Source organism: Scardinius erythrophthalmus, assembly GCF_964197995.2.
Source record: "Scardinius erythrophthalmus genome assembly, chromosome: 3".
NCBI classification, from domain to species: Eukaryota; Metazoa; Chordata; class Actinopteri; order Cypriniformes; family Leuciscidae; genus Scardinius; species Scardinius erythrophthalmus.
The window spans coordinates 20,181,543-20,253,631 of record NC_138223.1 but is presented as its reverse complement, the minus strand read 5'-3'; the positions used below and the strand labels follow the sequence as shown (position 1 = coordinate 20,253,631).

General features: G+C 36.7%; 2 protein-coding genes across 3 annotated transcripts in view; one reads left to right on the top strand and one right to left on the bottom strand.

Moving 5' to 3' along the window:
* mxd4 (MAX dimerization protein 4) overlaps positions 1 to 26,857 on the bottom strand; it is a 29,514-nt gene extending 2,657 nt beyond the window's left edge. The window contains exons 1-6 of one of the 2 annotated variants that reach the window (XM_081360606.1): positions 26,562 to 26,857; positions 26,025 to 26,124; positions 24,236 to 24,265; positions 6,990 to 7,104; positions 999 to 1,158; positions 65 to 103 (exon numbers count right to left, since the gene is read on the bottom strand). In XM_081360606.1, coding sequence (XP_081216732.1) covers positions 65 to 103; positions 999 to 1,158; positions 6,990 to 7,104; positions 24,236 to 24,265; positions 26,025 to 26,124; positions 26,562 to 26,625 — 508 coding nt within the window. In that variant the 5' untranslated portion in view covers positions 26,626 to 26,857. Of the gene's footprint in view, positions 104 to 998; positions 1,159 to 6,989; positions 7,105 to 24,235; positions 24,266 to 26,024; positions 26,125 to 26,561 lie in introns of both variants that reach the window. The other variant, XM_081360605.1, reaches the window with a different exon arrangement.
* A 12,902-nt stretch (positions 26,858 to 39,759) lies between these two features.
* pdcd4a (programmed cell death 4a) lies at positions 39,760 to 62,561 on the top strand. Its single transcript, XM_081362271.1, has 12 exons — positions 39,760 to 39,997; positions 40,163 to 40,236; positions 46,417 to 46,716; positions 47,065 to 47,162; positions 50,328 to 50,441; positions 55,080 to 55,301; positions 55,471 to 55,568; positions 56,351 to 56,465; positions 58,739 to 58,846; positions 59,789 to 59,899; positions 61,037 to 61,176; positions 61,316 to 62,561. The coding sequence occupies exons 2-12, from the start codon at positions 40,191 to 40,193 to the stop codon at positions 61,365 to 61,367; spliced, it is 1,404 nt and encodes a 467-aa protein (XP_081218397.1). The 5' UTR covers positions 39,760 to 39,997; positions 40,163 to 40,190; the 3' UTR covers positions 61,368 to 62,561.
* The last annotated feature ends 9,528 nt before the right edge of the window (positions 62,562 to 72,089 follow it).

The window sequence follows — 72,089 nt, the reverse complement described above, 5'->3', positions numbered from 1 at the left end:
GAGCTGCTCTGCAGGCTGTAGTGGTCCTCACCATCGCTAACACTGTCCACACTATCATTCTCACCTGGCGTAAACTCCATTCCCTCTATGTCAATGTCCACATCTGTGAAAACATAGAAAGTGTTATTTTATACATGAATCAAAGATCCCAAGAATAAAGGAATATTCTTTGTTATATTAAACCTAATGTCTTTGGATGGCAAATATAAAATTCTGAAGCTTGCCACAGACAATAATGCTGACTTGTGTAAAATGGTTATGGTTATACTTGTGAAATAGTATGCTTAACATTATTGTTATTATTATTTGCAGTGCTGCCCGCTTACCTACTGGTGTTCCACAGTACATGTATTTACTGTAAACCCTCTTCATGTTTGTTTATACATATTAAAGTGTGTGAAGAGTTGAAATTACTATCTGTGGTAATCAACAGCACAAGCACACAAACTACAGCTGAATGCAGATCAAATCTGATTTCTGCTCATTTGCTTAATTAACTGTTAACTACAAAATGTATTTACATATTTTACACAAAATGTAAGTCCACTTCTATCTCATTTAAACTGAAAGAGAAAGTTTTAGGATTTTGAAAATTTAAAAACACGGAATAGTATGAAGGAACAGTATGTGTGTGTCTGTGTATATATATAGAAGCGCAAGAACATTAAAACATTCAAAGGCATTCTGAAATTTATTCATTTATCAATTAAACTTGCACTTAAATTGTAATGCTAATTGTATAATTTTTACAGAAAACTAACATTTTTACAAAAAGTCTCAGACATCTGGACCTCACTGTATATACAGAGATTAATGTAGGTCACATGATCTGGAATCAACTATAGTCATACAGCCTGTATAATACATACGATATACACAATATGTGTAGCATATGTAACAGTATGTGTAATTGCTGTAAGTGTAGAACTTAATTTCGTTTTTAAAGGTTTTATTTGATGTATTTCAGCATACATCGGGATATTTCAGCTGTGCTGTACCTTGCTCAGAGTCAGTGGAGATGGTGGAGCCCATGCTGTCAGTGCGAATGCGCTCTAAGCCCTGTACAGAGAGCTGCTCCAGACGCCGTTTGAGGTAGCGATGTTCTCTTTGCAGTTGCTCCTTCATGTTTAGAGCCTTCCTGTCCTGTTCCTCCAGCTTCTGCAGAGCATATGTTTCCACTGATCAAACCACAGAGCACAGAAACACCACACTGCATGACATGTATCTACTAGTCGGCTTGAGCATGCACAGTGCAAGAAATCCACAATTTGTGTGAGGCAAAAAGGGAAACAATCACATGAACAGATTGGTGCATGACTATGGTGCATGACAGGAAACCAGACAGGGTGAGCTGAAATACTGTGTGACAAACAGGAAAGAAACAAAAGGGCCAACAGAGACATAGTACCAGGTTGCCTTAGTCTAGCCTCTGTTTCACAGTGACAGTTTGAACACATTTTCATTCCACTGACGCTAAATGCCCTTTTTCATTAGGCAAATTTAAATGAGTTAGTGACATAATAAATAATAAATAAATAAAAGATAAAAATCTAGTTCTTTCGAAAAAGTTCAATTTTCAAGAAATTTTCAATTGAATGACTCTACAGATGTTACTCATGTTGTTTAACCATCAATCAATAAGTAATAACTGCTTTAGTACACATAGAAAACATGTGCTTGGTACAAAAACTAATAATTATTTCAAGTTTAAAAATAGTTATTCATTCACAAATATATATATTTTTTTCTACATGTATATGCATGATACATCAGTCTTAGCCTTGTGTTTTTTGTTTTGTTTTGTCCATTTTTTATTGTCAACCTATTCTGTTTTGTTTGGTCAAGTTTTGGTTGACTAAAAGTCTGGGAATTTTAGTCGTTTTAGTCATTGAAAACTTGTCATATTTTAGTCATGGTTAAATGATAACTACAATTATTTTGCTCAAAATTACAATCTTGTTTCCTGATAATGATTTCAAGCACAAATCAAGACAATGTCAACTCACACGCACTGTTTATTTTACTCAATTTCTCACCTAGTTTGCTGATTTAAAATGTTTTTTATATAAATTAACACACTCTCTACATTATGAAAACTGGAAAAAGTAAAAAATTTCTCTCAAGCTAAAACAATTCATTTCAATTCAAATTATGTCAAAGTTTTTCTATTAAAACAACAAAAAACAATTGTATTGTCACACTGATAGGGATGCACGATATTGGATTTTTGCTAATATCCGATATGCAGATATTTTTTAACCAATTTTTAGCGATATATATATATATATATATATATATATATATATATATATATATATATATATATATATATATATATATATATATATATATATATATATATATACACTGCTCAAAAAAATAAAGGGAACACTTTTTAATCCGAGAATAGCATCAAGTCAGTTAAACTTCTGGGATATTGATCTGGTCAGTTAAGTAACAGAGGGGGTTGGTAATCAGTTTCAGCTGCTTTAGTGTTAATGAAATTAACAGCAGGTGCACTAGATGGGCAACAGTGAGACAACCCCCAAAACAGGAATGGTTTTACAGGTGGAGGCCACTGACATTTTTTCCCTACTCATCTTTTCGGACTGTTTTTCACCAGTTTTGCATTTGGCTAGGGTCAGTGTCACTACTGGTAGCATGAGGCGATACCTGGACCCTACAGAGGTTGCGCAGGGAGTCCAGTGCCCGGTTGCATAAAGCACCTTAAGTTTTTCCCTTAAGTAATGATACTTAAGGGGCGATTTCCCCTTACCTAAGAGAATAACTTAAGGGTGTTGCATATAATCTCTTAAACGGTTCTCTTAGGTAAGGGAAACATTTAAGTGTTTCACGACAGCGATCCTGGATTCACGTTGTAAAAGTCTGTTGTTGCCATAGATACGCAAAACACTAACACGCCCGCGTCGCGTCTAGGACAACTGTATCACACACCAGACGCGCACTTTCTCAGTTTATGGCCAGCAATATTGTTATGTTTAAGGACATTATGGAATTAAGATAATGTTTGTACGTTATGTTATGACTGTACTGTACAATTAAATATAATCGTTGCTATAAGTCTGCAGTCTGAACACTTTAACGTTACCTCAAAGCGTCCGTTAACTGAATGAATTGAGAATATCACCTGAAAATCCGATACACACTAATTGTAGCCTACATTTATTGAATGGTAGCCGATTTATGCACGTGTAAAACATATCCCACTACTGAAAACTCCCAGTTGCAAAAAAACGCAGTGCTATAAGCAGTTGTAACACCGCAGGTAAAGAGTGGTTGCGATGTGTGACATGGTCAAGGTCGCTCTCTAGTTTGTTAGCGATGTATTGCGCAAATATTGCGCGTCGATCAAATCGGTACTCTTGCAACAATTTTTCATCGCTAAAATGGTCCAAAGGGTTCTCCCTATCCCTAAAAATTCTTCTTGGCACATAATGATCTTCAGCTGGCTCCATAAATTCAGCATGTCGTCTTATTTTTGTCCGCGTTACTCTTAAGGTTACGATTTCCAAACCTTAAGTTATACTTAGGGAAATGACCGTTAAGGGGTTTTATGCAACACTTAACGCTTTTTAAGGGATTATTTAAGTGAAAAAACAGCATTTAAGGGAAATTCTAAATGTTTATGACGTTTCACTTAAAGAAACCCTTAAGTAACACTTAAGGTTTTTTTTCTGCAACACCCTTAGGTTTAAGGGAAACATAAGGGCGAACTTAAGGGAAAATTACACTTAAGGTGCTTTATGCAACCGGGCACAGCTCCTTCCGGATGGCTCATCAATACATGCCATTGCCAGAAGGTTTGTGGTGTCTCCCAGCACAGTCTCAAGAGCATGGAGGAGATTCCAGGAAGACAGACAGCAACTCTAGGAGAGCTGGACAGGGCCGTAGAAGGTCCTTAACCCATCAGCAGGACCGGTATCTGCTCCTTTGTGCGAGGAGGAACATGATGAGCACTGCCAGAGCCCTACAAAATGACCTCCAGCAGGCCACTGGTGTGAATTTCTCTGACCAAATAATCAAAAACAGACTTCATGAGGGTGGCCTGAGGGCCCGACATCCTCTAGTGGGCCCTGTGCTCACTGCCCAGCACCAGGGAGCTCGATTGGCATTTCCCATTGAACACCAGAATTGGCAGGTCCGCCACTGGTGCCCTGTGGTTTTCACAAATGAGAGCAGGTTCACCCTGAGCACGTGACAGACAGGAAAGGGTCTGGAGAAGCCGTGGAGAATGTTATGCTGCCTGTAACATCGTTCAGCATGACCGGTTTGGTGGTGGGTCAGTGATGGTCTGGGGAGGCATATCCATGGAGGGACGCACAGACCTCTGCAGGCTAGACAATGGCACCCTGACTGCCATTAGGTATCGGGATGAAATCCTTGGATCCATTGTCAGACCCTATGCTGGTGCAGTGGGTCCTGGGTTCCTCCTGGTGCACAACAATGCCCGACCTCATGTGGCGAGAGCATGCAGGCAGTTCCTGGAGGATGAAGGAATGTTACCATTGAAGGGCCACCACGCTCACCTGACCTACATCCAATAGAACACCTCTGGGACATTGTGTTTTGGTCCATCTGACATCACCTGGTTGCACCTCAGACTGTCCAGGAGCTCAGTGATGCGCTGGTCCAGATCTGGGAGGAAATACCCCAGGACACCATCCGTCGTCTCATTAGGAGCATGCCCCGACGTTGTCAGGCATGCATACAAGCACGTGGGGGCCATACAAACTACTGAGTACCATTTTGAGTTGCTGCAATGAAATTTCAGCAAAATTGACAAGCCTGCTGCATCATTTTTTCACTTAGATTTCCGGGGTGTCTTTGAATTCAATCCTCTGTAGGTTGATCATTTTCATTTCCATCAAACGATGTGGCATCCTTTCGTTCATAACACATTACCCAGTCCATATTAGTATAGATATCCAGCATGATATTTTTCCCCATTGAGATCTGATGTGTTTTCAAAGTGTTCCTTTAATTTTTTTGAGCAGTGTATATATATTCTTTGTATGGACATAACACCTCTCTCCTGTTTAGGAATTATAAATGAATTATTTTCAATTTTAGTTAGGCTACGTTCACAAAGCAAGCCTTAGTGCTCAATTCTGATTTATTGCTCAAAACTTTTGTTTGGCTGTTCACGTTATTTTTAAAAGTGGCTAATATCAGATTCGAGTCTGAACAGCTCACGATCCCAAACTCACACACATGCGCAAAAGAACAATAACAAAGATGGCACGCAGCACAGAATTATACAGAAGAAAACAGAAAAACAAGTTCATTTGTACAGTGATGTGCTGTGGAAGCTAGCGAATCTCTGCACAGCCGATAAAGAGGACACTGACTAGGATGAGATGTTTTTCACATACAGTTTTTCCTAAAGTTTTGCTTGTATAGAGCTTTCACTGTAATACATTAGTATAACAGCTCACCATCCCTCCACTGACTAACTTCACTGCAGTATACCAAATTCACGGAGTGACCAAATAATTAATGGTATGTAAAATCTTTGGATTGGCTCCCATCAGTGCTGAATTGTGATGAATGTTGATCTAGACTCTAGAGTGACTTAAAAGTTGCATGCATTCCGATAATGACTGTTTGAACTGAGGTCGCATTGCAAAACATCAGACCTGTGTCTGATTTAGAATCATAGGCTATATGGAAGTGGCCCAAATCAGAATCGAAAAGATCAAATTCCATGTTTGAGCTGTTTACACTGTTATAAAAAAAAAAAAAAAAAAACATATCATATTTCAGCTAATGACTTATGAACAAAAAAAATTGGGCCACTTTTGCCTGCAGTCTGAAAATAGCCTTAGTGTTAAAAAAAAAATATATATTTTATTCAGGTTTTAGAGTTCTGAGGTCTCCTTATCAAAAGGTTACTTGATAGTGCTAAATAAATATTAATAAATTTCTTTTTTATAATAAGAGTACATTGAAAGCTTTGAAAATAACAAAACAATAAAACAAATATTTTTCAGACAGATACAGTTGTAACCTAAATATGTCAATTGTGGATTTAACATTTGTAGATGGTCTACAGCAATGGAGTCATCAACACATGAAGTGCGGGTGGCGTGACTTCAGTTGAAGGATGCTGCCTTTAGCCTCAGATAAAAATTCTACAATTCTTTTAGAGCTCCTTGGATTCAAGTTATTTTCATCATCTGTTTGAAAAAAATATATTACAGATTAATAAATTTACAAGTGTCATTTATTTATCATGTAGGCTATAGCTTCTGACCATTAAATCAAATCAGACTCGTGATTGTATGACATCAATTACTTCTTGCTTTTTTGAGAAACAGAAGTGACTAAATCTTATTTGTGTATTTTACGTTCCATTTTATTAGCCTAACAAGTAGATCTACAGCTCCCCCCTAAATATATCAAACTTCCTACTGGGTGGGCACTAGGACCCAAGGGAGGCTGCTGCTGCTGCAGACAGTGTTGCCAGATTGGGCGGATTGCCACCAGGTAAAACACCAGGTATGAAAAATATCCATTCAAGAGAAATGTTCTGATTGGGGGATTTGGCAACACAGAATGTCATTATTTTAATGAGGCTTTTTTCTTTCTTGATGATATCAGAACAGTTGTATCACCCTGACATTTTTTACTTTATACCACACAAAAATATCAATATGAATCTTAATTCAGAAATTACCTCACATAATGATCCAATGATTCACATGAGAACTGTCAGATGCATCACATGCATGAATATTTAAATGATAAAATAAAAATAAAAAAAGACTATGAAGCTATATGGTATATTACCATCTCTACCGCGTTAGGAACTGTGGATTATCTGAGTTACAACATGGAGAGTGACATAAACTTCCTGTAGCCAGTTCCTGATTAACTTCCCCTCTGACTGTAACTGCTTTTAGCTGCTCTAACCTCTTTACTGCTGTGTAAACAAACATATAGTCAGAAAGATGCTTATATGTTTGTACCTTGATGTGCATTTTGGCGCGTTTGAGCAGGCTCAGTGTGGTGTGACGGGTGCTATCAGGACCCAAAGGCACAAGCTGTTTCAACTGCTCCAGGTACAATCGCAGTTTGGCACGTCTGCAACAAATAAAGAACAGGTTATAGGATTATTAGCCTGAGATAAATTTAGACGTGATTCAGGATGCTGCTTTGGGCTGCTAGCACAAAGGTTGCAGGTTTGAATGCAGGGATGACAGAGGAACTAGACTGAAATTGCAGCTTTAGGCAAGTGACAAATGCACACCTAACCTCACCACTCCTCCATTATCATTAAAGTGGGCTTATAACAAATAGCTGATGCCTTGCAATGTTTGTGGAATAAAAAGCAATCAAGTCCTTAATAAGTGAGTGTATATGATAGCTAAAATGTAAAATGTTACAAAATAATATTTATTTATCATTAAAGCAATACTACTTGCCCGACTTCTAATGGTCACATGTCTTAGAATACTGTGATGGGAAAAAATGATGAAAAGAGCTTTGAAATGATATGCTAAATTTATGAACATTCTGTTTGCCTCTGGCCCAAGTTAATTTGCATTTAGACTCATTGTTGTTCTCAATCAGTTTTATTCAAGCAACTGGTATCACTCAAGCAGCTGCTAAAACTGGGTCCAGACTCTTTTGCAATCATACTGGTGTATTGATTAGAACAATCTCTCAACAGCACTTAAAGAAAGCCTGGGGAGTAAACTAAAAAATATAGTGTGCCTGCTTACACAGAGGCTATTTGAAATAGGCCAGGAGTCACATTATAATGACTCTGTGAATGATTACCATGAGCTAAACTAACAGGACACTGTATCTTGAGCTTCTCTTTCTATTCCTGCACTGTTCGTTTTTCACAGCAACAGTGCACATGTATAATTTCACTGAATAATGGTGAGACCCTACATGCAAATAAATGAACCTAACTGAAATTTCCAAAAAGTTTTCAACTCCTGAAAACCTGATCTCACTGAGTGCAGTGCAATGATCTGATTTCTGGGTCAAACAGCACAAGTTAAGTCAGTTTTATTCATATAGCACCATTCACAATGCATAATGTTCTAAAGCAGCTTTACAGAACATGGAGGTTTAAACCCCCAGTGAAGATTAAGAAGTGTAATTTGACTGTAGCAATGAAAAATGTGATGTTAAGTAGGATAAGGAATAAATATTATTATATATTTGTAATACTTTATATTACAATAAAGTATCTCTTTTTTTCATTATTTTTGTAATATTTACAATTCTTGAATATTTTGTCACAACTTAAATGTCATTGTGTGCAATCCAACCGTAAATTTGTAAAATAGACTATTTTTATTAGTATTGCTAAAACTGGGCATAAATGCTTTACTTTTGGTGTATCAGTCTTTATAACTTACAATTGTGGCTTTTACAATGTTCCCTCAGCATTCACCACAAACAACCCTCCACCTTTCCTGTCTTTGACACTGTAAACTGTAGCGTATGTGAGCTGTATTTCAGTGTTCACAGATCAGCCTTGTTTTTCTAACTGCCTCCCAGCTATGCGCATGATTACATGTGCGTGAAGATTTGTGGTCATTCAGGTCATTGTTGAATGTCAAGTTAAATTTCTTCAAAACAATAACAAATGAATGCACTTTTACATGACTTAAAATAGACAAATATAATGCAATTCCAAGTACTGTACAAAGCGAACTGCTCAGAAAAGTTCCACCTGCAGATGTGAAAATGACACAGGAATGCTGGGTGACACATGAAGTACAGGCACAGCATGAATTCCATTTCAAATGCCTACAGTAAAGTTGCAGGTTCAGGCATATCTTCAGTGAACTGGATTACTGTGTCAACACAGATCTTCGCTGACCATTCCAACAGAGATTACTCTTTAAATGTAGGCTACTGACTAGTGAAGGGCCAGGATGTTCCACCATCCAACTATTTATTTTAAAAGATTGATTAGTTTATTTAGATTTATTTGTAATTTTTGTTTTGACTTTGACATTGACATTTTTAGTGACAATGCTGTGGTTCTCAACCAGAGGGCCAAGGGCAAGTTATTTAGTTAATTTAAATTTACATAATCATTTTAAAAATGCTAAAAAAAAAAAAAAAAAAAACATTAAACCAGGTTGTTGGTTTTTTTTTTTTTTTTTTTTTTATATAAATGCAGGGAGTATTACATGGCGTATTATCTTATGCTATTTTTATTTATTTTTTCCAATTACACTAAGGATCAGATTTACTAACAGCTTGCACCAGCGCACACCCTCTTTTGTCATGATTTACTTAAGGAAATCAGTAATATATGCATTTGTAGAAGTTTCCCTTCTGCAAAATTTATAAGAAAGAATTTAATGATTATTCTTATCATGTAAGGTGGTTTACTAAGGTTTGCACTAGTCAATTTACTGGTATTTGCGCAATTTAACATCCAAAAAAAGCACGTCTTAAACCAGATGCTAATTTGCGCTGCTCTTGATAGATTGCGTTGGTCATTATCAAAATGATCCGGCTGCGTGTGTTCTTTAATTTGCGCATTGTCAGTAGATCACGCGCTTAGATCAATATATATATATTTTTTGGTTTACACATTGTTTAATGTTTTCAACTAAAATAAAACTTGAACATATATTGTAAGCTTGTTGTGTATATTGCCTAATCGTAAGCTTGTTCAGAAATTGTGACAAAAACGTAAAAAAAAACGTCTTTTTCGTTAAACATCATTTATGAGCCCGAATATTCGAATGCAATATTTTTGCAAAATGCCCATCCTTAGTTCCCACGGGTGAAATGCCCCTTTAAAGCTGCGATGGAGTACAGACTGTCTGCCGTCAGCTATGCGAGAGCTTCTGTCACCTCATGAACGGATCCAATATACTGACAGACATCTGATTTTATCTCAGCTGTTTACATTCACTTAAGACATATCCGACTGTGTTTATGTAAACCTTTTGTTTATTGGACAGTTTAAGCGCAATAAGACATGAAATAGAACTTCCGGTGTGTGTCTCCAGAAAAGCACATGTCCAAACAGAGTGCAAGTAAAATCTTTTTAAAGTTTAAACGGGCAAAGCTTTAATACTTTTGTGACGACGAAGAACTACAAATGTCACGTGATCGTAACCATGTCTAGCAGTATATGCCCAACCCTACCACTACGGTGCTAAACGTGATGTTAATGTACGTCACACTGTACAGTATGTTGGGATGGGGGCATCAAAACTCCGACTGAGATTCTATGATCTCTCAAGGAGGCAGATCGTAAAGACATTTTAATTAGAGATGCTAATGATTATTTGACAACCAATTTATTATCAATAATAATTTAATCAATAAAACTTGCGTGCTCCTCAAGCGAGCGCGCCAGAGTTATGTTTGGAATTGGGACCATTTTACGTTAAAAGGCTAGAGTTAGACCTTCATGACTATAAGTTTGCATGAGCATTCGCAGCCTTTTGTTTTGTGCAAACGTAAGTTGTAATATTGGGTTTATTTTGTGTAGGCCTATATATGATTTATCTCTGAGGTGCCCAATCCTGCTCCTGCCGATTGACTGTCCTGCACAGTTCATCTCCAACCCTAATCAAATACACCTGAAGCAACCAATTAAGGTAGTCAGGATCACTTGAAAATGAAAGGCATGTGTGTTTGATTAGGGTTGGAGATGAACTGTGCAGGACAGCCGATTGGCAGGAGCAGGATTGGGCACCCCTGATTTATCTCATATAGGATGCATTTGGTTAAAGAGATAGTTCACCCAAAAATTTAAATTCTGTCCTTAATTACCCACCCTCAATTTGTTCCAAACCCGCAAGACCTTTGTTCATCTTCGAAACTCTAAGATATATTAATATTAATATATTTTATAATATTAAGATATTTTTGATAAAATCCTATGGCTCAGGGGGACTCCATTGACGGCTATTTAATTAACACTTTGAAGGCCCAAAAAGGTAGGAAAGACATAGTTAATATAGTCCATGTGACTACAGTGGTTCAACCTTAATTGTGGTTCAACGGGAATACTTTGTGTAATTTTGTGCAGATATAATTTGTAATATTATGTTTATTTTGTATATATATCTGATTAATCTCATATGGGATGCGTTTCGTTGAGTTATATAACCCGCTAGCAAAGCTCTTCAGTTTACCAGTGAAGGAGTAAACTGGGTATCATTTCACTGTATAGGCTAATTAAAAGAGACTTCCACTAGTGTTGTCACGATTACTGGAATTTCTAACTTCGATACGATACCTTAAAATATCTATATCCGATACCATGGGGAAAATTGCCATACTGCTATAGACAGTTTTATTATTATCTCATAATTTTTTGATAATTTGGGTAATTTTGTTGCAATAGCTTACACACAGCACAGGGAGGCTTTATTTGAAACTTTACAAAAAAGACAAGTAGACAGTTAGTAATGAACAAAAAAAGCTAATTGCAAACAATATCACAAATAAAATGCAATAGAATAAAAAAAAACATGAAATAAGGTTTTATGTTTTTCAGGTGGGTTTAACAGTAGTATTCGGGTAAGAAATACTAAAGAAATTAAATAAAGTATAATAAAATAACACTGGATAGTCTTCGTTGTAAAAATGAAATACTGATTAATGCTTACAATTAAAGTTACAAAAGTTATTCAGTAAAGAGCAATGAGTGACCTTCTCTTTGTCTTTTATTCTCTGATTAACATGAAGGCAGCGGGTTCATGAAAGCTGCTGTCACTTTTAGAGCTTATGGACAGTCCAATATACTGTTATACAACAGTTTTCTTTTTCAACTATTTACATTCCAAAACTGTTCCATTCCAGACTGTTTATCTGAATATTCACCAAACCAAGCATTTTGACATAATTTTGTGTGCATTTGACCGTTTAAGCACAATAAGACAGGAAAACCAACTAAATTTGTTACTTGCGAGCTGATTGAGAGGCGGCTTTATGTGGGGGCACCACTTCCTTAGATCAGTGTTGCGCATGATTTTGTTGTGAGCATGAAACATGCGGGAATGAGCAAAATTATGCACAATAACCAAAACCCCGAGCCAAAATTCAGGACCTGTAACACCAATAGGGCTGTCACTTTACGTTCGAAAATCGATTGCACAATCGATCGGACCAACCAACACAAGTTTCGAAAACGAAAATAGGGAATCGATTTTAATGGCCTTCTCTCGGAGCGCGTCCAGCTCGTCACGATACGCCCGCGGCGAACGCGCGTCACACAGCAACTGCAGGCTCTGACAAACACACATGACGGCAAATTATACTTCTGCATAATGTGTCTCTTTTTACTACAAAAAAGTTAATTCTGCCAGTATTCAGACAGTCTCATGCATGCAGATACAGATTCGGGCTACGGTCCTACAATCGCCTACGTAGGAAAAATTTGTTTGACATTTCTAATCGTAAACACAGCCATGTTGAAGCCTGCAGTAATGTTTTTCATTGATGTTATGGCAGTCCACTCTGCTTATTGTTTTTCGAGAATGTTGCACTCCTGTTTGTCATTGTGCAAGAAACTTCACGCCAATAAATCATCAGAAATATTGCTGAATGTGCGCGTCTCAAGCGCCCTGTTTACGTTCGTCCTAATGCCTGTTAGTTGTCCGTAGATTTGCCTATATTTGGCGTTTAAAATGGAAACGTCTTTAGACAAGAAAAATCTATTTTACAATCGATTCAATGAACACTTATGTCTCAAAAATCGAACAGGATTTTTTCACAAAAGTGACAGCCCTAAACACCAATACTTCAACCAGAACAAATGAGACGAGTGAGAGGAGTTGGGGGTGTGTCAAACTGTCAATTCGCTGTCAGAGAGTAGAGAGAGAGAGAACGCACAACTGGTATCGGTGTATCAATATTGCAGAAAAGGAGTATTAGAATCATTTCAGATATTTCAGTATCAATAAATATTGACATATCACCATTTCTGACAATACTAACTTCCACTGACAAATTGTTGTTAAACTAATGTTTTGGGTTCAAATGCTGAACATTTTAGACCATGCCTTTGTACCTCCTCTTATACATCAAGCTCCTGATGAGTCAGAAGAGTGAAGCAACTGGTGGAGGCAGAAAAACAGGAAAGAGTAAACGTGAAGTAAGATTGTGGAGGGTGTCTTCTGTCTCTGCTCTCTGTAACAGACAGGGCAAAATGTGTCTTGTGTCATGTGCACATGTGTCTTCACTCATGACATCAGCACCACATCATCACTGGAGTTTCCCAAAGTAAGAATTTTTTATATATATATATATATATATATATATATATATATATATATATATATATATATATATATATATATATATATATATATATATATATATATTATATGTCCTCGCATTCTTTCTTGTGGTAGCCTCTCAGTACCATGACCCCAGAGGGTTAATACTATTCACCTTATTTTCGAACGCGGAAGTAAACATGGGTCCAATATCCGGTTTTTGTGCGGCACTTCCGTTTCCTCACTTCCCTGGGCTAAATAACGATATCGATCGCGAAGGATTATGCAGAGTTGACAGAAAAATGTTACACATGCGTAGCAGATGAATACTACAAAGAACTAAAGCCCCGCCTCACTCAGTTAGGGTACCGGACCTGGTTGAAAACACTCATGCATCTAGCTTTCAGAGTGCCAAAACTTCTCCGGCGCCTTCAGCACCGCCCTAAACACAGTCGAGCCAACGCTGGACTAATATATCTATGGAGGTATTTTGTCATGTCAAATGTATTAATAATGCCATCAGAATGCAACCAAAGCATAGGATAGCAATAAGTAGATGGCTATAAATAATTGTAAATCATACAAAATAAATGCCATGATCATGCCATTATGCCATGATCACTAGATTTTATACAGGGGTTACTATAATGATTTTGTTTCTCCTTGGAGTTTTTATCATGTAGTTTTTTATTGAGACTTCATAGCCCAGCCACTTTTCTGGTATCGGGTGGTCTTCTGTGGGTGCTCACTAAATGAAAAGAAAAAACATACGGTCGTTTCGATGGTTTCTTCAAATGTAAAGCTTGTAACCACAGGCGAAGGGATTCCTCAGGCCGGCGACACACTGGCTGCGTGGCGTGTCCTTTTTTATTTCGGCTTTATTTTCGTTCTAACCTGTTATATGTTAACAGGTTAGAACAGGTTAGAACCATAGACAGTAAAAAAAGACGCGCGTCTCACAGGCGCGGAAAACGCGTGCATGCTATAAATAGAATCGACGCCTATTTTTCACGCGACACGCAAGCGTTTTGGAAGCGTTTCCAGGCAAAATAGAATAGGAAAATATGTTTGTATTTCATTTTGACATGAATACATATTAATAAATGACATTTTGATGTTTGAAAGTTTAGGTTTTGACAAATACAGATCTAAATGCAATAGAAAAAAAGTTCTAATATTGCACCTGTCAATACAGAACGAAATATTCTGTAGCCTATTTTGCCGTCAATACTGCCGACGTTGTCTTTGCTGCTATATATTTATGTTTAACATTAAGTATAGGCCTTCCACAACTCTCTCCCCATTATGTCGAATTTAATCACCAATGAATGAGGCTTATCATATGTCACCTAGCAGTGCCGCGTCAGACACGTTTCTGGTGTGCAAAGACATGTAAAACGCCACGCAGTGTGTCTCTGGTCGTAGGGCGCCTGATAATTAAAATGTCAATGATTTCGATGATTAAAACACTCCTGCTCCAAGTAAACCTTTATTTTGTACCAGTTATTATGACAACCTCTAACTGCACAAACAATCCCGGTCTTAAAGATGAGTTAGTTCTTACGAACACTTGTTTAATTAACCGCTATGGTGAAAAGTGAGTTAGCGCGCCAGTGACCGGAAGTGCCTGACCGGAAGTCTCGCACAAAATACCGTCAACTGGCTGCGCCCGTATTTCCGTTAAAAATAAGGTGAATACATATACTCAGGGTTATTCACCTATGAAATTACCCTGATCACATTACCCCTTTCATCATTGGGTGGTAGCTGAATGAAAATGCGAATTCACTCTCCGACAGTAGGTGGCTCTTATGGAACAGCAGCAATACAGCATTTTCTCGGAATAGAGATTGGCCAAAATAAAATGAAAAACCGATCGTGTGTTTGGAGCAAAACCGGCTGGTTCCGATTTAGGGCAGGTTGACCGGTGCATCTCTAGCTTTAATAACAAGCACTAAATGCATTTCCCACCTGAAATGGGAAGCATCAACTAATTATCAGTGCAGCACTGAATCCTGGTCAAAGCCTGATTATAGTTTTGTAAGAGTTTTGCATGAATCACCATAGTGTGTGCACACTACAGCTTGTTCCATAGGCTAGAAAATGTTAAATAGTTTTTCACTCTAAAATGCTAATGGTAGACAGATATCTCACGGCTCAAGGGTGAGTAAATGGTGACAAAATTAAAATTTTTGGGTGAACTATCCCTTTAAGCTTGGCTAGTGATAGACAGGTTAAATATTCTGTAAGTCTTATTGTACAAAAGTTTTGACCCACTCATTGAAAGTCTGATGAACTGATGAACGAAAATCATCAGTCGGATCAGCTAGAAAAGATGTAACAACCAGAGTCAGAACAGGTCTGAGGTCTGACACGAGTTTGGTGGTTGTACCTTGAAAGCCCTAGAAGGATATACTGTTTTAATTTTTGCTAAGAATAATAATAATAATAATAATAATAATAAGCTTAAATAGTAGATCTGACAAAGCCAACATAATAATGAAATTTTAAAATAGCATCATATGACCCCTTTATAATGCTATTTTGAGTGTTTGTGTAAGCACTCTGTGAAGAGTGTCAAAGGTCTTTTGATCACGTGAATGCAATAGCCAATCAGGTGTGTTTAAATTAGTCAGAATCCACTCAACACTGCTCAGAATGGCAGATTTTTTATTCCTTTATAACCAAAGTATAATAAGCTGTCAATAAGAGATTCATTGACAGCTTCAGTGATTCTAATGGCAGCGATCTTTGCTCGCTTTCTGTATATGATATATTTTTCATGCTGCTAATTACACATTGAAACGTTTCTGGATTAACAACCTATTTAAGTGTCCGATTGACAGTAATAACCATAGCAATGGACGGAACAAAACAATCTGATACTGTATGTCAAATTAACTGTGCATTACATTTTGGAGTATAAATGCAAAACAATAGACCTGCCACCGGCGGCTCGAGAATAGGCTATATTTAAACTTCTCATAATAACATAAAAGGTCCTTAATGTCATGTTTTGCGCCATTGCTGTCAAACAAACTAAAATCCCTATATGTCCTTATCAAATCTCAAAAGATTGTCTGACTGCGCTGCATAATGCCTAGTTCACACTACACAACTTTAAACGTCGGCAGATCGCTGTGTTGTTTAGACTACATGACTTGCTCTGGAGTCTTGAAGTTGTTATGGTGTTCACACTACGTGACACTACGTAAATGATCTGCAACAGGGGGTTCCACACTACACGAGCTGAACACAACTCTGTCACCCAACGACTCTATCCAGTCCCCAAACCATGTTTTGTCACGAAAACACACGCGAGAAGTGGAATGGGAAATGATGTAAAACAGGAGTTGTCTATTTGAAAATGGACGCCAGGACAAAAAAAGAATATGGGTGAAAGAATGGATAAGCACATGCGGGCAGCAGGGATTGTCTGTGCTCAGGGGCGACGCCAGAGAATTTAAAAAACAGGTGCTGAGGGGGTGCTAGAACACTGACAGGGGGAGCTGCGCAATTATATAATATATATAAATACAATTAATAAATGAGCAAAACTTGGCCACTCAATATTTAATATTCAATTACTTTATCACAATTTAAGTTTTAATTGTATTAAATTGAACATGCACACCATTCAATCAAATATTCTTAAAGATTTATTATTATTAATAATGTTATTTCAACATAATATCTCGTTATTTCAACATAATATGCATGCGTGCAACAAATAAGATGTGCATTTGTAAATCTGGTGACACGCGTGCATTGATTTTTATTAATAAACTAGTGTTTTCTGTGTCAGTGTCGGCTGCAAAGATGAAGTTGACGATCGCAATCTCTGTAGTGAACGCGCCTATAGAGAGAAATGCACATAATGGATTACATAATCAGAGAGTAGCCTATTTCTTTTCGTTTTGAATTGTTTCGTTTAAAGACATTTAAAGCTTTCTATAGATATATGTCTCATGTCTGTGAGGCATACGCTGAGTTTCGGTTAATTTAGGATGAGATGCGCTCCAGTTCACATGTAATGCAAGTGACCGCGCCAGCACCTCCATGTCATGATTATATTATCTGCTATATTTGCTTCTTATTTAGGCAATTGGTTGATGAAAAATGTATTAGAATTAAGATAAAATTTATACAAAACAAAATTCATTTTAAAGAAAGGCTTTCTACAAAACAAAACTTAATGAAGTGGTCAAAATCATGTCTGATCCACTCCATGTCTCCTGATATATTGCGAATCCTATCTTACTCGTGCTGTTCACTTTTCATAATCATAGATGGAAAAAAAATAACATATAATATTTTAACAAATATGAAACTAAATGCACTTATTTAATGGCTACAACATGTATAGTAAGCCTACATACTATTTGTACTCTGTATGTACTCTCTATTTGTACAAATTGCTGCACATTCATTTAATTCTGAATTTTGCACACATAAGTTGTACAAATTCTATTTGTACAAATTGCTGCACATTCATTTATTTCTGAATTTTGCACACATAAGTTGAAAGGCATTTGTTTGTGCATAGTAAATATATCTGCAACATTTATCAAGTTCACGGATAATTGTGCATGCATTTATTAATCATTATGATACTAAAATCATATTAAAGTAGGCTATAGTATGTACTAAATCAGATGAGCCCAGAATATTATTATACACGTTAAACATTTTCCTCCCATAGAAAACCATTATAAGAACACTTAATGTGGCTTAATGCAGATTAGAATGTCCCCTTATTATGTTGAAATAACAGATATTATGTCGAAATAACAAGATATTATGTTGAAATAACGACTTAATATCTCGAAATAACAAGATAAGTTTTCTTTCTTTTCTTTTTTCATCATGCGGTTCAGGGCTTTTTTTATGTCTGTGCTACAGAGATAGTTGGAGGTGAGTAAAACATGTTTATAATGAAAAAGCAGCTGCCATCTCGGTTGTGGTAGACTACATCTTGTTGGAAACATCAAACAGGCATTCATGCTCCTGCCACAGTTAAATTGAATTTTGCTCCATTTCTTGGGTCCAAACTTTTCTTTTTGCTGCTGCTGCTGCTGTTTTTCTTTCGGTGACCTCAACCTATGCCTTGCTCTCTCATTGGCTGATGCTCGTCGCAACACATGACACCACAGGCTATCGAGTCGGCCGACAGCTCCAGATATTTAGCATGCTAGATATTTGCCTGCCGTCGGAGAGCGTTTTTGATGCATCGTTTAGTATTTAACACATAAAGATTGGCGAGCGCGGATCACCCGCAGATTTGCATGCTATTACAGAACGACCTGTCGGCGAGCTCGTTAACTTGCAAATCGGGCTTAAATCAGGCTTAAAATCCTGTAGTGTGAACTAGTCCTAAAGAGAAGTGCACATTTGGCTCATGCGATCAGCACTTGATCAGCTGTGCACAGCTCAGTTCACAGTGAATGAATGCGGTGAATTCCATCTGTGCATGTGCTGAGTTTAGCGTGCATTTGGGAACTTAAAGGCAGAGTAGGTAGTTTTTTTCTAAAAAACTTTTTTCCCAAATTAGTTTAAACTGTCTTTATATACCAATACATAATTAAAATGTAAGTACTCTGAAAAAGAGAGTATAAAAATCGAGTGTCTGTAGTCCTCTCAGGGCTGCAATAAACACAGCTCCATTCACTCCCACCCCCTCCCTTCTGGGCTCCTTCCAAAGCCACACCCCCAAAACACATGAACGCGCGATGCCGACCGCTCAGCTTGGAGGACGCGTTTGCCAGCGCCGAGCGGAGATCGGCGCTGGCAAACATCATGTCAGAATCACATGTAATAAAATACCTAACTTTATCATTATGAATATAAACAGCTAACATGGCTGTTAGTACTCACTATCAAGCTAGCATATTGATACTGGTAAAGTTTAAAATATATTGAGTTTGATTCGGTAACGAGCTAGTAACATAAAGCAAAGCAAAAAACAGGTTGCATTGATACACGTTTTCCCATTACCATCAGTTACACTGTGATGAAGGTGAATTTCGTGTAAGATTCATAACATATACGGTGTTTTGCATGTAAGAGCTTCCAAGATGAAAGCACTGTTGGCTGATATTAACTCTCGTCTGACTTCTTGCTTTATCCAAAGACTTTTTGGTCATAGCCTTTTCAAATACTGTCTTCCTTTTTTTGCCTTTGCTAACTGTATATGCAGGTACTGGGAATTTTGACTGCTCTTTCTCTGCCATAATTGTGATTCTTCCTAGCTTCCATGCCTCTCTCCGTGCCTCTTCACCTCCTCGAGTCAAACGGGTGCACGCATGTGGGCATCTCCTGTAGCAGCAGGGGTGGTAGCCATGTTCCGAATGGAAATAAGTAGCTGTGTTTATTGCAGCCCTGAGAGGACTACAGACACTCGATTTTTATACTCTCCTTTTCAGAGTACTTACATTTTAATTATGTATTGGTATATAAAGACAATTTAAACAAATTTGGGAAAAAGTTTTTTAGAAAAAACCTACCTACCCTGCCTTTAACGGGCACCAGTTACGCATTATTTTCACATACAGTATTTCACTAGAATTGTAATGAGACAAGTTTTGTAAACTTGTTTTCCGCCAAAATAAAAGCTTGACTACAGTTTCTGTCAAAATAAAAGCTTGACTAGGGGTGCAACGGATCAAAAAACTCACGGTTCGGATCGTTTCTCGGATCAGAGTCACGGATCGGATCATTTTTCGGATCAGCAAAAAAAAAAATTTTTTACATTTATTAACACTTTTAAATTATTAAATTAAAATATATAAAATCAACTTAAAATGCACAAGGCATAATATCTTCTTTTTAACATAATTAATGAAAAACAACTTAAAGTGCAACATAAAAAGGCATCTCCTTCCTTTGGACCAATGCTTGATGTGTTTCCACTGTCATATAGGGCTGTTAAAATTGCTCAAAAATGACGTTCGAATATTCCCTCTAAAAAACACATAACCTATTCGAATTATTCGAACATCTGGTTGCGCATTTTGTAAATGACGCGCATTACGTCAATAACAGGACAAATTAATACAAAGAGACATAACTACTTGTATGGGTAGTTTATTTAAGTTTAAACATATTTGACAACGTATTACCTACAAGTAAATCAACTAATGGCCAAGACCGCAGACCTCACTCTCGCTCGCACTCGTAGGCACTCTTTCTCTCTCTCTCTCGCCGTTACCCATGCTGCGTTCACACCAAACGCGAATAGAGTGTCTTTCGCTCGCGAGTGATTTTAATGTTAAGTCAATGTAAAGACGCGTTTACGCGCATCTGGAGGTTTTGCGGCGCGAATGAGGCGTCACGCTCTCTGCGGTTCATATAACGCTCGCCATGACTACGCTGTGTGTGGACTGAACATGCGCACAACTTTTTTTTCATAAATCAATCCGCGGATCACGTGTGTGCCGAACCGAAGATATTGATCCGAACGGATCACGGATCAATGATGATCCGTTGCACCACTAAGCTTGACTACAGTTTCTGTCAAAATAAAAGCTTACGTGTTTATCTATTTCAAGTATAGAAATTAAGGCAAAACTAATTATGAAAGTTTCATTTATTTTTCAGTGCATTTGCTTTACAATATATGGCTATTACTGTCATAGGATTATTATTATTATTGTGTAGTGTAATGTCAGTAAACATGTTAATAGTTTTGTAGTATACTTAGTATGAAATTTGAAAATTTTGGTAAAGGTTTTTTTTTTTTTCACACAATTTTTTTTTTTTTTTGATGTTTACATTCATTACTGTTTATGTGAACTTTGTGTGTTTTTTTACATTTTAAACGCAATAAGGCGATAAAGATCATTCAGTTTAGCGCTGTGACAGCTGGTTTCAGTGCACGTGCTTTAGGTGTGTGAGGTCATAAAACCATTTTAAACTGGCAATGCGTTCGGCCGCATCTCACAGTTTGGAAGTGTACGTTGTGACCGAAAAATTGAGATTTATGCATCATTATAAACAACATGTTGCGATAAAAATTACAATTCATTAGTTGTTTTACTGTTTAAGTTTACTAAAATATCACATTTTAATTCGACTGTGATGGACAATTAAGAATCAAAAGCACTGAGCATCTGAAATTAGTGAGGATTAGTGAGAAGTTCAGATGTAATGTGTAACAACGGCTCCACCATAACAAGAATAGCAATGTACAGTGAGACATTTAAGACTATTTACAAGTCATTACTTTTACAAATAATGGAATGGAATTTAAAAATGACATAACTGGATTTTGCGCGTATCTATTTTGGCATGCCATATTTTTATCACGCGCTAGTATCACTATGGCAATTGCAATTTCGAGAGTGAATCCTGCATTTATAGGTAGATGTCACTCGCTTCCAAAACTTTACAGTGTGTATTTGGCCACCGGTCCTCTTTGCAGCATGAAAAACAATACCTTTTTTCAATGGATTATAGATGTAGCCTCAAAAGCGTGAAATAGTGCTCACTTTACAATCATTAAAAAACTGTCACTCATCTCAGTTTGCGATCTCACAACGTTCCACTAAAATCAATTAAGTTGTCTACACTGCATAATGAATCTCTTACTTACATTGTGTATTTGTTTGTTAATGAGATGATTCACGAGAGCGAGCAGAACTCATCACTGAACAAAAACTCTTTTTACTCTTTTTTTCGATTTTAACTTCAACACCACTGATTGGACATTGATTTCAAGATAGAACGTGTGATTGGCTACATTTCTCCTGGCTGCAAAAACACACTGGCCGTTTCTCAATATGCGTTCTTGTCTGTACCTGTGTTCTTGTGGCTTTGTGAAACGTCATCAGTCGCTGCCCAAGTACTGTCCTAATACACAAGTTTGCATTTTGGCAAGAACGGTTAAAAATCCCGGAAGTGTTCTTGACACGCCCATTTTACCGAGGATGCATCGGTTGGTAACTTGTGTGAACTTGACGGCAGAAATATCCCAGCATTCATTTCGGCATTCGATGAAGGAGAGGCAGGTCAATACAGTAAGTCGTTTTTCTACAATTTCGTACGCTATTTCATCACTAAATTCACTTCTGAGAACATTTGATGTGAGAAATCAACAGTGTAGATTTCAAATATTGGCATTTTTACGAAAATTTATGGCGAATCGAAAATGTGCTGAAACGTTTTTCGGAAGTGAGAATCTCCATAAGCGTTGCTTTATTGTTATAAATATACATTACATTGTAGTGTACAGCTGTAGAGTAATCCCTTGAGCTGAGGGTAGGCTTGGGCAATAAAGCCTGGCTGTCAATAACTCTCGTTATGTTTGGGTACTGCAGACGGCGTCTATGCAGGGGTATTATTGCACCATACCAGCAAGAACACATCGTCTCAAACTGTAAGCAGCGTTCTGTGTGCTCGTCACCTTGTGAGTTCATTCTTCAAGAACAAGTAGCAAGAGCTTTCTCCCCAAGAACACAAGTCCATTCTTTGCATTCTTTGTTTTGAGAAACACTCACTGTAAATAGGAACATTTTACGTTCTCAAAATGAGTGTTTCGCCAATAATATTATATTGTTACACTATCAACTGAGGGTCCTGTTGCTTTTGTTTCAGAGTGCGTATATTTAAATTTGACTTTGTGATATTTTTTACCCATGTTTTAATTTGTTTAACAAAAAAATATTTTTGTGATCAAACATTAATTGGCGGACCCCCTGCAGTACCACAGCAGACCAGGGCAGAGCATTAACTCAAAATTGGATCCCCTTACACAGAGATACAGTAACAGGAATTTGCATGACATTGGAATGTTTTTCTCTATTGTATTTCTATATGTCCCTTTAAAAATGTCATAAACCCTGTCCATATGGTTTTCCTGGTTTTCCCCCCAGTACTAGTGCTGCTGTCAATCGTTCAGAAGCTCTATTCTGAGGAAGGACATGACTGAACATATTTCTCACAGAGCAGCAGTAATCAATTCCTCAAACTTAAGCATGTGACTGGCAAACTCCAAGATATCAGCACAAGGGACACAATTCTCACACAAACACACCCGATCTCTGGAACAAACACGAACAGCACAAAATTGCCTGTCACACTGTAATTAGTTCATTTTAACTCTTATTTAGCAAACACTATCTCTCTCTTACTATCACCTCATCTTCAGGGTTTGAAATCAACTTTTTCACTCACAAGCCAATTTGGCAACTTTACCAACCATTCAGAATTTCTACTAGCTAAAACAAAAATACTTACTAGAATTAACTAAGAAAATTGCTTTTCAAAGTGACAGCTTAGATTTAAATATATTTATTATAAAATCAAAATCTGAATCTTATACCGGTGGGGTGAAACTTCAAACAGTGTTTTTGTGCCCTTGAAGGGCAATGCAGGAAATCGTGTTTATTTTGTTTTAAACTCAAGTACAGATCACTCCAAAATAGATGTTTAATGGCAAACACCCTGAAGATTAGTAGACAGGCTGTCAATTCATAAAGTGATCAGTTGTTTCATCACAAAAGTATTAAAGCCTCTATTCCAATAACATACATTCAAAAAAGCCAACCCGTTCTCATTCCTAAGGCGTCCGATAATGATAGTGAAAATCATGCCCCAATATATCATGTGATATTCCCATGCCCTTTTGAGTCAGTATATTGATGGCAAATATTTCACACTGAATGCAGCAGGTTAAGCAGCAGCATCTCAATATGCCAAAACAGCAAAGGGCACCTTTGGCTCCTGTGTAGTGAAACAAACATCATTTATGAACCATAACCTGCCAAATTGGATTTTAAGTTGATCATGGATGATTATCAACAACATTTGGCAGATTAGCGAATGTTCATTTCAAACCCTGCTCATCACTACAAGACACTGGCTTCTAAGATATATTTAAACCATTATGTTATCCACAATTATAACCCACACTCTTTTGATGGTTCCTACATATAAAAACTCTTAAAGCCCTCTAAAAGGCATTTCTTAAACGAATTGTAGGATATCAGATATGATCTTACCTGTGTTTTTCCAGCTCATTGTGTGATGACCTGAACAGGGAATAAATAGAAACATAGATGAGCATGTAAACCTCCTTAACAAAGCATAAAAAAGGGGCAGAAGTGGAGAACTCTGTAGCTCTGAACAACTGCCATAGGATGTTTTTATAATGATAGTGATGCTGTTACAATCTACTGTGGCGAAATAAAGCAGTGTGAAATAGTGGTGATGTTCTTTATGAAACGATGTGGTCCAAAAGGAGCATCAAAGAGCTACATTTGTCTGTTAGCATACATGTGCACTTGGTCAAGATGTTGTCTATTGAGAAAATTAACAAAAATGCCCTTTTTGTATAAATATTCAATAAATTATCATTGCACCCAAAGAAGGTAATGCAATGCATTTTGAGTTTAAATTAATCTATGTTTAAATTAATGATATGCTTTTGATGCACCCTGGCCCCTTCCCACTCCACATGCTGTTTTGCTCTGAATTCTATATTATAGACAAAACACAATCATTTTGCATTCCCTTACTGTGTCTATTAGGCCAATATCACCCAACAGCATGCACTCAATGACGCAGAGGAAATTCAGCACGCTACAACGCATTGCTATTTTAGTCCAGGGTATGAATGCTGGGGTGTACGATAGGGCAATTACATGTTCTCCAAACAAACAAACAAAACAGAGAGATTATACTCACTGAATAGACTATAGAAACAAAATATATGGGTCATAGCATCAGTTGTTTATTGTGTGTCGAAGCTGCAGTGTGCACTTTCTGCACGACTAGCATCATCACGTGGGACTGCAAAAATAATGATTTTACCTCTCCCTTAATGTGGAAGTATCCCTGAGTATGCATAATGAAATTAATGCAAATGACAGGTATGAGGCTGCATAGCAAAATATGTTATAAGCTATGTTCATTATAAAAACATTACCGTGACTAAAAATACAGGCACAAGGCTAGCGCAGAATGCATGGAGTTGGGAGAAAAAAATATTTAACAATATACTACTGAAAGTCCACACATCAGATGTTTTTGTAATCTGTAAATCAATTAGAAAAGTATAGTAAGTACATTTTGATAAAAAGTAAAAATATTCACACATTTCCTGGATATCCCATAGATTTCCCCTTTTCAGTGCTCTCTATGCATATGTGGGGGAAGGGCAGCACACTAGGCTCCTGCTGTTTTGCTTTGACATTGCAAGGAAAGGGGACTAATGCAGCAAAACAGATCCAGGGGTCAACTCTCCAGCAGCTGACTTGAGTCTATTCACACCACACCCAACAGTGAGAGTTTAACCCCACCTTATCTACACTACTACAAGCCCACTGTCTATGACACATTAATGCTCATATATTTAATAAAGTCAATAAAATTGCAACTTCTGAGAAAAACATTACTTCTGAAATCACTGTTTGTTTTCAGTGTGCAAGAATGCATGGTCAAAAAATGGTTGACAAATAATTCTAAGCATGCAAACTTTAGTGTTTTAAGCTACTTCCTGTATATATTACAAATCCTTAAAAATGTACTGACGTTGGCAGTAGTGTTTAAGCAAATAGGTTTTGTTAATTAAATATATGCTTTTAAATGAAAATGATTGAGTAGAAGGGAGATGACAGCAGTGGAAAAGGGAAAGCAGCAGCAGCAGCAGCAGCAGAAAGTTGACGCTGTACGCGTGGCAATGTTTATACACAGCCAAGCCCATCAACAAAAATGGCGATTACACGTACAATAAACATAGTTTGAATGTATCCGTCCATTAATATAGCAATGTCCTTGTATTGTATTTACCTATTGTTGTGGTTTTTTCTTGAAATGGGAGAAGATTTCGTTTTCTTTCTGGACAAGTCGCTGTCGTACGGCAAAACAGACGCATAACCGTGTTCAGCTTCTAGTGAGAAAGTAAACAAAACCAGCATTAAATACAGATTTGTGTGATTCAGTGAACAACAATTTAGACGATTAGGAAGTTAGACACTTTATATGTTTTCACGTCAAGCCGTTTAAAATGACGAATTGTGTTTCTCTTAACTTACTGTAAAGCAAACACCTCATCCCCCGGGTTACATTTGACGGAAAATGAAAACAGATCAACATTTTAACATAGGTTGGGATGAATGACACATGTAGGCTTAAGTCATCTTATCCCGATAACTGACTATTTTTTTACTTTAGTAACTCACAGTAACAAGATGCTATCGTCCTTTTGGGCTTGAATTAAACTACACTTGATCAGCTGGCAGGAATGTAAGTGGCATTAGACCCCAAAAACGAAAAATTGCAAATAAAAAGATTGTTTTGGTTGACCCCACAGACATCCATATATACCTCTGTCTCTTCTTTCCAAATACTCTGCTGCCTCAAGAAGAAGTAGAAGAGAATTAAGTTCCATCCTGGTGTGTTTACAGAAATAAAAACAATACAAAAACGCATTAACACTGTATAACAATAAATTTAAAATAAATGCAAGAAACAAAAACAAAACAAATAAACAAAAAAAAGTGATGACGCTCGATATGAACAGTTCAATTCCGAGTCGTAGAGACTCTCGACAAAAATTAATGCAGACTGCACGTAAACTAAAATCTGGAGCTCGATTGATGGCTTCTTCGCCCAATCAGATAACAGAAAAGTGTGAAAGGCGGAACTTATAAACATTTGTATCCAATCAAATACTTCAAAGAGTGAAGTTCACGGGAAAGATGTTGACACATTGAGAAATGTCATTTGATTGGTTAGTCAGTGATAGTAACAAGGTTGAAGCCATGCCCTAGCAACAGTACATGTGACTCAACCCCTAAATCGCTCATTGGACTGACGCACCCTATAATAGCAGCTGGTTGGCCAAATGAAACACTGGGCGTGTTTTCTAATAACCTCGTTTACTGAACTATGTTGGCAGTGACAAAGTTGTCTCTGGAAGGAACTCAGCGAAAGGAAATGTTTTTGAAAATCGAGTTTCTTATCGTTTACTGAGGCACTATCACATTAAAGTATTAGTACAGCTCGCTGATTCACGTTTAAAAATAAGATGTAGCCTAAATTAGCTTATTTTTTTTATTAAATGAAACCATCAAAGTTGGATGATAGCTACTCACTGATATGACGCCAAGGGCGCGGTCGACTCTGAAATGGTCATCCGTGTACTATTTCTTTCAAAGTGGCTACTTTCCTGAGGTTCAAAACAGGCTATAACATAAAAAAAAAAAAAAAAAATATATATATATATATATATATATATATATATATATATATATATATATATATATATATAATGCTATAAAACACAATATCACAACTCACAACAAGTCATAAAACACATGTATTTTATTAATTTCTCAAGGCTTTTAAAATTTGTCAACAGGAGGAATATGAGTAAACTGAATTATTTTGTTTTGTTTTAAATAAGCAGTTCAACCAAAACCGAAAATGTTGTCATTATTTACTCATGCTCATGATGTTTATGAAAGAATCATGGTTATGGTTTTGTGAGCCATATCAACTGCTTCATTACAAATATCAGACTCAAAATAATAAGTCAGTCATTTCTGCCAAGGTAAGCTATAGGGGTTTAGTGTATAAAGAGCCTCATTCCATTTTTGTTTTGTTTTGTTGTTGTATGTGTGTGTGTGTGTATGATAAGGGGAAAAAAGGGGAAACAATCATACAGTTTTGAAATGAAATGAGGTTGAACATATAATGACAGATTATTCGTTTTGGCTGAACTGGCCTATTCCTTTTAACAATATATTCCTTTAGGGAAGAAAGAGTATAAATACTGAGCTGAGGTGTTATCATCATCATCATCATAAACCAGTGAAAAGAGACAGTTAAACACATTATTTTTTTAGACTGGTAAATGAGAGAGGGGAAAGAAGCCAGAGAGCAACAAGAAGAAGAATGAGAATGAAAGCAGAAATCGCTGACCTCCGCTCACTCTGTGGACAAAAAAACACAGCTGTTTCTAATTGGTAACTCGGCACCGACTGCTGACCTACATTCTGCTTTAGATTCTGAACTCAGCAAAGGAGAGAGAGGGAAAATAAGACAACACACAGAGGTGAAGTTGAAAACATGAGCATTGATTTGTGGAGGAGCTGAATAGGAGGTGACAGGAAAATATAAAATAATAGAATTATTTGTCTCACTCCAGGTATTGCAGTTCCCCTGGACACACTGGTCAGCTCGTCCATGCTTGAAAACCTTTATACAGCCCTGTATGGTGCCCAAATGCCCATATGGTTAATCCGGCCCTGCATTTGTCATCTGTTATACAAGCGTTCTTCATTTCAGTAAAATGCCAAAATAAAATGCAATCAAATCAGCCAGTTACTGTAAGGGAATTATTATTTTCTAATGTGTATTCAATCACTACCACTTCTTATGCATGATTAATGTTGTTAATTTTGCATGAGGTACAGCAGTTACTTTTTAATTTAAAGATTTGAGCACTCGGTTCTGAGAACAGGTTGTTCCTGAAGGAAGTATGTGTGAACTGAGGAAGGGTGTGTCATTTACAGTATATATGTTCTTTATGTTTAAGCTTTAGCTTTTTGATTTTATATTGTTTGTTTTTACATATATACGTGTGTGTGTGTCAATATTTTGAGAAAATTATTGTATGTTTCTTTCTGTCCCTCTTGCATGTTTCAAGTCTAATCTGCACTCTGTAGCCAAATGCTGTGAAAAAGAACTAAAAATACTTCAAGGTTAGTATGCTTTGTAAGAGCCTAGCGAGTCATAAAACGTTTCCAATGAAAAATTATTTACGTGCATCACAACATGGGATGATAAGAAAGACCAAGGTGGATGAAGATGAACTGGAAGTATACATGGTAAAATAAAGTAGGAGGCCTTACGGTGATCTGTTCATTTGTTTATCCAATCAATTTTGAAAGTCTTTGTTTCATTGATAACTGTGTATATGTATGATTTTACTGAATAAATACTCATAAAATGTGTTTTAGCGCTCATTTTGGTAGCTCTCTGTTTGGAATAAAGCTTTACTTAATTTTTACCTTTGAGTGGCCTGACATTATTTTGAATGTCTACCACATACTGATATAAATCTACAGACCAATTAGTCATTTTATTTTATTTTATTTATTATTTATTTTAATATTCTGTTGAGCTTCAATTGGTGGTTAAGATGGCCTCCTAGAAAATGGCTTATTCTCCCCAAACTATAATAATATAATAATAATAATAATAATAATACCATACCTTAGTCCTGCCCATGCTGTCTAGCATATAGGGCAACGACAGCTCTCCACTGCGCACGATCAGACGCTCGGTCCTCGGCTTCCATCCAGCTGATGCCGAGTCGCTTCAAGTCGTCTTTGAACGTGGACCTCCAGTTGGTCTTGGGTCGTCCACATCCAAGCTTGGCATCTAGCGGTGCTAGATGGCGCGCCTCGTAATCCAGTGCTGTTCCATTCGCAGAACATGGCCAGCCAATCGTAGCCTCCATTCGGCGATGATGATACTCAGTCTGCTCATTTTACTTCGTCGGAGTACATTGGTGATGTGGTCTAGATAGCTAATTCCAAGGATACGTCATAGACACCGCTGATGAAATACGTCAACCTTATGGGTGACGGCCACTGTGACCTTCCACGTCTCGCTGCCATAGGTGACAGTAGGCAGGACAATGGTTGCGTACAGGACGCAGTTTGATGGTCATGCTGATGGTACTCGATGTCCAAATGGGCCGCAGGCGGTAGAACACTGCTGATGCCTTGCCAATGCGACAGAGCACATCCGCCTCCGAGTCACCGTCATTTTTAATTAGACTCCCAAGGTAAGTGAACTGGGTGACGTCTTCCAGCTGCTGCTGCCCTAGATGGATCGGGATCATGGCCGGTGTTGGTAGTAAGTGGATCTGCATGACCTCGGTCTTCTCTCTGCTGATCCTCAACCCAACTATAACTATACACAGCCTTGCCAATGCGACAGAGCACATCCGCCTCCGAGTCACCGTCATTTTTAATTAGACTCCCAAGGTAAGTGAACTGGGTGACGTCTTCCAGCTGCTGCTGCCCTAGATGGATCAGGATCATGGCCGGTGTTGGTAGTAAGTGGATCTGCATGACCTCGGTCTTCTCTCTGCTGATCCTCAACCCAACTTTGCCCAATTCCCTCTCCAAATAGGAGGTCATACGTCCAAGAGATTTCCTCGTCTCCGCGAATAGTGCAATATCGTCAGCAAACTCCAGGTCGGTCAGACGTGATTGGTCAGTCCATGGAATCCCATAACCGGGTCCGTCCATCGCCTTCGCCATGACAAAGTCGACCACGATCAAGAAGAGGAATGGCGATAAAATGCATCCCTGCCGGACGCCAGTGAAAAAAGTCGGTGGTCCCAGTTTCGGTCTTGATTGCGCAATTGGAGTTCAAATACAGGTTCTTGAAAATGGCGATGAATTGTGGCGGGGCGCCATATATGTGAAGAATACGCCACAGCGAATCCCAATGGACACTATCAAAGGCCTTCTTGAAGTCAATAAAATTGATGGAAAGGGACCGCTTGAACTTGGCGGACTGCTCAATGATATTACGGAGGGTGAATATCTGTTCACTGCACGACCGTCCTCCTCGAAATCCAGCCTGGTTGTCACGCAGGCATCGATCAACAGCCGTCTGCAGGCGTCGCAGCATGACACTGCAAAAGACTTTGCCAGGAACTGAAAGCAAGGTGATGCCTCTCCAGTTCCCACAGTCAGATCTTCTCCGGCAGCTTGACAATGACGCCCTTTCGCCAATCATTAGGGACAGTCTCGGACTGCCAACATTTGTTGCACAACTCGACCAGCTTTTGGGCGATCACTGGCCCGCCGTACTTCAAAAGCTCTGGGGATATCTCATCCAGTCCAGCAGCTTTACTCCTCTTGAGCGCTTTGATTGCCGCATTGACCTCTGTAGTGGTGATATCGCCGATGTTGACCTCGAGTTCGGGCTGCCCTGGCTCACTGTCAAAATTGTAGGTGGATGTTGGTTCTGACTGGTTCAGGGTTTCTTGGAAGTGCATCCTGCAATGGGCATCCTGCTCTTCTTTGCTTAGAAGTAGTTTCCCATGTTTATCTTTGATCGGGATTCTAGAGCTACTTCGTGCTCCAGTCAGCTCACGTACGATGCGATACAGGGTCTTGGTATCATTCCTATTGGCGGCTTCCTGAGCTTTGATGCATTTGTTCTCCAGCCATTCCTTCTTATCGGCTCTGCAGCTCCTCTTGACCTCTCGGTCCAATTCAGCATTTTGCTGTGCTTCGATGTTCAGCTGATCTTCCGTACGGGCCTGCTCGCATTGCTTCTTCGCCTCCTTTCGCTCATCGATGATGGCCCATGTCCGGTCCTGATTCCACTGCTCCTTACACCTCCCACGCCTTCGGCCAACAATTGCCTGTGCAGCTTCTGTGACCACCTGCTTGAAGCTGCCCCATTGATCTTCGATAACGTCCAGATCTGCAACGGCTGGAACCGATTTTGAATGAATCCGGCTACGACTTGGGGATCCTTGAACTTCTCCACTGCAAATGGGCGTATGGGCTGCGGACGTTTCTTCGGCTTGAGCTTCAACTGGAGGGTCGTGCAGCAGGAAATGGTCAGATCCAACATCTGCTGCTCGGTACACGCGCACGTCTTGCAGTGCCGATCTCCATCGCCTGTTGATGCAGATGTAGTCGATCTCATTAGAGAAACAACCCCCAGGTGCCCTCCAGGTCTTTTTGTGAATGGCCTTGTGTTGGAAGCCGGTGTTGCTGATGAAATGGCCATTAAGGCTACAAAAAAGCCGGAATCGCTCGCCGTTGTCATTGGTCTCGTCGGCGGATGAAAAGGGACCAACAATCTGCTTATATTATTATTAATTATTATTATTATTATTATTATAAATCTGCATAATAATAATAATAATTACAGTTATATGGCCTTCCAACCATATTTTACAGTTGGGATGAGGTTTATTTATTTATTTGTTAGTTAGTTAGTTAGTTAGTTAGTTAGTTAGTTAGTTAGTTAGTTAGTTAGTTAGTTAGTTAGTTTACATAGAGAGGAATAAAAATAATCACAAAATAAAAGCAGTTATTCAAAAGCTTTACATAGAAAGGCATTATAATAATCACACTATAGCAATTCTTTACATAGAAAGGAATTATAATAATCACACTATAGCAATTCATAGAGCTTTGCATAGAAAATAGACTAAATAAAAGCAGGGGAAATTAAAACAGTTATAAAAGGAATTAAAAGAGATAAATGATACAGTTATAAAATTAATTAGAGTAAAATTAATTAAAATAGTAAATAAACTTCTCATCTGGCAAAACACTGGTGTATCTTATTTTGAATCTGAGATTTCCCCATGATGATCATTATTCTTCTGTGGATTTTCATACCGTGGATTATCTGAGCCCACGAGATTAGTAATCTATACCAATCCAGACCAGTAATCTGTACTAGTCTCCACAGTGTTCCCTTGACCGTCATGAGTCAATCCCTATCAAACTCCACCATAGAAAGGTGAGCACTTGCTCACCAATTTGGTCATCAGGACCATCATGGTTTCCCCCACTACTACAATACCCTTCACAAAACATCAGTGCCATTTGAGCTCAGTTTAGAATCAAAAGGAAGAATACAATAGTTTAGAATCAAAAGGAGAATGCAGAGATAAAATACAGTGTAATCAGTCGGACGAACAGTGGCACAGTGCTCATTCAGTAAATGCACAGCTAAACAGATGTGTTTTGAGTCTGGATTTGAGTGTGACTACTGTAGGACCACATCTGAGTTTAGTGTTTTTGTAAACCAACAGATATTAACAAGTTTTCACATAAATTCTGCACTGTGCTCTTGCAGTTATCTTTGCAGGACGCCCACTCATAAAGAGAGAAGCAACAGTCCTGAACTTTCTGTATTTATAGACTATTAGTTTTACTGTGGACTGATGAACATCGAGGCTTTTAAAGATACTGTAACCCTGAATGTGTTCTAAGAACTCTTTTGTTTTTGACACATGGTTAACATAAGGCTATGCTTCCCGCAAATAGCAAACTAAAAATATGTGTTGTACAGTGCAGGCTCTGCCCAACACCTTCAATATTGATTGAATGATGAGTCCTGATTCCATTTAGCTTTTGGAGAAGTCATTAGCCTTTTTTACGTCACATAATTTTTTCCATCGTGCACTGTTCACCCAGTGGGTTCAATAAAAACACGAAAACACACTGTTTTTGTGGTGGTATGGTATGTAAGCAGACTGTTTTGTCTGTCGCTGTGACATTTTTATGACTAATTTCTGCAGAAACCAGGTCAATCGAAAGGGTTGCTGTATGTTATTGTATTGTAACCATGCAAAGAAATGTTAGGGGGTTATTTTTGTTCTGTGTGCATAGATGAGAGCAAGGTGTCCAGTAATCAGTAATCTCTAGACAAATAGGTCTCAAACTGTGATTTGCAAAATGAGAAGCCATTTAAAAGTGAAACTTCAAAAGAAAAAAGAAAAAGTTTAATTACACACTTGTATTATATATATATATATATATATATATATATATACATTATATATTATATTATATTATATTATATTATATTATATTATATTATATTATATTATATTATATTATATTATATTATATTATATTTTATTGTATAACCATACAATGTAACCAGTCTGGGCCAATTATGATTGTAAATATTAATTTACTGCTTGTAAATATTTACTTAATGCTGACAAATTAGAGCCAAAAATAAATAAATTATTATTATTATTATTATTTTTTTAATTCCAAGCATAGGAAGACTTGTTGTAAGTGAGAATGAAAAGAGAGCTAGAGCCCCACAGGCTTTGCGTGCCTGGGAATGTGTTTCCGCAGCCCACAAGTGCAGCTGTGCACATCACCAAATAGGGGTGGAGTCAACTTAATGGACTCAAAAAAAAAAAAAAAAAGAAGAAAAAAAACAGCACATACATTTGCACATAAACTTATAGACAACCATATTTTTTTAAATTCTATTAAGTTTATACTTCTAGTTGAATGCAGCGGAAAATCACAAACAAACTTTTGATAATGCTTCATTATCATGCTTCAGAAATCTTCATTTTCAAATAAATAAATAAATAGATGAATTACATAATGCAGAGGTCTGCTTCAAATTGGGCCAATTGCTAAGTCATTTAAATAGAGATACATCTCATTTGCTGAACTACTGAATTATAGTCAGACATATTTATATCAATAGTGCAAGTGAATAGAAAACTGTTTCTGATATGCAACATATCACTGATACCATGATTTTTTTTATTAGCATTCCACGCACTATTAAACGCATAACCTAAATTAATTCATGTAAAATAATTATAATAATACATTTTAAATTATAATAAATAATTTATAATAATGGGGTGCATGTGGTAAAAAATTAAAATCAAAAAGTATTAACCAAACAAACATGAGATCTAAGGTCAAACTGATTTTGATGATGAATTAAAAATACAAGTGTGAAGAAAAAAATAATAATACAACAATACAAAACAGTTACAAAATACAAAATTTTAAACAATACAGTTAACACAAAATTTTAAAAACACAATTAAAGAGCAATTCATATACCAGTGTATTTCATGATGTTAATTTTCTATGGAAGTAAAATAATCTCAAATGTTTTTGAAACAAAAAGCCTGTTGAATTGCACTACTTGAAAAATAATAGGCATTGCATTAACCATGCTTGCATTTTAATGCATTGTATTTTTAGGGCTTGCATTTTTATGGGCTGAAATTCAACATGGTTGAATATTTAAGCTGTGAATATTTCAATTAAAAACATTTCAAACACATTTTCATTATTAAAAATTCAATAATCCATATTCACCTTTCATATTTCACTTCCAAAATATTCAAACTGTTTAAAAATACAACCTATAATATTCAACAGGCAATTTTCGGTCCATTTTATTTCGCTTCCACAAATTCGCTTCCACAAATTCAGTGGTTCAAATTCGACAGTAAATTCAACGGAACTGCAGGAAAAGCAATAGATTATCGAGCATACTATCCATCTGCTGTTAGTCAATCCCACCAGCAGGTGGTGCAAAAGCGCGTGTTGTTGACGAAGACCAGCAACTGTTAGAGCAAGCCATTCATTCATTAAACTCATTTAACAGCAATGTAAGTGTATTTGTGATTATTATGACGGCGGTTGTATGAGCCATTCCACCGAATGGGTGACATTTATGTCCCCAGAACATCATATGTAAAAAATTGCATGAAAATAACTCTAAAATACATTTTATTATTAAGCAAAATGTCCTGCATATTAAGCTAACTACAAATTATAAAATTTATAATTAAAAACATTAATAAAAACTACATAGAACACAAAAAAATAGCATTTTCTGCATGTCCCCACTCTCTGTCTCTAAACTTTGCCATGAAATATAATGATTAAAATCCTTCAGAAATCATAAGTTTTGGGGATTGTTGTGTGACTTTATATCCAATGTATTTAAAATGTTTGTTTGTTTTTATGAGAAAAAAAATATTTTATCTAATATTTTAGATAAAATACACATTTTAGTCATGTCCCCGGGTTTTCACTCAGTCCTGTTACCCTAACACATTCCCCCCTCTGAAAAACTTGGAATATTCCACAAGACACATTTTCAACAGGAAGTTGTATCATCTTGATCTTCTAAAGGCAATGGGAAGACCATAAGTTAGTCCTCTTATTTTAATTTCTGTATATTTGATGAAATTGTAACTATGACTGAGAAGGTCAATCTCAACATACTATCCTGTTACCTAAATAATTTCTTAGAATGTATTTGTTTATTTTAAAGATATTAACTTTTGTTAAGTTACTAGAATTTGCTCAGTGTCCTCATGCTATTAGCATGTATGCTATGTGGCCATATGTCATGTATTTGATAACTTTTTGCTTAAAAACTCAATCCTGTTACTTTCAGTCCTGTTACTTATATGAAAAAATAACAGGAGTGAGTTAACGTAACAGGAGTGAGTAGAGTCCTCTGTTTTGTTGATTTAATACTGTAAATATTATTTCTCTTTCCACCTCCTTTGCTGTGAAGTACTACTAGCATATAGTACATCACTTCAACATAGAAATCTTATGCACACACAGTCATGTACACTCTCTCTCGTGCACACACATATGGACACTCATTCCTGTTACCTGTTCCTCATTCCTGTTATGAAATAGTTCATTCCTGTTACCAAGTGTTCAGTCCTGTTACTATTATTTATTTATTTTCTAAAAAAATAAAGTTAAACCACTTTTTTTATCAGTTTTGTTTGGTCCATCATTTATACAATTGTTTAATAAATTAAATTATAAAAAAAAATGTATAAACTTGAGGCTTCGGTCTTCTTTAAAATGAAAAAATGGCTTTGTGTTTTTTATTAAAATACACTTTGCCTTAAAAGTGATTTTTTTTGTCACAAATATCAGTTGTTTGAACATATAACCAACAATATCTTTAAAATAAACACTTTCTTGTGGGGAAAACAAAGGAATAATTGACATGCTTTTAAACATGCTTTTTAAATGTCACATGAGTTTCGGTAACAGGACTGTGAAAACATGCATCCATCTTCTGCTTAGAAACCTTGTAAAAAATTAAATAAAGTTGCCTGAGATTGACCAATACACATTTTGAATAGGTAAATATTTGAGTATTAGATTCAGTGTTGAAAAAAATAAAAAAATTAAGTTTAATTTTTAAGAGTTACAACAAGCAAATGTCACCCATTCGGTGGAATGGCCCTAAATTCAGTGTCTTCACGGTTACTTTCCCTGTAGCCTACAATCATCTTTCTCTACCGTGAACAAGATTATACGTTAATGTTATTCCCCGATGCGGATACGCAGATCCAATGTTACATTTTTGAGGTTGACGTATATTTCTCTTGGTTGTTTAGTTGCCTTAACTTTATATTGTGGCGATGTGCTGCATGCAAGCTATTAGGGTTTCCCTCAAAACGTCAGGATTCCCCTGCTGGACATATAAAACGCTTAACGTAGCTTAATGGACTAATTGTGATATAAAAGACCAAACTCGCAGGCAAGCAGATGGACTCAGAATAACGCACAAAGTTTAATGCTGAGCGTTTCCCAGTGATAGACTGGCATAAAGTTGACTTGACGTTGGACATTCGCACATTTAGGGACCGTCTCTAAAGTGTATACGTCTTTGGTATACACGTTTCAAACTTCAATAGCATGTGAATAGAACGACTTACAGTCATAACACCAACTGTAAAGTGTTCATGTGGTGCCAGCCATAATGCGCAGCCTTTGGATTTTTGATATTTATTCAAATAAATTAAAGTTTGCTATTGAAGTTAGAAACGTGTATGCCAATGTTGTATGCAACTTTTGAGACGGTCCCTAAATGTGCGAATGTCCAAATGTCAAGCCAATTTTACATTTAGGCTACATTTAGTCATTTATTTAGCAGACGCTTTTATCCAAAGCGATTTACAGTTAAACTAACAATAGGAGGACAACAATATGCAAGTACTATGACTCTTCCCAGTTTAAGCTAATGCAACGTACTACTCTCTCTCTCTCTCTCTCTCTCTCTCTCTCTCTCTCTCTCTCTCTCTCTCTCTCTCTCTCTCTCTCTCTCTCTCTCCACACACACACACACACACACACACACACACACACATATGTGTGTGTGTGTGTGTGTGTGTGTGTGTGTGTGTGTGTGGAGAGAGAGAGAGAGAGAAGAGAAAAGAAAGTGTTAATGATCAAGTGTTGATTGTATGCCAGTATATCACGAAACGCTCTGCATGAAACTTTGCGCGTTACGTTCATATTCTTAGTCCATATTGTAGCCTACAGCCTACATCCCCATAAAGGTGCGAGTTTGGTCTTTCATATCACTGTATTAGTCCATAGCGTTTTGCCCCGACGGAAGGGGAATCCTTGAGTGTGAGGTATTGAGGGAAACCGATTAAAATCCTGTTCATGTAGGTAGAGAAAGCTGATAACATGTAGGCTACAAAATGTAACAATGAAGTTATTGAATGAAACATAAACACAGCTTTTGTGCCTTTATCATCTTTTCCGCATATATATACTGATACGGGTAATCATTTTCATTTTATGAATGAATGGCTTGCTCTAACTGTTGCTGGTCTTCGTCAACAACACGCGCTTTTGCACCACCTGCTGGTGGGATTGACTAACAGCAGATGGATAGTATGCTCGATAATCTATTGCTTTTCCTGCAGTTCCGTTGAATTTACTGTCGAATTTGAACCACTGAATTTGTGGAAGCGAAATAAAATGGACCGAAAATTGCCTGTTGAATATTATAGGTTGTATTTTTAAACAGTTTGAATATTTTGGAAGTGAAATATGAAAGGTGAATATGGATTATGGAATTTTTAATAATGAAAATGTGTTTGAAATGTTTTTAATTGAAATATTCACAGCTTAAATATTCAACCATGTTGAATTTCAGCCCATAAAAATGCAAGCCCTAAAAATACAATGCATTAAAATGCAAGCATGGTTAATGCAATGCCTATTATTTTTCAAGTAGTGCAATTCAACAGGGTTTTTGTTTAAAAAACATTTTAGATTATTTTACTTCCATAATTTTCCATCTGGAATAAGGTGGGAAAGTTGTAGTGGGGATAGTGTCATCACTATTGTGGTGACAGCGACATCTAGTGGCGTACTGGGAAATTTAAAGGCTCTTTTAGTAGAAGGCGGAAGTCTACAAACACATTATACAGCTTTAAATCTTCAGTTTTCCTTTCGAATGCATTCTTGTATTCAACAGTATTTACTTGAAAAACACATAGATCGCTACTTACAAAGGAGAGAGAGAGAGAGAGAGAGAGAGAGAGAGAGAGAGAGAGAGAGAGAGAGAGAGAGAGGTGACTTCACATCAGACAGAATGTGTGGATGCGTGCAAAGAAAAACCATAAAGATTGAAATATCAATCACAGTTAGTATGTTTGATGTCCAGAAAGCGTCATAGATATATAAAATCCTGCAATTTATAGTAGCCTACGGCTAAAATGTACATATTTATGGCCTAATATTTTACGTTTTAAGTAATTTAAGTAAGTAATTTAGTATAGGCTACCACTTTTCTTTTCTTTTTACAGTATATGGCTACAACACACTGGTATCAAAATGTGCACAACTCCAAACATTGAATTGTGTTTACCAAAGAAACAAACTAGTCAAACTCCGCCTAGTTTGCCATTGCTATGAGATTGGACAAAACGGTTTAATTCCAGCCCCTCCATTCACTCCCCATTACAAATCCAACACTACGGCGAAATTGCTTCTCTCATGAATATAAATGTAGTGATGCTGACGTTGCTTAGTAGCCTAGTAGGCTTCCTGGAGCGTTGGACCAGTCGGACCAGTCACGTAACATATTAAATATTCATGAGTCACAAGTCACGTTCATTCGTCCACTTTAGAACAGTCCTACTAGACGAAAGACACGTTGCGTAATTAATATGCATGAGGCTCACGCTACTCATGTGACGTGCTCTGAGCTGTCTGAAGTTGAAAACACTGTCCATGTTATTGCTTCCTCTCTGCAACGTGCACTTCTAATGCAAATATATATATTTTTGTAGACATTTTTGACTTGAATTTATTATTATTAAACAGGATATTTTTGCCGAATCTTCTAATTTTCCTCAAGGACTGTTTACTCTACCAGCTACCTTACTGCTAGATTTTAAGTGATAAGCGAGCCTTCAGTTTAAGGTGAGGTTAAGCTTAATGCATTTACGACTGAAATGTAAATTACACCGGTCAGATCATTCGCTATGGTCAGATACTATATATCTTTTTGTTATTGTTATTTATGTCATCACGGGGTTTTGCACGTTTGATACTGATGTGGTTACTACTTGTTTCCGTGATCTGCAGGCTTAGGAGGACGGTAAACAAGCGTATAATGGCGACTGAGATTGAAGCCTGGACCACTGCCACCCAAAACGATGGTACGAACATTTAAACCTCTGATTGCCTTAACAACTGCTCATTTATGTATTCAGCCTGCATTTCGCTAATCTATGCATATGGTAGTTGGTCTTTTACGGTGTCGTTTTTGCAGACGACATGGGCTTTAGTTGCACTCATGTTCCACCATGTGCTCTGGCATAAAGGCTTGTATATCGCATGTGTGGTACAAACTTCTAGAAAAATAATCGGTGCATTATTGCATTAATACCAAGATTTCACTGTTTGTTATTGTGAACACATATAAGCAAGATATCTATTTCATGCAAAACTTTTTGCGGATAAGCATTTTATTTTTTAATAATTTCTCTGATACAAATAAAGTGGTCAAATACAAGAAACATTATTTCCCCATATTTTACACAAATTAAATATCGTTCATAATATGAACTCTACTCTACCAAAACAGTTAACCGCAAAGCGAGCTAGTATGTAAGATTGTCATGTTTATTGCTGCAAATTTGGCTTATGAACAAACCAATATGGAATGACCAATTGTGTCATTAAATACGTTTATTTTCTAATTACATCTATTTATATTTGATCTTGTAGCCTATGCGATACAATCATTAAGCTTCTTTGTTAGGGGAAATTTGCTACAATATTAAAACATACGCCCCCTTGCTGAGATACCCGGATGTTTTTTTTTCTTGCCACATGAGTTTGAATGTGAATATTTCATGTTTTCGCGATTTTCATAAAAACAGCGTCCAGATCAGTGCTATAAAAGTACTGTTATCATAAGTACTGCCATGGTCTTTGTTTTTGATTGCTCACAGATTGGCTTCCATGCATTTCTCTTATCTGATGACATTAGCATATGAAGCATAAAACCGACCACGTGTGTTTATGTAATATTTGTATTGTTATATTGTGCGTAAACTAAATTTAAATTAAATTAAAATGTAAAAAGTTTTGGAAATCTTTGACACGCACATACACACAAACTACAGAATCATACAAATGTGCTGATTCTGATACCATCTGTATATTTCTGTATTTTATTGAGTTAAACACGTCAATTACACAAATACATAGAGATATAAGAGAACATTTTTAATGCTGTGTTCACCTTCAGTCATATTCATTACTGGATTGGTTCTATTAATTTAAAAATCAGGCGTAGTTCTACATTACAATACAGAAATATATATAGTTTATATATAGTATAAATATATAATCAATATTCTAATATGACACAATATGATAAATTTGTAATATACATATATTTTGTCTCTATGACACTTATTATTTAGCTGTTTTTTCCTTGCATATTTTCAGCAGACAGCAAAACGAGAAACGTTACCTCTCAAACATTTATGAAAGTATATCACGTGTCACCATGTGCAGTTCTGGAGGAAAACAAGCTGATTATAGCATAGACCAGAGGTCTTCAGTCCTGCTCCTGGAGGGCCACTGTCCTGCAAAGTTTAGTTCCAACCTTAATCAAACACACCTGAATCAGCTCATCAAGCTCTTCAGAATTGCTTGAATATATTCAAAGGCAGGTGTGCTGAAGCAGGTTGGAACTAAACTCTGCAGGACAGTGGCCCTCCAGGAGCAGGATTGAAGACCTCTGGCATAGACAATAAATGCACATAAACTAATGATAAATTAGTAATATATTTTTTAGTATACCTACCCATCTATAACTTTTTTCTAATTGATGAAATTTTAATTTGATTAAAAAATGGCTGATACATCAGAGCATCTCTATTGGAAAGACACATGTATTACAAAAAACAAACAAAAAAATGTCTCTTTGTTCAGCTTGCAACAAACAAATGAGATATTTTTGACCCCATACTATGAATACCAGCCAATTTTTGGATCCCTATAATTGTTTAACAATCATACTGCATAATATGTAATGCACACACTAGAAAGGCTAATTTGCACTACTGACTGTATTTGTTGTTGTAAAGTGGGTCTAATGTACACCCCTAGAAGATGTCAGAGGTGAATAAGCCATAGTTGTCAAAATAGATAAGACATTTTCCTTTTATCATGTCACATTTTCCTTATTGACAGTTAAACTGCTGGTTAAACACACCCACCACACCTCCTGTTCTCCTGCTTGCTTAATACTTAATACCAAAATGAATCAACATTGTTAATATTGAGCAAATTGTGTTTTTTTTTTTTTAATGTAGTTTAGACCTCTGGTGGCCTAGTCAAAAACTTTTACAGAACATAGCTACAACATTTTGAAGTAACACTTTTGATTTGGCCCTGGTGTGCCCATTTTGTGTTGCTGTTCCTGGCACTTTTAACAGGTTTAAACACTGTAGTAACTACAGTGTGGTTTCTCGTCTGATCAGAGCTAGTATTTTAGGACGGGAGTATTTATTACCATGAAGGCCACTCCTATTCCTCCTCCTTACCCCCCCATCCACCCCCATGTAGACTGTACACTGCCATATGTAGTCAGGCTTGGCAAGAGCACCAGAGAGGCATCAGAAAAAGCACAGTCAGCTTTTCTGCCTCCTTGTGCTGCTGCTGCCCTCTTTATCTCTTCATTTGCTTGTCCTTTTGTGTAGTCCAGTGAAAGCAGAAAAAAAAAACTTTTACACTGTAATGTTGTTTCAAACCTGTATGCATTTTTATTTTGAGTCTATTCCTTTAAAACAGAGTAGCATATGCTTTGTCAAGACATCTGTTTTTGGATGAACCTCAGCTCATATTTATTGCAGCTCTGAGATTAGCTTTGAGACATTGACTTGAAAGTGGACTCACTTTTTACATTGTGTTCTGGAATAATTTTTTACATTATGAGAAGTACTGCATTTCATGCATGTTTTCACTACAAGTATTGGGATATAATATCACGTTATTAAAGGTGCTGTAAGCGATCCTGGGAGACGTTACTTATTGTTGACATTCGAATTGTTGTCAAACAAAACGGAGGCTAGCTAGACCCTCCCTCCTCCTCATCCCGTCTCCTCCCTCCTCCCCTCCCTTCCGACATAAAGGAAAGTCCAAATAGTCACTACAAACAAAGTTAAGTTTTACTGATACTTCATTCAATGAGTAATGTCGCCAAGTTAGATAAATGCTTTTATATATTGCAGAACAGAATGCAGAAAAAGAGAAACATTATCTTAAAATCGTCTCGCCACCTGAGGTTATAAATAGCTCCCATACAAGGACGCAATAATAGCATAAACAACGGCGGCGGCGTAAACAAATTTAGTCAAAGTTGTCAATAGCCTATAAATGAACATTCAAATTCATAACAAACAGCGGATGAAAACAATCATTCACACAAATTGTCGCCCTACTGTGGATTTGCTTGATCATTTACAATAGAGATTGATCGCTGCTAGATACATACATGTTGTATTCACCAAAGTTAACGCTGACTGCATAGATCTAGCTAATTACATCCTTGTGTTGGTTTAGCGAACATGAACGTCAGTTTAGAAAGAAAAATGGATTTACCTGTTCTGCAAAAACAGAGCAACTATGTCGGATTGGAAGCCCTTCTGCCGGCGGAGTTCTCGCCACCTTTTAAAGGTTTTTCCGATGTAAATTCGGGACTTCGTGCGTTCCTTATCCTTGTCCCTCTTCTTTGCAATTTGTTCATCGGAACGTCGTCTCTTTGGTCGTGTGTCGGCCATAATTCAAACTTCCCTCTTCATGATTCTCTGTTCTCTCTCCTCCACACAACCCCTTCATGTGTACGTGCACTAACCCCCCAGACCCCACCCTCCAATACTTCTTGTCGGTTATTGGCTGGAACTCTGTTTATGTTTCGTGGTGCGGGTGAGCCCAGTTTGTTTTTGTTGCCGTTTGTGGAGCCTGTGGTGTCTAGAGAGACCGCGTTTTTTTACAGTGTGTTCAGGGGACAGGCGGCTAGCGGATAGTGAGGAGATGTTTGCTGTATGTGACAAAAAATGTTTTGGCCTAAAAAACGCGTTGCATCATTTACAGCACCTTTAAATTGCACCTTCATAACACATGCTCTTTTTGTTGCATGCCACCTTATCTCAGTGTAAACATGTCAGTAAGTTTATATGCACCTAAAGTCATGATTGATTGTAATAACCAAAACAATGAACGGGACAAAACAAAGTTCAATAGCATTTACGATAGTTTTTGGTATTAAATGGGGGCTCGTCCGGGATAGTACGACCAGTAGAGGCATTTAATGTTACGACCCCTCTAAGATTTGTCTAGGAGCAAGAGGAGTAACACTAAAAAAAATATAGCAAAATCTGTAAGAATGATAGGAGGCGGCAAGAAACAATGCAAAAGACAGGAACTGCCAATGAAAATGATTTATTGTACAAAAAGGAACAGAAACCATTAAACTATAAAGTATATTTACAAAAGGATTAATTATTAAAGCCACAACCAATATATACAAATTTACAAAAATAAATAAAGAAAGAAAGAAAGAAAAATGACCACGAGAAAAAAAACTACTAAACAAATCAACCCGAAAGAAAGGGGACTCTAGTGACGCCAAAAGAAAGAAAGAAACAAAACAAAACCAATCCTACCTTGTTTAAACCTCTAACCTAACTAAAGGAAAGAAAAGAAAACAATCAAATCTTAAGCGCCAAGCGCCGTATACTTCCCTCCTCTCGACTAACAAAACAAAACATACAGTGGGTGGCGTTCACCTCTTACCTGGGGTTTCTATACACAGAGATACCTAAATGTTGCACAATGGAAGTCGTACGACATCTTCCCTATCCTCCTTCCTCTTGGTAAAGAGTAAACATCAGAGAGCGTAAGCTCAGCAAAGATCAAAACCCAACGCCATCCAAGTAAAAGAAAATAAACGAACCAAAATAGTAAATCAAAATTATGACCAAAACAACAGATATTGGCATAAACAAATGACAAATAAAGCGAGGCAAAACAAAACCAAACAAACCGAGTAACAATGACAGCAAAAATCAAAACAACAGAGCCTCCATTCATTCCTTTCCAGCTTCCTTTTATCTGCCAGCGGGAACATCACTGGCAGCGGATAGGTCGACGTCACATCTCTTGATGATGATTGACAGCCTCGTGAGCCAATCGGCAGTCAAGGAAGACGGCCTAAGAAATCGACAGAGAGAGAGAGAGAAAGAGAGAGAGAAAGCGCAGGAGAGAAAACAAACACAGGCACTCCCACAAAACACCTATGAACGTAACAGTACCGGTATAGGTACAGCGAACCTTGAAAGTATGACCAGTTGAAGTTTCTTCATATTCCTTTTTGGTGTAAAAAAATGGCAATTTATTTTTGAGTGAATTATTCCTTGAATGTCAGGTACCTTCTCCTTCCATATTGGTGACACAAGAAGCAGTGCATTGTTTTTTTATTTGCTGCTCAGTAAATGACAATAATGTGTATAGTTTTTCCCCCCACATTATTTTAAACGCCAAAGATTGTGCAAGAATTTTGGCTGACAGTTCCAGAGCCTGAAATTCAGCAAATGAAACCTCTTGAATTAAGACGTTTGCATGCTTTTAGGGCTGATAACTAGAACTTTTTTTTAAGGTTTATCGGAGGTGAATATGAGACATGACCAGGTGTGCAGGAAAGATAAACATTTCTGCATGATAATTTTAAAGCTAAAGAAATTAAAGCTGATTGATGATTAAAATGCTTGGGGTGGTACATATATATTGTCACTTGAAAATGTAAAAATTCTTAATTTTTTTTATTTATTTTTTTATGTTTAGTTCTCTTATCCCCGGTTTCACATACAAGGGTTAAGCCTAGTCCCAGAGCTGTTTTAACTGAAAGCAACTTGCACTGACATATCTTAAAAGGTCAAGTGCCATTTTTCTGTCTCAAAATGCATACCAGTAATGTTTTTTCTAAGGCATATTTATAAAAGCTACTTAAATGCCCTAATTGAACTAAGGCCTAATCCTGGCTTTATCTAAACCCTGACTGTAAAAACCAGGCCTTAAAGTGGTATGCCTGATTGATGTTTAAAACACATTTTTTGATGCATTTAAATGACAAATTGTGAATTTTCTTTTGGGCTTGTATTTTTCAGGAGCCTTAATTGTATATTTACATTTAAAGTAGTTTATAAAAAATGAAAACCAACAATATTCATAGTACACAATGCCAAGTTTTGAAGCATAAGCTAGATTAGTGCACAAGCTAGGAGTATCTTAATAGTTGTCGATTCTTTCTGTGTCTGGTACAGGTGTGTTCTCACTTGAGAAAGAGCAGGATGGGGTGGATGGGACTTATGGCAGTGAGGATCTGAATGAGTTGGAGGTGAATGGGAACTGGACCCCTCAGGAAAAGGCCCTGCATGAGGCCAGACTGAAAGCTAAGGCTAAACGGCGCCTGCGTAAATCATCCTCCCGGGATTCCACTCGGGAATCACTTTCTGAATCGGTTTCTGGAGAGCTTTCTACCGATCCACACAGCCCCAAGGGTAAAAATGCTGTAAATGATCGAAAGTCACGGACTGGTAAAGGTCGAGGACTGCCCAAAAAAGGTGAGATTGTGAAATATGAATTGTTCTCTAATTATTTGTTTTTCCAATATATCAGTTAATTAAAGATAGATGGATACCAAATTTAGCTGTTAATATAAACCACAAACCACCATTTAGTAACTTTGGTTATTTGTGTGGTATGGCCAAAATCTTACATCACTGTTACAGTATTTATCATCATGATATATTTATTTAATGGATCCAAACCAAAAAATATGGTAACAGGTATAAAAGTCGCCACTTATGTTCTAGTTTCTATTGGATAAATGTTTTATATTTCAAATTCCTTCCTCCCTACCTTTTGCGTTTTACTCATAGCTATTTTATTCTTATTGTCCCTATGAATAGGTGGAGCAGGTGGTAAAGGTGTGTGGGGAGCAGCAGGTATGGTATATGAGGTGGAGGAACCTGATGCAAAGGACCCCAACTATGATGAATCTGCACAGGTAAGAGTACACCTACTATTTACCTTTGCAGCCTATACATGAAGAATACTAGTACACTTTCGTGCCAGTCAACACATGCACCTGCACCCAGATATCCCTGTTTATTTGTCAGCAAATGTCTGCCAAATGCAAGTAGTTTGTCCAAATTGATAATACCATATAACAGTAGGCGAAAAGTACTTGGATTATCTACTACTTCCGACAAGGTTCTGAAGTGTGTATCCACTGGACACTTTACTATCTATACTTTGCTTTTTTTTGAAGGGGTCCTATTATGCTTTTTCAACTTAAGTTAGTGTGTAATGTTGCTGTTTGAGCATACAAAAGATCTGCAAGGTTACAAAGCTCAAAGTTAACTTCCAAAGGGAGATATTTTATTTAAAGGAACACTCCGACTTTTTGGGACTTTAGCTTATTCACAGTATCCCCCAGAGTTAGATAAGTCCATACATACCTTTTTCATTTCTGTGCGTTCTGTAAGTGTTATTTGATGCACCCACCGCTAGCCTAGCTTAGCACAAAGACTGGATGTAAATGGATAAGGTAGCATACTAATCACAATAAGTGACAAAATAATGCAAACATTTTCCTATTTACATGTTGTGATCTGTATAGTCACAGCGTGTACAAATAACAAGGCTATATGAGACAGAGACCATTTTTAATCGTATAAATACTGGGAACTATATTCTCACTAGGCGTAGGAGCACAGCTACTTGGGCGGAGTGATTAGCGCAGCACACAAGACGCCCTGTGGTGAGGAGCAGAGAGTTCGCTCAGAGTTGGAGTAATAGAGTCAGCAATTACTAGATAGTAAATTTATAGTTTACAATCATGGGTGTTCGCTGTATCTTGTCTTTCAGCTTCCAAAGTTTGTAACTCCTCGTCTGTGTATTCTGGCTCAAAACTATATGGTTCTGGATCTTGGTTTGATACCCAGTAAAATTCCTCTGACAATTCCTCCAAGTCAGCCATGATCACGAGTCACGTTCGCTACTAGCTAGTTAGTCACGTTTGTTTTGTTTACGGAACCATCAACAGGGCGTCTCGTGTGCTGCGCTAATCACTCCGCCCAAGTAGCCACTCCGCCCAAGTAGCTGTGCTCCTACGCCTAGTGAGAATATAGTTCCCAGTATTTATATGATTAAAAATGGTCTCTGTCTCATATAGCCTTGTTATTTGTACACGCTGTGACTATACAGATCACAACATGTAAATAGGAAAATGTTTGCATTATTTTGTCACTTATTGGGATTAGTATGCTACCTTATCCATTTACATCCAGTCTTTGTGCGAAGCTAGGCTAGCGGTGGGTGCGTCAAATAACACTTACAGAACGCACAGAAATGAAAAAGGTATGTATGGACTTCTCTAACTCTGGGGGATACTGTAAATAAGCTAAAGTCCCAAAAAGTCGGAGTGTTCCTTTAACAGAATCCACTTTCCAAGAATTACAATGAACGGCTCGTTTTGACTACAACACGTTTTTTTCCGGATCTTGTGAAATCATAATGTTACTCATTTAAATAATCTCCTCCCATGGAATGTGCAAAAAAGGTGCCTGGTTGAGCTGCATTAGAGAAGACAGTGTTGTCGCTATGTCAAAGAGACACTTTTTTTTTCCTCCCGTTTCCAAAACTCATTTGTTTGACCTTCCTAAAGCTGACGAACTTAGAGTGGTTAAAATAATTTTAAACACTGTTCCTGAACATTATAACCCCAATGTTTATCTGTGTGCTGCACATTTAATGGAGAACAGCTTCCAGAAACTAAGAGAGTACAATGCAGGCTACGCACAAAAGCTTCCCCTGAAATGGAGCAGTTTTCACTTTGTCGGGACAATCTGTTGTTTTTGGATAACAACTTGCAAGTATGTCTTATTATTTCTAGTTGCGTTTTCTACCAACAGTTCCAATTATAAGTTTTATGTTGTTGCTACAATGTAAACAAAGGGCAAATCTCTTTAGGTCCGCTCGCCTGCTAGCCAAAATTAGTGTTTATATATTGTTTACTGTAGCATTTGTAAGCTCTCGCTTTTGTATGGTTGTTCACCCCGCCTTAGGAAAATTAACCATGGTTTTGTGATCGATTACTCTTTGTATTGCCATAGTTTTCTGACAAGTATCATGATGTAGACGATGTAGATGAAATACTCCAAGGCACTCACATGGTAAAGTAAATGGCCTTTAATAAACTGGGCTAAATTATTAAAACCAGTTGAAAGTAGATCTACGCGTTTCGGCACCACAACCTTCTTTAGGACTGTCCTGAAGAAGCTGTGTTGCCGAAAAGTGTATATCTTTTTTAGATCTACTCCTTAATATTTACATCTGAGTCGAGTAGCTCATGGTAAGGGGTGTGGCATTTCCTGAACACGCGCTTAGCGGTGCCAATCACAACACTGGGCCAGCCAACCAATCACAACACATTTCGTATTTAAGAAGGAGGGGCTTCATTGAAATATCAGCGTGTTCAGGCCAGACTGGGGAAAGAGGTGCTATAATAATGTATATATAATAAAAATATGTGAAAAATACTGTGTTTTTTTAACAATCAAGCATGAAAGCATATTCTAGTACACCTCAAAAACAAAAACAAAATCAAGACTTTGTAAAAGGGCGTAGTAGGACCCCTTTAATGGTATTGAAGTACATTTCAAACCAAATGTAGCACTTGCTATACAGAATGCGATTTCAGACATGTATATGAGCTCATGTATATAGAGCCCAAATCAAATATGGTGATGTCAATAAAATCATTCCTGTGTCATGACATGACCACCAATGAGGTTTGATGTTTTGAATGGCATGAGGGCAAGTAAATAATGACAGCATTTAATTTTTTTTTTGAACCAATCCTTTAATAATCAGAGTCAGTGAGTCTGTGTTTCTCTTGTTCAGTTGAGTGGGATGTGAGCTAAAAGTGGTTCTGGCAGCCCTGCTGATATTCATGCTGTTTGAATACTGCTGTTATGCTAATCAGTGCACTTTATCAAGTGTTTAACAAACACAGATGGGCTGCAACAATGACAGTTTACTGGAGAGATCTACTAGGGAAAATAAAAGATGATTTTTTTTTTTTATGATTTAGTATTTGTTTAATTGATGTGTTATCCCTTTATGTTAAAGGTGTTTTTCTAGTGTCAGACTCTTGTTTATTTATCAGGGAGACACGGTATATGCTACAGTAGTACCAGAGTTGGACGAGAGAGAACTCGAGAAGACCATCAACCCCATTGTGCAGGAGTACTTTGAGCATGGAGACACCAAAGAGGTGGAGGTGAGCTATAGCTTAACACAAAGCCAGATGCCATTCATTGAATACCATTAGAGCAATGCTTCTCATCCAGGAAGCTGGGGCCCACTAGGTGAAATTAAACCAAGCCTTAAAAAAAGATGAAAAAAAGCTAAATCAAAATATAACTTACTTATAATTCACCCCCTGTTCACACTGATGATGTAAATCCAAAATGTTTTGTCTTTGTATTTTGAATCTAAATATTTTTTTTGTATAAGACATTTTCTATGATAATGTGTGCAAGCTCCTCTCCTGGTTGAACTTTGATATGTTTTTGAGCTTACACACTGAATTAATTTGTTTATCTGTTAATTCAGGGGTGCAAAACACAGTCAGGTCCACACAGTCCTGTAGAGTTTAGTTCCAAACCTGCTCCAACACACATACCTGGGCTGCATCCGTGAAAGACATTAATCTCTTAGGATGTCTGGAATCCTGAAATTTAATTTACAGAACTAGGACTGTCGGGCCTTTAAATATTGTAGTCAAAAAAGTTAAGAACCACTACATTAGAGCATCATACTGGTCTAATATACAGTATTCTAATTACTCCTCAGAATTTAAACCAGTTAAATGAATAGTTCACCCAAAAATTATCGCATAATTTACTCCCCAAGCCATCCTAGGTGTATATGACTTTCTTCTTTCAGCCAAACACAGAGTTAAATTAAATAATATCCTGGCTCTTCCCAGCTTTGTAATGGCATTGAATAGTGCCCGATTTCAAGCTCCTAAAAGCACATCCATCCATCATAAAAGTAATCCATACGACTCCAGTGGGTTAATAAATGCCTTCTGTAGCGAAGCGACACATTCTTGTGAATGTACACACATTCACAAGAGAGTAAATTATGGGATAATTTTCATTTTTGGGTCAACCTTTCCTTTAAACCTCTGGGGTCAGCAAACACGCTGGTGCATTTTGCTCTATTTTTTTTTAAATAGCAGCAAAATAGACTTAAAATACTCATTTATGGTGTTACAGACTTAAGAAATATGAAAAAATAAACTGTAAAATTTCTACTTTTTTTGTGTCCACTTACAATTGAAAAAACATTGTGCTTTTGTAAAGTAAAGAAAATAAACAGGGTGTGCTTTCTGCCTCTTCGTGAACTTTTTTTCTGGAGCACGTCTCTAAACTTAAAACTCAGCGAATACTATTCACCCAGGCATGAGCTTTATATCTTTATAATCATTTAAGTGTCGACTTTTAAAGATCTAATTCAAAACGAAAACAAATATTCTCTGTTTATGTAAACTGTATGAAAAGGGAGAGATGTCAGTCGTTCTCATTACAGCTCATTACAAATCATTACCTGCTAATGTGAACATGCCCACGGAGAGCGTGCACTATTCAAACGCAAATGATCTGAGGCAATCAATGCAAACCTATCAACGGCCACATTAGCTGGATAAAACACATCAAGTTTAAATAAGAATCATGTACTTTACGTCATCTTGCGATGCTGTGAGGAATAATAATAGCATTATAATAATATAATCCTGGAAAAAATTACCTCAGAAGTGCTGGTTTAGTTTCATTTCGAGGAACGGGCATCAGTGCAGCGGGCATCTGTGCAGTTCATTCACACTTGCACTTACATTAGTAAACATGTTATTTTTACATAAACACATCTACTAGTTTAGCTTTTACCAAACTATATTGCTATACTGAGATGAGTAAAAATCGACTGAAATATGTTGAAATAAAATGTCTTCGTATAACGTATTAAACTGCAAATTAACATTTATATGCTCTAAAATATACTAAAAACAATATTTTACAGACAAAATAAGAAAGACAACATTTCCTTGACTAGTTTTGGATAAATGTAAAGTTTTTACTGCTGCCACATCAAATAAGCTTTTGCTCGCCAATTTCTGCTCATATGTTAAATATATAGTATGTTTTGTCAAAAATAAAGTCATCAACTAAGATGCTATTATAGTGTTTGTTCCAATGTAGGCTATATTCAAACTAATGAATCCTTAACTTTGTGCGTATGATAAAATGTATACTTATTAAAAAGAAAGATTATACTTGAAATATTGTTATGATTTACATGTGAAAACTTTTTAATAAAATAGCAAAAAAAAAATTTACAAGGTAGATGTAAACAAAACATTAATAGGTCAATATAAGCCTTCTCATTAAATTATTTATTATTGTTTTTTATTAGTGACAAATTTGGGGAGAGGATGTATTCCAAGACTTTCTGAAAATACAGTATGGGAATTAACTGCACAATTACTAGAAATGTTTACTATTATACAATTTGCATGCATACAAAATTTGTGGAAAAAGACAAAAACAATTCAAGATGTTTAACTTTGAACCAATTCTGTAGAATGGCCCATATAGCCTATTTGAACAGGATTTGTTTCCAGGTATGACTATATACTAAAAATGTGCTTTTGACTTTCATTTATATTTGGATTATATATATATATATATATATATATATATATATATATATATATATATATATATATATATATATATATATATATATTAGTGTTGCCACGATACTAGAATTTCTAACTTCGATACGATACCTTGAAAAATATCGATATTTGATACCATTTTCAATACCACGGAGAGAAAAAAACTGCCACAATATTAAGGGGGTATTTTTTTTATTTAAAGCTAAATATAACAAGTCTAGAACATGACAATGAGGTATATTTTACATGATCAAAAATGTCCTGTGGTAGTGCACTTGTTCAAAAACATAAATGCTGGTTAATACATTAACGTTATTTGATGAACAAATTTAAACGCAAACGTGCGTGCATCACACTCGAAAACAATGCTCACTGGATCGACATGAAGTCAAGTCAAGTCACCTTTATTTATATAGCGCTTTTAACAATACTGATTGTGTCAAAGCACTTAACAGTATCAAATTGGAGGATAGAGTGTCAGTAATGTATAATGATAATAAGATTAAACATTCAATTTTCAGTTAAAGGCATTTCATTATTGAATTCAGAGATGTCATTGTCTAGCTCAGTTTAGTTTAATTAGTATCTGTGTAATCAAATTGATTGATTGCTAATGAAGGCAACTTGCAGAATTAAATAATATTTTTTTGAATAAAGTTAAATAAGCACAAGTTAATTTACATTTGACCACAGTTAAAATATTTACTTGTCTAAGATTCCTCAGTCAGATTATATTAACTTTAAGAATTACGGTGAAAAAACGAGACAACACACACTCATATCAACAACAATACTAGGCCATCTTGGTTAATGTTTCAGAAATGTTAAAATGAGAAGAGTTACCAACCTCTCGAAATTATTTATATAGATCCGGGTGTCGGTCTTTCAGGTGCTTTGCTATATTAGGCCCCGATCACACCTAACACGTTTTTTCAGGTTCGAAAACGCGAGGTGCACAGCATTTACCATCACACAGAACGAGCAGTGCGCTGCGTTTTTTATATTGCTAGGCAACCACTGAAACAGCTGTCCTGTCAGTCAAGTAAACGTCAAATCAGCCTTTTATTAACTTTACTTTCTGTTAACATTGTGGTAGTTATGGTTCGTGAAGTCGTTAAGCTCCTGGTAACCCGCGAGAGCACCACAAGTTTATCCTCCATCATCGCACTCTCCGGGCATTCAAGCAACTAGCTTTCATCACTAAAACGGAAGGCCCGCTAGGCGCAGCAGGCGCATAAACAGCTCGCAGAACGCTCGCTGCCATAGGAAACCAATTGAAAATAGGCACCTCTCACTGCAAAAAAACGCGTCAGGTGTGATCGGCCCCATTCACTTCACTTTAGCTATTTAACCAGAGCGAATGAGACGAGTGCGCGTGTGGTGTTTGTCAGCGCGCCTTTGGAGAGAAGTGAAAGTGACAGCTCGGCTAGTATCGGTGTATCGATACTTCGGGAAATTAGTATTGGTACCGTTCAGATATTTCAGTATCGATGTTTATCGAAATATCGATATTTTTGACAACATTAATATATATATATATTATATTTCTATATTTCTTTTGTCCTCGCATTCTTTCTTGTGGTACCCTCTCAGTGACATACCTGACTGAAAGGCTCATTATGCAGCTCATTATGTGGGTCATTGTCTTCTCAGATGTGAATCAGAGAATTTTTGATGATCATTCATGCTCCCACGCATATTGCCTTTCCAAACAAAAAGTGTCTTACAAAATTTAAATCAATGTATTGTTTTATGGGAATGATTAGGCAGAATGATTTTCATATCATTTTGAAGCAAAAACTCTAGGCGACAACATCCATTAGTCAAAAGTCTTGTGGACGCATATTTAGTATGTGTTTTGTGGCCTTATTTCAGAAACTTTCATTTTTTTTTTTCAATAACCATGCATAAACATTATTCTCTCAAAAATACAAACATGTTGCTCACCTATTATGGTAGCCCTGTTTGTGCTGATTAGAGTGTAATGACACCTTTGCCATTAATATGTTTATAAGCAACTGAAAAAAGCACAAATGTCAGGGCATGTCAAAGCATCTCAAGGACCCCAAAAACACCTTAGACCCCAGAGGGTTAATTCACCTCCCAGCAATTTTACACAGTCTTTGTAAGTTGTTGATCTAAACTTTTATTTCTGCTTCCTTCTTTGTCTGGTAGATGCTTCTCAAAGAGCTGAACTTAGGCCATCACAGATATGAGTTCTCCTCTCTGGCTGTTTCTCTGTCTCTGGAAGGCAAGGCCAGCCAAAGAGAGCTTACATCACGTCTTCTCTCAGACTTATCTGGAAAGGTGCTCTCTGAAAGGGACATGTCACGTGCGTTTGACAAAATACTTAAAGAACTGCCAGACCTCATTTTGGACACACCGGAGGCCCCACAGGTAAGGGAAAGATGTCATATGACAATGAAAAATTCCATAAAAAGGATAATATTATTAAAAGAGTTCTATCAAGTTCACTTTTTATTTCACTCATTTATTTATTTATTCATCCTGTATGAGTCTGTATGAGCACATTCTCTATAATACCTGGTTCCTTTCTTTTCTTCAGATGCTTGGTCAATTTATTGCACGAGCCATTGCTGACCACGCTTTACCCATGAGTTTCCTTGACTGTTACAAAGGCAAGGTGGATTGTGACCATGCCAGGTGAGCTTGATGTGACAGTCTTGGTTATTTGGGTAATTTGCTTGGATATTCACCAGGCAGTCTTGTGTCCAGATTATGAATAAGTATTCTGTTACTCAGTACATAAACCTAAATTTTATGCAGAACCTTCATTGTAATTGTACGTGAAATTGTAATTAACGTGAAAAGTGTCAAATGCAGCCCTTAGAATTGCAAGGTGCTTTAAGGTTTCAAGGTTTTGACGACCATTTTTAGTTAAATTCAGGGAGTCACGATGATAATGGGATTTTGGGTCAGAGTGGGATTTGGGGTGGGAATTTTCCATCTGCTACCAGCCAAATGTGATTGCAGCTGCAGAAAGTTTTGTGGTGACTGCCTCTAATTGGCCCTTGATGAAACATGCTTTTGCTTTGTAACAATGAAGCATGTTTGTAGAAGTAGCATTTTATTATCTTGTAGCACAAATGGAAAGAAGCACATCCCAGTAAGAGTGAACCCACAAGCAGCCTAATCGACTAGGGCTACTTGTCGACTAGTCACTCAAGCAGTTTGCACATTCCTAATAGGGATTTATGAATGGCGTGTATTTGAATTAAAAAGTTAAAATGGCTACTATTAGAACTGGCTTGTGGGCAATGAAGGTAATTTCCCACCCTACATGCCATGGGGCCCTAGATTGAATATGCAGCAGTTTTATCTAATGTATGAAATCATTCTTTTTGTTCTATTTTCTGTATTATCTGCTTCTGACCCACTGATATGCTGTTCCCATGTTTGTGTGTTCATGCCTTTATTACTGTTAGAGCTGCACTGGACAGAGCATCAGTTCTGCTCTCCATGAAGAGGGAAATCATGCGGCTTGATAATGTGTGGGGAGTTGGTGGCGGACAGAGGCCTGTCAAACATCTCATCAAAGAGGTAAAGTGAGGCCGGATTTCAAATCCCTCCATCACACTTCCGTGTTCGAAAAGCGGAAGCTTCAAATAGGAGCGTAAAAAACTTCCACTCCAGCCTGTATCAGTGGCTGTGCCCATAGCATGGGATTGGTTTGATTTTGTTTTTGTAAAATTCAGCACAGATACCTCTTCTAAAGACACCAGCCTTAGTTTACAATCATTAATTGAGTATTGTGAAACAAAGAAAAAATGTGTCATAATATTACGACGCATATTTTGTGATTTAAAGAGGGGGGGGGGGGGTTGCGACGTTCGTCTGTTATAGGACAACTTAGTTTGAATAAAATTAATATTTGTGTAGTGTTCAATGTTGTTATCAATAGAGATACGCGGATGGGGTATTAGTTCATCCGCAACCACATCACATAACTCATCATCCGCACCAACGTTTTTTGACCAGATTTCAAAGCCGCACCCGCCCGCCATCCGCTGATTGTTTTGCGGTCTATGGATGATGCAATGCTCTGCTGATGCGAGCCGCAAGAAAGCCCTTGTCTGTTCTAGAAAGGATGCAGCAAAGATATTTAATGCTAATGTATGAGGCATAGGCCTACGCTGAGTTTCATTCATTTACGATGAGATGCGCTCTAGTTCAACTTCACAATGCAATGCAAGTGAACGCGGCACCATGTCATGGTTATTATATTGTCTCCTATATTTGCTTACATACAATACATGCAATTGGTTGATGAAACATTTATTCAAATTAAGATACAATTTGTACAAAACGAAATTCGCTTTAAAGAAAGGCTTTCTACAAAGCAAAACTTAATGAAGTGGTAAAAATCATGTCTGACGATTTACAAAACAAAACTTCATTAAGTGGTAAAAACCATGTCTCCCAATTGCAAATGTTCATTGCTAATGTTTATTATTGCAAATGTTTTTCATTTGTTTAATAAATCTCATAATGATGGCACATCACTATATCATAGCTTTTATTTCTAAATCAAATGATTGGCGGTCGATCAGGGGATACTTGGCAAAGAATCAAATACAGTTGGAAACGACGTAGACCATTAATAACACAGACTGTTAACAATTGTTTTTAATTAGTATTTAAACATTCTCTATGATAAAAAATGTTTGTAAAAAATATTTTAATAAACAGTCTAAATAAACAGTTTTGAACATTTACTTTTTTTGTTAAGTGAAACTAATTGAGTATAATTATCTTCTCAAAACTGCCGTCCGTCCATTGACAATAATGCAGGGGGAAATTCCTTTACGCTACTAATCGGAGCAGAATGTGACGACACGCGGACTGTGATAAAGGCTTTTTTAATGACGCAAAAGAGAACTAAATTCAGTACTGGCGTGCTGTCTATGAAATTTGCGCACAGAAAGCCACTTCTTCGATAGCCTGCCAGTACTGATTTGAGTTGTCTTTTGCGTCTTATCTCACTTGAATGAACAAAAACAAAAAAATATGTCAAATTGCCAGTATCAGGAGACATTTAAGATGAGCAGGCACAAAAAAATATTTTGCCAAAAATTAGTGCAGTGCTGAGCCAAAAGAATACATGTAAAAGAAGAACAGAATACAACGTACTTAGCATATCACAATAAATTTGAACATTGTAACATGCTAGAGTCAGAACCTTCAGTTCGGGAGCTTGCTGCTTATTGTGCTTGTTTGCCGCATTGAGGACACATTTGTCTCGGTGCAAAGGAGAGCTTCCAAGGTGAGAATGTACATACAAAAGCATTAGTAATGATAACTGATTAGTATGCTAAACTAGAGTATTAACCATTAACAAAGTTTACTGTTAGTTTGATAGCTGAAGAGCCACATTAGAAAGAATGACTAATGGTTAGCATAGTAAACTACATAGCATAAGACAACAAATACACATTTTGGAATGTTGTTTTACTGTAACAGTAGCAATAATCAAACATATATTTGGTCCTTTCTGTGTGGCTCAGTCCAAAGATCACCTGAGCCGATTTTGGACAAGATTTGTAGTAGGAGTTGACAACAAAACTTTAAAATGACAGACAAGCAAAATTGCAGAAAATTATATATAGAATATTGTTGGAATCAGCATAACCCATGGAATATAGTGAGACAAAGAAAACAAAAAAGTTTTGGTAAAAACACTATCTCTTGAAGGCTAGGTGACACTATCTTCAAACTTCTTGGGCACAAAACATGTAAATGAAGAAACTCAAATTTTGTTCAACATCCTACACCTTATTTGCCGTATATATATTCTGTTGCTGTTTGTTTTACAGATGAACCTGCTGCTAAAGGAATACCTGGTGTCAGGTGTGCTCTCTGAGGCTGAGCACTGTCTGCGAGATCTAGAAGTGCCACACTTTCATCATGAACTGGTCTATGAGGTATGGATGAACATTTCACATACTAAATAGTCAATATATTGAATGCACATAAATTGTCATCTTTGTCATCATTGTCATGTATGACAGTATATAAAAATGACAGTACAGTTGTGCTCAAAAGTTTAAAAACCCCTTGCAGAATCTTCAAAATGTTAATTATAAAAAAAAGAGAGATCATACAAAATGCATTTTATTTAGTACTGTCCTAAATAAGATATTTTACATAAAAGATGTTTACATAAAGTCCACAAGACAAAAAAAATTGCTGAATTTATAAAAATGACCCTTTTCAAAAGTTTACGTGCCCTTGATTCTTAATACTGTGTGTCGTTACCTGGATGATCCACAACTTTTTTTTACGTTTGTCCTGAGGAGTTAAACTGCCCAGTGTTCTTCAGAAAAATCCCTCAGGTCCTGCAAATTCTTCAGTTTCAGTATCTTTTGCATATTTGAACACTTTCCAGCAGTGACTGTATGATTTTGAGATCTTTTCACATTGAGCACAATTGAGGGACTCAAACACAACTGTTAAAAAAGGTTCAAACATTCACTGATGCTCCAGAAGGAAACATGATGCATTAAAGGCCAGGGATGAAAACTTTTGCATTTGAAGCTCAAGGTAGATTGTAATAAAATTTTACAAATTTACAATTAATTTAAATACTAATTAATTTGTCGTCCGTGAAAAATATAAGTATCTTCTGCTGCTTTCGAAGGGCAGTGCTAATATATTTTTTTATATTTAAACAAAATAAGAAAATTTAGACATCTTCATCCTATTCAAAAGTTTTAATTTTCCAGCTCTAAATGCATTGTGTTTCCTTCTGTAAAATATCTTATTCAGGACAGTACTAAATAAAAAATAACATGCATTTTGTATGATTCCTCTCAATCCTCTATATTCTGATTTCTCTCACCTGTTTTTCTGTCTGGTTGATATAGGCTGTGATTATGGTACTAGAGTCTACAGGTGACACAGCCATACAGATGATGGTCAAACTCCTCAAGGTGTTGTGGCAAACTGGCCTAATCACTCTGGACCAGATGAACAGGGTTTGTACAAACTTGACTTCTTTCTTTTTTTTTTAAGCTATTATGCAACTGGGTGATATACTGTTACCAATTAGCTAAAACTGTCTAAACATTCTACCATTATTCTTCTAGTAATTTCAGATCCTAATGATTGCTTACTATTATTGTTATTTTAATTATTAGCCAACAGATGGTACTGTTTATAATGGCGTAAAACCATTGACATCACAGGGAAACACGTCTTCTGTGATTCTAGATCTATTCTGAAAATTAATTTTTTTCACATATGTGCGATGGCACTTGTATGTGCTAGAGACAGCTGTGTTCTGCTTGCTGCCAGTTACACACGCACACACACAAAACCGTTGACCGAGTATATAAACTTGCATAAGGTTTCATGGTCCAAACCAAATTAAACGGCAATCGTGGACTTCATTGCACAGGATATGTGCGGATTCACCTGCTGGTATTCCAAATTCTCTAACAAGGCATCATTTATGTCATTTGAAATAGTTACAAATTACTTTGTATTTACTTTGTGTTTTAAAGCTATATGTAATAATGAACTTAACACACAATTGTTTTGATTTGAGTATGTGTATGTTTTTTTAAATAAAATGCATTTAAAAAAACAAATTTATCGATCGGAAAAAAAAGTACCATTTTAGAATTTAATTGTGATTCCTAGAATTGGAATCATAATCGGATAGTGAGGTGCCCAAAATTTCCCACGATTCACTACGATAGTGGATGGTGGTTTATTCAAAAAATTTTTCCAGTCATCACTAAATTTGGGTCTGTTAATCTTTGGATCATGGTTGTATTCAAAATGGTTTGCTTTTGTAACGTCAGCAGAAGTTTCTCAGCAAAGCTTGTTGTATTGATATCCAACTTGACTTGGTCATTATTATTGTGCTTGTGAGCAAGGTACGCAAAGTAGTCTTTATTCATTTTCCATATTTTTAATAATCTGGGATTAAACTTAATATTTTAGCTTTATCTGCTCATAACAATGACTTTCAAGTCAATAATTGAATTCCACATAATTCGATAATTTGGATCTGACCAGGTTAAATATGGAATTGCTCCAACATGGTTGGCAACATTTACCATCTAGTTGTTTGTGAGAGAATTAATGGGTTTGCGTGTTATACACAGGGCTTCCAGCGTGTATATGACGAGCTGCCAGAGATTAACCTGGATGTGCCTCATGCACACTCCATTATGGAAACCTTTGTGGACCTTTGTTACCAGGAGTCAGTCATCACTAAGCAGCTGAGGGATTTCTGTCCAACCAGGTCAGAGACGTGCATCTTCCCTGTTTATCGATGTTCTTTAGAGAATAAGGATTTTTAATTTGTTACTGTATGATATTTGATGGTAATTCTCTTCCTGTGAACACTACCATTATAACAAATGTATTCCTGTGGCCAACAGGGGGCGTAAGCGCTTTGTGAGTGAGGGCGACGGAGGGATCGTGAAAAGCTAGAAGAATCAGGAGAGCTCTGCAGGACCCTGATGCTGAGCGGGCTGGGATCTCCTGCACTTCCATGGGAGTCTGTCCTCACTGTCTTGCTCATCTTCCGAGTACACAGAAATATTCAGCCTCAGAAATGATATCATGTAGAAGAGTGACAACTGAGAAATGCTGTTCTCTCCTCTATTACAGGCTTTGTTCCATTGGTTTGTGAATTTATGTGCTTTTGTATGCAGCATAAATGCTGCAGTGAAAAAAAGAAGTGAGGGGAAATCAGCAGTTTCAGATGGCCATGAAATACAGTTTGGGTTGAGGGATTCATTTTGCTTTATCTTTTTTAGCTTAAGTTGTTTTTCTGTTTTTGTTCACAAGTGTTCACTTGTTAGTGTTCACAGTGATCTCCCAATTTTTGCAATGTAATGCATAAAATATGAAGTATTTAGAATAAGGTATTAAAAGAATTTGTGCTATTCAACGGAAGTGCTTAATCTAACCGTTGGGCCAAAATACAATATTTTATGAAACGATTGGGGTCACTTCTAATTGTTTTCATTTGATTGCATGTTTATCTTCAAATTTGTCTTATTGCATAAAGAAACCATACTTTTACAGATCTGGTACAAGGATCTGGTAGATTTTTGGTTAGCTGCATACAGACTTTTCTTCTTTTTTTCTCAGTGCTTATTCATGGTTTATGCCAAATGCATGTCAAGAAATTCTAATGTTTCTGGCTAGTTTTGACATCTTTGGATGTTTTAGCTGCCAAGGAATGGAGAGAGAGAGCATCATCACCTCTCAGTCAGGCTGATGACTGTGTGACTTTTGTCTCCCATCTTCATAGCAGCCTAAAGTTTTGTACCCCTGTTTGATGAAGTTCAGAACATCCATTTTCATATTTAGTCCTTGTATTTATTTGGACAAAGAGAAGCCAGCTGAGACAATTAATGAAAATATCTATCATTTTTGAAGTGGTAAACTTTTCAGCAATCAATTCTTTGTCTCACTTATAATATGATGGGTGAAATTTTTCTTTTTTTCTTTTTCTTTTTTTTTTTACTTTTGTCATGCGATCAGTCTTTGTGTCTGCTTGTTCATGGGACACTTTTTCAAAGCAAAAACATTATTTTTGTCAACCAGCAGTTCCAGAGTTCCAGCATTGAATACATTTTGACACTAATTATTTCAATAAAATTCATAATGCTCATATTCCTGTTTCTTTGTGATAGTTTTATTTATTAGATACTAGTACTTATTTATTAGATACTAGTACTTATTCATTAGTTACTAGTCCTTATTATTAGATACTAGTACGTATTCATTATATACTATGCTTATTTCAATAGTGACTAGTAACTATTCTTTTGTTACTAGTGACACATTTAAAAATTTTGCCATTGACTTCTATGGGGATCTGTCATTCAGATATCAACTATTTAGTTCTGACTGTATTCCAATTGTGACTAGTATGTATTTATTAGATACTAGTTATTCATTAGGTACTAGTACTTATTTTTTTTATATACCTACCTATATGGCAAGCCGTTTTATCTTAAATTGTACCCAGCGTTACTCGTCGTAATTGCATTTTTACTAGTAAGAATTAAATTTGAGAGCTCTACAATTCAGTTCTTACTAATAGCAATTACAATTAGAGAGCTCTACAGATGAATTTTTAGTCATATGTCTTCATTGACTTCCATTCATTTTTTTTTAATTACGGAGCTCTACAAGTGAATTGTTACTAGTAAGAATTACAATTGAATTGTAACTAGTAAGAATGCAATTGCAGAGCTCTTTAATTCAATTCTTACTAGTAACAATTTAAATAGAGAGCTCTACAATTCAATTATTACTAGTAACAATTGCAATTGGAGAGCTATCTAATTCAGTTGTTACTAGTAAGAATGCAATCACATTTAATTTGTTAATTTATCGTTAATCTATAAATTATTTAATCCACTGAACACTGCTGTGTGGTAATATAAAAACACTCTCCCAACAGCATACTGTTTCTTTTGAGCCTAATTCCTAGTCAAATTAAAATAATATAGTTGTATCACTTGTGATGGTGTTTTGTATAGATGTGGCCAGACGAGCAGTCTACCAATAACATTAGAGCGACAGCACTACCAATGCCCACAATCGACTTCACAGTATAGAGACTAGCGACATACAGCGACAAAATCGCTGGCTGTGCGAACGGGGCTTATGGGGCCACGTGGGTCACTCAATCAGCCGACATGTAACCTGCGATTAGAGTGATTGACAGAAAACCTGACAAGTTACAAAACAATATGACCTTTTCAGCTCATCATGAACCTGAACATGGGAGGCCCCTGAACTTGGGAGGCCCCTGGGCCTCAGCCCATGTAAACCCGTGCATTAATGTGGCCTTGGGCACTAGTACCTGTATCTAATGACTTAGTACTATTGAATCTAGTAATAGGTACTGGTATCTAAAAAGTACTAGTACCTAATGAATAACTACTAGTATCAAATATACTGTATATGTAGTCACAACTGGAATACATACTAGTCAGAACTGAATAGTTGATATCTGAATGACAGATGCATATGGCAAGCCGTTTTAGCTTAAATTGTACCCAGCGTTACTCGTCGTAATTGCATTTTTACTAGTAAGAATTAAATTTGAGAGCTCTACAATTCAATTCTTATAGTAGCAATTACAATTAGAGAGCTCTCTTATTCAATTATTACTAGTAAAAATTACATTTAGAGAGCTCTCTAATTCAATTATTACTAGTAAGATTTACATTTACAGAGCTCTCTAATTCAATTCTTACTAGTAACAATTCCAATTAGAGAGCTCTACAAATGAATTTTTACTAGTCATATGTCTCCATTGACTTGCATCCATTTTTAATTACAGAGCTCTACAATTGAATTGTTACTAGTAAGAATTACAATTGGAGAGCTCTACAATTGAATTGTTACTAGTAAGAAGTATAATTGCAGAGCTCTGTAATTGAATTAAAGAGCTCTGCAATTGCATTCTCACTAGTAACAACTGAATTAGAGAGCTCTCTAATTGGAATTCTTACTAGTAACAATTCAATTGTAGAGCTCCGTAATTAAAAATGAAAGGAAGTCAATGAGACATATGACTAGTAAAAATTAATTTGTAGAGCTCTCTAATTGGAATTGTTACTAGTAAGAACTGAATTAGAGAGCTTTGTAATTTTAATTCTTACTAGGAATAATTGAATTAGAGAGCTCCCTAATTGTAATTTTTACTAGTAATAATTGAATAAGAGAGCTCTCTAATTGTAATTGCTACTAGTAAGAATTGAATTGTAGAGCTCTCTAATTGAATTCTTACTAGTAAAAATGCAATTACGACGAGTAACGTTGGGTACAATTTAAGCTAAAACGGCTTGCCATAGATGCCCTAGAAGTCAATGGCAAAAAAAAAAATTGTTAACAAAAGAATAGTTACTAGTCACTATTGAAATAAGTACTAGTATCTAATGAATAAGTACTAGTATCTATTTAATAGTTACTAGTATCTAATTAATAAGTAGTATCTAATAATAAATACTAGTAACTAATGAGTACTAGTACCAATTTAATAGGCACTAGAATCTAATGAATAAGCACAAGTACTTAATGGAATACATACTAGTATCTAAAAAATAAGTAGGCAATAGTAGTAGAATGAAAATAGAGACTAGTAGGTTTTAAGGAATAAATGTTAAAACGCTTGCCATACACCCAGAGGCTGTTAGCATGTGATCATTGCATGCCATGCATATTATGTAGGGATGCACCGAATGTTCGGCAACCGAAATTATTCGGCCGAAAATAGTCAAAAAAAGCACTTTCGGTGTTCGGCCGAATAAGTAAAAAGGCCGAATAAATTTTGCCGAACAATGACGTTTTTAATGACGTGATCAAATATTAACCCGCGTAGAGTGAGAGGCGCGCGCTTTATTCAGCAAATATGTTAGCAGTGTGGAAGCACTTTAAAGTGTCAGAGAAAGAGGCAAAAGCGGCCGTTTGCAGACACTGTTCTGCTGAATTGTCCAGAGGGGTGCATCTGCAAAAACGTAGCCTACAGTACTTCAAGTTTAATTTATCACTTCAAATCAAGACACCCCTAACATCATGCATCACATGATTAAAATGTTAACGCAGCGGAACGGGACACTGCAGTTCGCAAAAAGTTCATAATTTGCATGTGCAATAATGACTTGTCGGTTAAACATTTAATTTGCGTGCTGATGCGCGTTTCTCAGTGCGTACGTTAAATTATGTGAAGCTCACATGGCCTGTCTACCAGTGCCTGGATACTGGACTAAGTTATCTTTCGAGTCTTATTGTGCTAATACTGTCAAATACACAAGGTTTACATAAACAAAGTCGGTTATGTCTAAAGTGAAAGCAAACTTGAGAAAATTGAGAGAAAATCATGGAGAAAATCTGCTTGTCAAATGCGTGTATCAGAGCCATAGAGATAAAGAGTTGCGACACTCTTTGATGTCGCCGCTATGGCTGTCACGTGGTTCATGTAAGCTCCAATAGTTCTAAAAAAACATACGCTGGCTGTCATGCTCTTCTATGGGACAGACAGCAGCGATTGAATTATTGAACGGTAAATATAAAATAAAACTCACACCCAAGTTCTTTTTCAGCTGTTATTGCATTTTGTTAATGTCAGTTTTGCATTTGGAGACAAGTTTTAGGCTATATTTTTGGAGGGAAAAGCTCAGTGTTCATGTTCGCATGGGTAGTAAGCACTGGCTTTAGCGGCTCTAACTTAACTTTTCCGTATCATTCATCTGATGATGGACGTCTCATGATATTTATTTTAGCACAACTGGGCTGTATTAGGCTATTGATTCCCGTGATTTTGCTTATAAATTTTGATTTAGCCATTAGCCTACCTTCGTGATCACGCAAAGAGGTCTGCCGTGGCGGTCCGTTCAGAGTTCGCGTAAATATTTTTTATTAAAATGACAGACAACAAAAATGTGTGCTTGTGTGGGTGTGTGTGTGTGAACAAGAAAAACAAAAACCAGGGGCAGGTGATCCATGAAACAGACAGGACTGGTGATGGCCATAACAATCCTAGAGGTCCAGCATTGTTCTCACAAGCCGCTTCCACTCAAGACAATAAAACATAATGAAAAGTTAGTGTATCCCAAAAAATGTAATTAAATAAAAGTTGTTATAAAGGTGGTAGTGATTCATTACCGAACTCTTACTGTCACAGCTTACGAAGTCGCACTAGCTAGCAGGCAGTGCTTGAAAATTGGTTGAAACAACCAACATAAAATATAAATAATTACGCTGTGCATGTACAAATGAAGACCAGTATAAGCATCGCAAAGGGCCTCTGATACAACATAGACAGTTGACAAATCAAAAGAGGTCGATATTTCAACAACTTAACTCTAGAACAACTCGACGCGCAGCAATGTAAGTGAATGGTGTCCAACGCCAAAATGACAGTTGCTGAGTCCCAATTCGCATACTATCCGTCCTAAATAGTATGCAAAACTAGAATTAGTACGTCCCAAATCGTAGCATGTTGAAAAGAGTATTCCAAAGATACCCGGATGGTCTACTATTTCCGGTTAGAATTCGAAGTGCAGACAAAGAGTATAGAAGCCCAAGTAGGCGGTGGGCCGGACCTCGAAATTACGAATTTAATACTTACCTCACAGCTGTCTACGTTTTTTTTTGCTGAGGTCATGTAATAAAATCGTATAAGTACTATAGACATTGTTTCCAACTTTGTTGTTTGCACATTTGACGCAAAATGTCCTTACAAACTCTTACTTTTTTAAACCGGCAAAGAAGCAGGAGTACTAATCATAACGTTAGAAAACCTCCCGTTTCCTTGACAACCAATGTAAATAATGAACACAGATTCTACAGCGGAGGCATATAATCTTTGTCAGTGACCAGAAAGCTGGGCCATATAGTGAAACTGACGCATAGCTTGTCTAACGGCAGATGAAGTAAAACCGTAAATCTCTGTAAAGTCCTAATCATAAATACAGTGCATTTTCACAATAACGGTTTAATTAAATAAAATAATACATGTTTTACCTCTGATATAAACATTTAGATTAAATATGCCATTCTCATTAATGGTGTTAAACACTTTAACTACATGAAATAATTACTGAGAAGTTACAACATTTTTATATTCAATAAATATAAATATTTGTTGTAGATGCAATGCTTGTGAACACTTCTCCTCTGGCATGCTGTGTTTTAATGTTTGAACTAATTGCTTATGATAATAGCAGATTATCTGAGAAAATGGTTTCGTGCAAATAATGCACAACAAGGTCTATCTGTTTCCATTAAAAATAGAAATCAATTAAAAATACTATTTGGCCAGTGGAAAAGATTGAGAAAAAAATTCTCTGAAATGTATTTTACACTATTTGATTTATTCATTCAAAAACAAGGCAAGGATAGGCTACTAAATTATTTGTATTAATAAAATGAGAGCATATGAATAAAGCGGAGCGGTGTGACGCTTAAATATAAGTTAAAAAACTTAAACATACGTTTAATTTATATAAGTTTAACCCCTTACTAGTCAGCCCCAATTTTGGCAAGTGATGCATACATCGACATGACATACCCAAAATAAAAAGGTTGCTGCTCAGAAGTCATTCTGAATTGACACAACCAATATATATTTAAAAATCCAACCCTTGAGAGTTTACATTTCAAGACTCAAAATTAACCAGACTGTTATTAATATTGAGATAAATAAGCTCAAACATAGAAACAAAAACAACAAATATTAAGAATATATTTATTAAATGTATAAAAATTTTATGTGAATTTAGGAATGCAACTTATAACCACAACTAAAACATGGGGATTTTTTAAAGACAATCATCCCGCACATCCTATTCTATAATAAAATCAGCTAATCGAATATTCGAAAATCGTGACTCATCCCTAATTAATATAGTATTATTGTGTAAGTGGATGACATGACAAGTAGCAAAGGCAGTGTAAGTGGGGTCAAATGTTCAGAGCAAATTTCAAAATAAACCAATGTAGCAGCATCATAGTGTAAACTACCAGTGTATTTGTGTAAGAGTCAATCAGCTGCCCTTAGGTTATTGGAGGGTGGGGGTGGAAGGAAGAGGCTCTCTATGATTCCCCTATAGAAAGTTAAGAGGATGGATTTTTGGGAGATGAGCCTTCCTCAACTGTGGGAGGAAGTGCAGAGGTTTTTGGACTTTCTTGGCCAGGTTCTGTTGGTGGTGTCGATAGATCAAGATGGGTCATCTGTGATGTGGATACTAAGCAACTCCGTGATCTTGACCTGCTCCATCATGGCGCTGTTGATGTGATTGTCAACGATCACCTCTGTAGTCATTTGGGTGTGGAGAGATATGTTGTCCTGTCCGTGTCTGTGTGTTAGATAAACTGAATTATATTCAGATAAATAAACAGAAAGCACACATTACTCATTTTAAATCACACTTTTCATCTTGACATTTGTATTAAGATGCTAACCATCTTAAACGAGCTTGCCAAGACTACTGCAATTCTGACCACAAATAATTTTGTTAATAACTCAAAAACAGCCATCTTTAACTAAAATATTTTTCCACCATAGGCCTACAGTATAGCTGTTCTGTTATGTAGGTGAAGCCCAACCACTATCAATCGTGACAATCAACCATAATTGTCTTAAATAACTCCATGACTACCACTATAAAGTTGATTTGAAATCATTTCTTTGTTTTGGTTTGCACTCTTTTTAGCTGATAATTAGTCTAGCTTACTTGTAGCCTATAGGTAGCTTGCTGTAACCAACCTGGACATACCGTTTACCCCGTGATTCTCCCTTACTAGTCAGACTTATTTCCTGCTGTCTTCCCGTTTAAATATTTTTCCCGTAATTATCCCGTATTTGAATACTCTTTGCTTAGTTCATTGTGTATGTACCGAATGATTTTTTTGGATTAGCCTAAGCAACATACCGTTAGACCTAACGTCAGCTTTACTGCTCCACTACCCACATTCTTTCGTGGCTAACGTTACTGTTTTCATCAAAAAAAAAATTATTGCTTGCAGTCTTAAATACAACTTATATGAAAAGCATTAAGATATAGGGGTGTATAATCATTGCAAAACAAATCTTACCTTGACGTTGTCTTGCCGAGACACACCGGTCTCTCCAGGGTGAGTTGATTTGGCTTCAGACTGACGCGACGCCGGTTCAACGAATAACGTGATTGGCCAAATCAATTCAACAAGGTAACAACACGAGCGTTGATTGGATCTCACTCCGGCCAACGTTTGTGATCAGCTAGCGAAATTAAATCTATTTTTATACTTTAATGTGCAACAATTGGCGTTGGAAACAATCGGTAATCTTTTTGTGAATTATTCATACAGACAAATAAAAAAAATGAGCCAGACAGCTGCTGGGTAACTGTCAAATCAAAAACTAAACGAGATAGACGGACTTGGCCCACTGCCTAAAGAGGCGAAACTCAATAGAACGCTCCATAGCAACAGCTGCCCCCATGACGTGACGGCGTGGCCGCCATTATGGACTGAAAACTGAAGGAAAGCGCCGAAAAATAACAAGTGGTACTCGATGCAGAGCCAAATGGGAGGAGCTAGAGCTCCAGCTCCTCCCCTCGCTGGAGCTCCAGCTCCTCCCCTCGCTGGATTTAGTGGAAGGGGCCGCGCATGCGCAGGTTAACTTTCTTGCTATCAAAGAGTTACGTCACGATCTTTTCCCGCAGCGTTGCATTCCGGGAAGGCGCCGCCATTTTAGGTGGTAACTCTATCAGTTGCCATGGTTACTTCTACAGTGAGGCCAAGATAAATAGCAAAAGAGAGAGAAAAGATCAGCTTGATATGCGTTTGTATTTTAGCGATATGCCACAGTTTCTTGGGAAGATATGGAGAAGAAAAAAAAGCTTAAAGAAACGGCCTATCACGTTAATGACGTAGCCTACGACATTGCCAGAATGTACGATCTGTCCGCACACAGCAGGTCCAAAATGCACATCCAATATCAGATTTATTTCCACATATAAATAAACCCCAGGCAAAATTAATCAGTGAGGCCCATTTTTTAAATATATTTTATATAGTCCTATAATGTTTTTTATATAATATATTAAAATGTATATTTGTTAATAGGCTATCTTCATTGCCTAGATATAATTAAACAAAAACACATCTAACAGAACATAACCTGAGTTGTTCATTTTTTACAATATGTTCTTATTTATTTTTTATTTATTTATTTTTTCATTAACGAAATGTCAATCTTCGTCTTTGTAACAGAAGATACAAAAATCTTCAGCCTATTAGGCTACATGTATAACGGATTATCACCTTATAAACAGTCCTTTGTGGAATAAGGCCTAATGCTATATAGAAATAGCATAGCCTATGGTTATAGCATCTTAATTTAAACTTTATTTTGGTATTAGGTAATTAAAATGCTAACTCGTCTATGTAAAGAGCTGGATACTAGGCTACTTAAATAGTATGTCATTAGGCCATCTACGATAGACTAAATATTTTTAACGTTAGTCATTCATTTAAGCAATGACTAATATCGCACGTTAATCAATCCTGGGTGCAGTTCAAGCATCAAGCACCGGCAAAAGTAGGCTAATGATAATAAATGTGTCTAAAACAAAAAATAAAGCATTTTCATTATGTATTAATAGGCTGTGTACAGTATCAGTATCATAACACTGAACAACTCAACAGAAATCAGATGATTTAGATTAATTCACAAATAACACACACGTAAATGCAGTGGACAAAAAATAAATAGGGGTGCACTATCTAAGCTTTCACAGCCTTTTAAGTCTAGTAATTTACATAATAATAGCAGACGCTTTTGTCCAAAGCAGCTTTAAAAGTGAGGAAAACAACGAAACCGTTATAAAGATAAAATAATACATAGATAAAAAGTTTCAACCGTTTTGAAACACACACACACACACACACACACACACACACACACACACACACACACACACACACACACACAGTGTGAGCAATGTTCTTATTAGGTGTTTACGCATTTGTCACAGAAACGATAAATATTTAATCATAATCACAACAAATATTAGAGAAAAATACAATATGATGTATGCCAGCATATTGCGCATCAAAACAAACTTGTCCTTCCATCACGGTTGAACTCGCACTAGATCCAGCAACAGTGAGCTAGCTCTAGCTCCTCCCATTTGACGCTGCAGCGAATCCCCGCTCACTAAATTTAGCAAGGTGGAGCTGGAGCTCCAGCGAGGGGAGGAGCTGGAGCTCTAGCTCCTCCCATTTGGCTCTGCATCGAGCACCATCTCAAACATAATGGGAGTCAATGGCACTGAAAAACTTAACATAACAAAAACGTAACATAACTTATTTTTTTCTGGCCGTCATATCTAAATATGAAAACAATTTAAAATGCATTAATGAGGATGACCGACGTTAAATGACGTTAAATGACAGAAAATATACGTATATGTGTTGGTTAGGAAAATAGTATTTTAGGACAAAATATTACTATAGAAGTACTATAAGACTATAGAAATACTATAGCGGCTCTAGGATATTATAGAGGTATTACAGAACATAACATACTTCTGTGATGTTCTGTAATACCTCTATAATATTTTTAAGCTGCTATAGTAGTCTTATCGTACTTATTTAGTATGTCCCAAATTACTATAGTATTCCTATAAGATTACT

Bases quoted from the DNA above. Each gene is read 5' to 3' on its own strand.
- pdcd4a (XM_081362271.1), top strand. From the start codon at position 40,191: ATGGCGACTGAGATTGAAGCCTGGACCACTGCCACCCAAAACGATG. The intron at 50,442-55,079 runs GTGAGCTATAGC...TTTGTCTGGTAG, and splicing joins GAGACACCAAAGAGGTGGAG to ATGCTTCTCAAAGAGCTGAA. The intron at 58,847-59,788 runs GTATGGATGAAC...TGGTTGATATAG, and splicing joins ATCATGAACTGGTCTATGAG to GCTGTGATTATGGTACTAGA.